Source organism: Anabrus simplex, chromosome 1 (genome assembly GCF_040414725.1).
Source record: "Anabrus simplex isolate iqAnaSimp1 chromosome 1, ASM4041472v1, whole genome shotgun sequence".
NCBI classification, from domain to species: domain Eukaryota; kingdom Metazoa; phylum Arthropoda; class Insecta; order Orthoptera; family Tettigoniidae; genus Anabrus; species Anabrus simplex.
The window spans coordinates 556,800,240-556,867,167 of record NC_090265.1 but is presented as its reverse complement, the minus strand read 5'-3'; the positions used below and the strand labels follow the sequence as shown (position 1 = coordinate 556,867,167).

Genomic DNA, 66,928 nt, shown 5'->3' with positions numbered 1-66,928 from the left:
TACAGTATCTTCAGGATGACGAACAGAGGGAAAGAGGCTGTGGCGTCCTTGTTACAAATAATAGGGGACCAACTCGACTTTCCAACTGATGGATATGCACTAAACTTTGGCGCTCTCGTTCCTCCTTCCTTTTCCATATCGGCTGATACTGATAGCCTAGACAATAGTCTGGCTCCATGGCTAAATGGTTAGCGTGTTGGCCTTTGGTCACAGGGGTCCCGGGTTCGATTCCTGGCAGGGGCAGGAATTTTAACCATCATTGGTTAACTTCGCCGGCACGGGGACTGGGTGAATGTGTCGTCTTCATCAACATTTCATCCTCATCACGACGCGCAGGTCGCCTACGGGAGTCAAATCAAAAGACCTGCACCTGGCGAGCCGAACATGTTCTCGGACACTCCCGGCACTAAAAGCCAATACGCCATTCCATTCCATACCTAACAACACAAACTGAAGGGCTGTAATAGAAGACATGTTAAAAATGATTACAATAGTTCTGAAAAAGAGAAAAATGATTATAAAACTTATTTTTTAAATTGGCTTTACGTCGCACCGACACGGATAAAGACAGGAGTGGGAAAGAAGCGCCCGTGGCCTTAGTTAAGATACTGCCCCAACATGTGTAAAACATTTTACACAAGCGTAAAATAATTTAAATATTCGTAATACTCGGCCTAGAAATAAAAAGACAGCTAACGATTCCAGACAAAACGTAAACAACTGGGAACTAAATAAATTAGAGATATGTGACTGTAGAAAATATCACGGCCTTCTGGATCAATTAAAGACAAGTGACTGTCGAACGCATCACTGCTTCTCAAATACTATTTCGAATTAGTTCTGAGGAGAATGAGGGCGAGAAAAACGAGCGTCAAGAAACCAAGGATTAGCAATGGTGCAACAGATCAATGACAATACCCCGGTAAGAGTTCTACCACGGTTTCACAACGCCTCATATTTACTAAGAATGTTGCACCGGCGCATTCATATACCACTCACTTTTATCAATATGATGTCCGGCTCCATGGCTAAATGTTTCGGGGGCTGGGTGAGTGTATCGTCTTCAGAATTAGAATTAATCACAGGTAGGACCCTATTTTGATAGACGGGCAGGTCGCCTATACGGTGGCAATTCGAAAGACCTGCAACACATTATTATTATTATTATTATTATTATTATTATTATTATTATTATTATTATTATTATTATTATTATTATTATTATTATTATTATTATTTGTATTATTATTATCAATATGGTGAATGAACCTTACAAGAGCACACTCATGAACGATCAAATATAAGAAAAAGTAGACCTACAATTATAATAGGTAGAAAGAAACCTGGGCTGGGTTGTTGATTCGTCGTAAGTGTACCTGGTATAAGTCTGTATTCTGTTTCGACCTTACATTTTTTTTAAAACCAAATGATACCCTCATCCAAAGCAGGATGTTGGTGACTTAGTCAATAACCCCAGCTAAACTAGGTCCACTGATCCCTGGGGCCCGGATTCTTATTTAATTAGTACACATTCGACTCCTTTCCTTGTAGAAAACTGAAAATGAAAAATGTCGACGAATTATGGTTGTGATATGGTTATAGGCCTTCTTAGTTTTCATTTTACGTATTTATACACTTTATTACTAATATTACATATTTTACATATTATGCGAAGAATGTAACATTTTTGTACACATAAACAATATTGAGTATATTTAGTCCCACTCCGTAGTGTAGTGGTTAGTGTGATTAGCTACCACCCCCGGAGGCCCGGGTTCGATTCCCGGCTCTGCCAGAAAAATTTGGAAAGTGGTACGAGGTCTGGAACGGGATCCACTCAGCCTTGATGGGTCATATGAGTAGGGGGGTGGAGGAGCGTTCGATTCCCTCCTCAGCCACCCTCCAAGTAGCTTTCCGTGGTTTCCCACTTCTCCTCCAGGCAAATGCCGGGATGGTACCTAACTTAAGGCGACGGCCGATTTCTTCCCTCTTCCTTGTGTCTACCTCCCAATCTTCTCATCTTCCCACAAGGCTCCTGTTCAGCATAGCAGGTGATGCCGCCTGGGCGAGGTACTCGTCATCTTCCCCAGTTGTATCCCCAAGCTAAAGTCTCACGCTCCAGGACACTGCCCTTGAGGCGGTAGAAGTCTTCGCTGAGTCCGGAGGTAAAACCTACCCTGGAGGGTAAAAGGATTAAGAAAGAACTTCATTTATTAACTTTTTTTTTTCATTTTCAAGGCATGAGGACAACAGTATATAGTGTAAAATAATCCAAGATTTGCAGTGCAGTCAGCTTGGTGGCCATAATCATGAAGACGTCAACGCTATATGGACTGACACCGTGGATAGCCGGTTCGTCGTCCATTGGCCGACGCGCAGATTTCCTACGGGTGTCAAATCAAAAGACCTGCATCTGGCGAGCCAAACGTGTCCTCGGAGACTCCCGGCACTAAAAGCTAAACTCCATTTCATTTTTCAATTCTTCTGTCTCGTGCACTGTGTATTTGTGGTTGTCCCAACAATCTCCTCTTCATATTCAGACACCACCACACTACCAACCACCAAAGATACACTCAATAGTGATTACATGATTACATATTAGGTTTGCTTTAGGAAGGGCATCCTGCCGTAAAACAGTTCCAAATCCACAAGTTCGACACAGTTCGTACCCGCAATCCAACAGATGTGGGAGAAGCAGCAGAAGATGTATTTGTGAACCATTTTTCGAACACCACATTTGTTTATTCATGTCGTTATTAAATGATGAATGGGCTGCCCGGCAGTTGATGGTGATTCGTCTGTCAGACGGTGACGTTAAGCCTTGAGTAGACCCTTTGGTGTTATTCGACAGGAGTAGCCTACGTGCCGGCACCTGGTTTCGCTCCTTCCCTTTCTGCTATCATATATCACGTCATTCATTTCATCTCATTAAATCCTCTGATGTGGCTGACGTCAGGAAAGGGCATCCGGTTCTAAAAAAAAAAAAAACTCCCTACGAAGATTCATCTCACTTCATATCCGACCCCGTGGAGAAACGAGACATACACTCCGCGAATAACAGTGCATAACATTTGTATGTATCTCAAGAATTTTGATTATGCCCTTAATTTGATTATTTAATAAACAACTATACTTGCTATACTTTTCACTGATATAAACTGCTCAGAATATAAAAAGTGGATTTCCGTTGGGGAACTTACGGCTTTTAACAACATCTCACAAGTGGCTGCGCTTGATATTTATAACAGAAGAGCGCATGCCCACCGGTTAACTGTCAAAGTCTAATATGTCAACACTAACAAACACTCCGAGAACACCTTGACACCAATTGTGACCGCAGAACCACCAATGAAGGAAGATACATCGTGGAATATAACACAGCAGAACTCTCCACATCCAACAATTAACCATCAATCCAACGATCCATTCACCTCTCAGGGTAAAATATCAGTTCCTGTAACCCCGTAAAGACTGCCGCTAAAACCTCAAGACCAATTACCCCAAAATTTCTCCAGTGGTCCATATTCATCAACATTTACATGTTATTCCGATTACTTACAATCAATATCTTCCGCAACCCTATCGGATAACATCAAATCCTGCTAAAAAATAGCATTTCTACATAACTACCACTTCCTACACCTGCTCTAATCTACTTGTCATATTCACACATTGGGCTACCCCTACCGTTTTTATCGCCTACATTTCCCTCAAGAACTCTGAACAAGACCTGGATGTCTTAAGATGTGCCCTATCATCGAGGAAATATTCAAGATTATTATGCTCACAGTACGTCAGCATCAATCACCAGCACCGAGAAATATTCATCCAACAAATATAAGCGATGCGATTATATACATTTTTGCCACTGAAGACGGCTTTCAAAGTTTTACAGTGAAACGGCCGGTCGGTAAATTCGGACAGAGGTGTTTTACAGCGTGAGATTCAAATCCGAAATATAGCTACCGGTTGAGTCCAGTGCGCCTGACTTTTTCTGTTGTTAGGCAACCCAACGAACGTCGGTTGTGTTATGGTCGATTCTCCTTTGCCGTATACCAAGCTGCAGTCTTCTTTAAGGCACTTACTGCGTCATCACAGCAAGATTTTTGCAAAAAAAGCAAGTATGCGACAGGTATTTACGCTATGCCTCAAACTGCCATTCGGTTTTGTGAAAAGTACGTGCCAATTGTAAGCTTTCGATTGGATATGACATCAACGCTAAGAGCGATAGCATTCCGATGATGCAGGAAATGAAGTCTTAAAGGAAGTAGATTAATATTGATACTTGAATAGTAAAATAACTAACGATGGCAGAAGTAAGGAGGACATAAAAGACAGACTGGCAGAAGCAAGGAAGGTCTTTCTTAAGAAAATAAATTTGGTTACTTCGAACATTGATATAGAAATTAGAAAAACGTTTTTGAAGACTTTCGTCTGGAGCGTGGCATTGTATGGAAGTGAAACATGGACGATAACTATCTCACAAAGAAAGAGAAAAGAAGCTTTTGAAATGCGGTGTTACAGAAGAACGCTGAAGGTGAGCTGAATAGATTGAATCACGAATGAAGAGATACTGAATAGAACTGGCGAGAGGAGATTGATTTGGCTAAATTTGAGATTAAGAGACAGAATGATTGCGTACATCTTAAGACTTCCAGGCCTTGTTCAGTTAGTTATTGAGGGAATTGTAGGTGGTAAAAACGGTACGGGTAGACCAATGTATGCATATGAAAAGCAGATTAGAGCAAGTGTAGGATGTGATAGTTATGTAGAAATGAAAAGGTTAGCAGAGGATAGGGCGGCATGGAAAACTGCATCAAACCAATCTATGGACTGATGGCCCATCACACAAATAACCCAGGACATGAGCGTATTCGAATACATTGGCTTTGTGGATGATTCTCGAAGTACAAAATGCGAAGAAAATTATCAATTTCAAGTGGAATTCGAATCCATCTACCAACCGCAGTTGTATTAGCATCATCCACTTAACCTGTGGCACTACGGCGACTCCAGCCAGCAGTTTACTGGAAAACGTACGAGATGAACAACTACTTCCACTTCACAAATGCACACACCTTTTTTATCAGTATTCCATCGCTTTTAGCGTTCATTTCATAACCTACTTAAAGCTTATAATTGGCACGTACTTTCCTATGACAGTTTGATGTATTTTGAAATACCTGTCGCATACATGTTTTTGCAATGGTAATGGATATGGTGCAGAAAGTGGTTAAAGGCGGCTGTTGCGTGGTGTGCGGCAAAGGAGAATCGGCCATCATAACACCAGTGACGTTCGTTCGGATGCCTAACAACAGAACAGTCAGGCACATCGGATTCACCCGGTATAGACACTGTTCAAGTCGGAATAAGTTGGAAACTTTCGAGGATTCCATACCACATGTCATAACCGTGAATATGTGTACGGTGGAGTTACTCTATTTAAAAAGTCTGTGCCACACAGGGAGATAGTGACAGATATTCTGAAATTGGAAGTTTTGAAGCAGTTGCCGCCAGAGTATATACACCAGCGCAAGATGTGACAATAATGTCTGTCTGACGACCACCAAAAACAACAATTTGCATTATGGAATAGTATTCTCTTACACGACAATTAGAACCATCCTACATTTTTTGTGGAGATTTCTAAGCTAAATGCGGGGCCTGGGGTTGCCCGTACACTGACAGTTTCGGAACATCATTATTGTAAATTTTGAGGATTTCAATCTCTTTATTTGAGTAATGGCTCTCCAACTCGCGCCCCTCGTCCAGGGGAGCGGCCATCTGCCATTGACTTAACTCTGTGTTCACCAGTACTTCCAACCGATCTGCAATGGCAGACATTACCTTTGACCATGGCGTCGTATCACTATATCATCGAAATATCAATACATGTAATTACAATACTCGATAATCGCGCACTCCCAACAAAATGGAATGTGTAAAGAGCTGACTGGAACATATACAAGAACGTGATCAAAAACGAACTACCTCCCTCTAATCCTACCGTCCCAACATGGATCAATATATAACATTTATCAACACAATTAACGTATCAGCTACCAAAGCCATTTCTCAGAATCGAGCCTGCACTCCGGTGGCCCATCGTGCTCCTTGGTGGAATTCTGCGAGCTCCAAAATGGTAGCAAAAGTACGTCAGATGCTCACCGATTATAAAAAATCGGCAACAAGGACAAACTACCATGTGAACAAGAAAACCGATGCAGAATTGAAGAGATTTCTTAAATACCAAAAGCGGACTAGTTTGAAAACATATTGTCAAATACTCTCCAGAGACACTCCAATGTCAAATATATGGAAAATGATTCGGAAGTTCAAAAATAAAACTGCCCCTCATCACAGTCTTCACTCGTGGAAGGCAGAAATTAGCAGATATTATAGGTCAATCCTCAGTACCTCGCTGTTATCCACAGTTCATGTCTATTAGAAGGAACACTCCTTCCGTCTTTTACATTGGACGAGCTGGAAGCTTCTTTAAAACATACCCAAACCACAGCTCCACGGTGTGTAAATATTAATTATTTAATGCTGTTCCATTTGCCCACATCTGCTCAATACTTCCCACTACGTTTCAAGCTTTCTTTCAATTTGGGATCTTCCCTTCTGTTGTACCTATTCTCAAACCTGATAAGGATCCCGGTGAGGCGAGTTCCATACCGTCCAATCACATTGCCTTGTGTCGCCAAAGCCCTCGAACGGCTCCTTAAATCACGTTTTGAATGGTGGTTCGAGAATAAACAACTACTTCCAAGTTCTCAATATAGCTTTCACAAATCTAGGTGTACATTATCATCTCAGCCTCCTCACCACACACATTGAACGCACGTACTGTTCACAAGATTACCTGGCAGCCTTGTTTCTGGATGTAAATGGAGCTTACGACAACGTGGACTTGACAATCCTTATTCAAAAATTACATTCATTGTGTCTCCCATTGCAGTACATCAGAACTATTCATAATATTTTCGGTCATCGTGTAGTCTACATTAGAGGTGAAGACAATAGTTCGTATGGTCCAAGGTGCTATGCTAAGTCCCCTCCTGTATGTCCTGTATGTTGAGGAACTCGATAACTTTTTCAGTCCTGCTGTCAAAGTACTTCAATATGAAGATGACATTTGTTTGTACACAACTTCCCCATGCTTGTGGGTAACCCGTTTACGCCTGACTGATGCTGCCTTGTCTCTTCATCGTTGGACGTCGAGACCGGCTTATCTCTCTGTGTGACAAAATCATCAGTGGTAATCTTTTCTCGAAAACGACAAACGTTAACTACACCAATCATCAAGCCCGGTCCGTACTCCGTTCCTCTTCGAACATCAGCGAAACGATGGACTTACACCTAGACAGTAAGTTAACATGGTGCATATACCTTCAGCATGTAACTACAAAAATCAATCAATCTCTTAACATTCTACGTGCTGTAACAAGGGGCGTAACGTTAGGGCGTGCAGGGCCTGGAATTCAGGCCTGCCCGGGTCTTTAAGGACCCCAGCAGACTCCGCACAAAAGGAGAAAAATAATATACTTGTATATATCTAGCCTAATGTTACTCTGCACGAAAATGATCAGGGCGGTTGGTACAATCAGTCGAAATAATTGTTTGTTTTTTTACGGTTTGAACATAGAGCAATGAACTGAATATGCAGTGTACCCTACTTCCTACCTACATAGCATCTTGTCGTAACCCAACCTTGCTACGTAACATCGGATAAAAACGGTCCCTTTCAGGACCAAATAAAAATTGACTCTTTGGAACATGTGGGCATATTACAGTCTCTGTAAATGAGGTTAATCGGAAAAAGGTACCAACCTGTGAATCGAACCTACTACCACCTGCTATAATTGAATTTGAATTAATTAAATTACATTTATATCAGTTATTGATAGGTTTTTACGTTTCACTTGAGGGGGGCCCGAATTTATATTTTGGCACGCGAATCCGTATTGCATTCGTTACTCTCCTGGCTGTAACCTGTACGTGGTGGGGAGCGGATCCTGCAATACTTCCAACAATGCGCAGAGCGCTGATACGATCCGTTCTGGATTGTGGTAGCGTATTTTATGGAAACGCACCTCAGTATGTCCTTCGCAAGCTTGATGTGCTACAGTGCCCCGCAATAAGAGTGTGTTTACAAGCCATGTCATCAACGCCGACTACTGCGTTATTAATCGAAGCGCAAGAAATGCCTCTCTATTTTTGCCGCCAATTACTGGCAATACGTTTTTACTGAGAAATGCTACGGCAACACAGTTTCCTCTTTTAAATAAAATGAAACAACTTCAGCACTGTGACATATGGAGCAAAGTACGCACACGAGGATTCTAATGCTGGCGAATATTTATGAGAGATTTAAAACATATACTGCCCATTTTTCTGTGTGATTCTGCGTTCCTTATGAACTGTCTCTCTGTCAAATACCAGTGCATTATTTGCCCAACTTTGGCAGGCAAAGGAACTACTCTAAATAACTGAGTAACGTCATTTCTACCCTCCACTTGGGTATAATTTGTCCACATCCATACCAATGGCTCCAAAACACCGGATGGAGTGGGACATGCAGATTAATGTCCTCTACTGGGTATATCCGCCAAATTCTTATTATCTGGGGAAAGATGAATATATACTGTTTCATACGGTCAATCATGCCAGTTTCAAAAAAATTCTTATTCCCTCATATTCACAAAATGCTCTGCAATCATTACAAACCCCCAATATGGACTTTGAAATATAACAATATATTTATGAAATTCGGCAAATGGTGTGGAAAGCGAGATCTTCAGGCACTGACATACATTTAATTTGTATTAGGCGGCTTCTTGCGGCGCGGGCTGCGTCGTAGTGTCTTCATCCGTTTGAGCCGTTTGACTGGGTGCTGCCTGTCGAAGTCGGTTGGTCCTCGTAGGGGGCTGCGCGACGTTGGAGGAAGAACAACGTGGGAGCCGGGCGGTGTAACCGCCATCACTGTTGAGCTGGAGCTGGCTGAGCTGCTGCTGCTGCTTGCCCTCGTCCGCGGCGAGTGCCGCGCCCTCTTCCTCTGGTTGGCAAGGGGCGGCTGACCGCTCTGGCGGACGGGGGTTGGAACTGGAATCCTGCTGGTAACATCGCCACCTCGTCGCCCGTGGCCTGGTCGACTTGAATTGCAGAGTTCCAGCCCCGAGACAGGGCAATGTAGAGGAGATTGGCCCGATTGAAGGCATACTTCCGCTGGGCCGGGTCGAGGACGTACCATGCCGAAAGGAACCACAGGATAATGGTGACATCGTGATGGTCCCGGCCCGCTGGTAACGTGTGAAGCATGCCCTCCAATGCGGTCGCAATCCGGTAGACCTTCTGGTCGCTGGGAGTGTCGAGGCCCTTGCTGTATGTGGTGGGACGTAGGCTGCGAAAGGGCCATGGTTGTTCCGGTTCTTCCATCTCTCCGCCCGAGTCGTCGAGTTGTGGAGCGTCTTCTAAAAAATGATCAGTGAGTGTCCTCATATTCTGGGCGAGTTGATTAACAACGTTGGTAAGGTCCTGGAGAGTAAGTGGAGGCGCTGGTTGCTGAAGAGGAGCATGAGCCGGTTGTTGTGGTGCCGGTGGTTGCTGTTCCGGTTGTTGTTGTCGGTCAGCCATGGTGCGTCTGATGAGAAGCGGAGTAACAGTGGCTGGATCGGAGGCTTGACTACGTGTCTGTGGCTTGGTGCGGATGCGTCGAACAACTTGGTAGAACAAGGTCGTCTGCTTAGTAGGTTTAGCAGTGGACATTCCTCCGATGGTCCTGTGCGGGGTGTGACGTGGGGTGAGCCCTGGATGCACGTCACTACTTGTTGAATTGGTTCTGCCTCCTGCCCCGCTGAAGCTGCCAAAACAGGTAATAACCGTTGCACCTTTGGATGCTGCTACTCTTCCGTACAGAGACTTCTTTCCAATGCTTCATCATCGCACTCGAGAAGAACGGCCCCAAATTTGGAAAGCAAATTCAAAGAGATACAGGACAGTTTTACCCTTCTTATCAACCAGACCTGCCAACAAAACCTTGGTTGTCCAAATGGAACGCGGACAGGAGATATACAGGATCTCTCGTAGAAACGAAGACTGTCAAGCTGCGTTTTTACTCTACGATACGTAAGCTGCAGCATTGGAGGCGCGCGCATAGTTCTTGAACTTGCAATTAGCGTGCACGTGTTCAGACGTGCAAACCTGCTGATCCAGTCACAAGGGTGAGATATCGTGAGTAGTATCTTGCATCGTCGAATGATCGTTTATTGGACACACAGCTGTGTTCTTTTCGGATGGTTTCATATTAATGATCGTCTGAACTGTCGTATCTCTCGCTATTGGTATGCAGAAAATACTAACTGTGTTTATGAAGTCCCTCATTATGATAGGAAGGTTGGTGTTTGGTGTGCTGTTAGCGCAAGACGAACAATTTGACCTATTTTTTTCGAGATGAAGGTAAATGTAGGAAGGTGCCAGGATCAATCAATCAATCAATCAATCAATCAATCAATCAATCAATCAATCAATCAATCAATCAATCAATCAATCAATCAATCAACCAACCAATCAATCAATACTGATCTGCATGTAGGGCAGTCGCCCAGGTGGCAGATTACATGTAATAAATATCATTTATGGTCCGTACTGATGATATTTGATTGGAATAATAACAGTAAGTTATTTGTTAAATAGACCACCTAATCAATACAAAGTCTAGTCTTGGATGATTTACATAGATTTGTTAACTAATAGTGGTACATGTTTCGCCTTGTATGAAGGCATCATCAACCATTGTCTTAACCTTAGATTGAAAATAAGCACCTTATTAACATGTGAAAATGAAATGAATTTTAACAATCTTGAAGAGATTTGAAGTAAAACAACATTAAAAATAACAATGATGGTTTAAAAATATACAATGTGATGAGTTACAATGGTGGAAGTATTAATAAAATTAACATTAGGAGGCTGCTATAATAAGTACAATGGATAAAACAACAGACTGTTATACAACAAGTAGTAAGATTGCTATAAAAATAGAGTTGACTGACCGGCGGTTACAATTAGACGATGGCGAAAAATCGTATATATTAAAAATAAAGAAGAGAGAATAAAAGTCGAAGGTTGGTCGCGAGATCCGAAATTAATCAAAAACAGGAAGATAAAAGACGAAAGTCAGAGGCATATGATGAAGTTGTATAACACATTGAAGATATGTTGTAGAATAGAAGTTCAAGAACAGTTTTCAATTGGATCTCTATAGACCATCTCAAATTTGAAGCAATGCTCAAATGTTGCAAAAATGTGAGTTTGTTGATATTCTAGTTGAAAGGCATATAACAGTGGAATCAATTGACGATGACCAAGGTAACTTGTAACGTTATGAGTTAGAAGTAGACTTCTTACTACGTGTGTTCAACTCTATTTTTATAGCAATCTTACTACTTGTTGTTTAACAGTCTGATGTTTTATCCATTGTGCTTATTATAGCAGCCTTCTAATGTCAATTTTGTTAATACTTCCACCATTGTAACTCATCACATTGTATAATTTTAAACCATCATTGTTATTTTTAATGTTATTTTACTTAAGATCTCTTAAAGATTTTTAAAATTCATTTTATTATCACATATTAATTAGATGCTTATTTTCAATCTAAGGTTAAGACAATGGCTGGTGATGCCTTCATACAAGGCGAAACATGTACCACTATTAGTTAACAGATCTATGTAAATCATCCAAGACTAGACTTTGTATTGATTAGGTGGTCTATTTAACAAGTAACTTACTGTCATTATTCCAATCAGGTGGCAGATTTCCTATCTGTTGTTTTCCTAGCCTTTTCTTAAATGATTTCAAATAAATTGGAAATTTATTGAACATCTCCCTTGGTAATTTATTCCAATCCCTAACTCCCCTTCCTATAAATGAATATTTGCCCCAATTTCTCCTCTTGAATTCAGACTTTATCCTCATATTGTGATCTTTCCTACTTTTAAAGACGCCACTCGAAGTTATTCGTCTACTAATGTCATTCTACGCCATCTCTCCGCTGATAGCTTGGAACATACCACTTAGTCGAGCAACTCGTCTTCCTTCTCCTAATTCTCCCCAGCACAAACTTTGCAACATTTTAGTAACGCTACTCTTTTGTCGGAAATCACCCAGAACAAATCGAGCTGCTTTTCTTTGGATTTTTTTCCAGTTCTTGTATCAGGTAATCCTAGTGAGGGTCCCATACACTGGAACCATACTCTAGATGGGGTCTTACCGGAGACTTATATGCCCTCTTCTTTACATCTTTACTACAAACCCTAAACACCCTCATAACTATGTGCAGAGATCTGTATCCTTTATTTACAATCCCATTTATGTGATTACCCCAATGAAGATCTTTCCTTTTATTAACACCCAGATACTTACAATGATCCCCAAACGGAACTTTCACCCCATCAACGCAGTAATTAAAGCTGAGAGGACTTTTCCTATTTGTGAAACTCACAACCTGACTTTTAACCCCGTTTATCAACATACCACTGCCTGCTGTCCATCTCACAACATTACCGAGGTCACGTTGCAGTTGCTCACAATCTTGTAACTTTTTAATTGTTCTATACAGAGTAACATCATCTGCAAAAAGCCTTACCTCTGATTCCAGTTTTTTACTCATATCATTTATATATAAGAAAACATAAAGGTCCAATAATACTTCCCTGAGGAATACCCCTCTTAATTATTACAGGGTCAGATGAAGCTTCGCCTACTCTAATTCTCTGAAATCTATTTTCTAGAAATATAGCAACCCATTAAGTCACTCTTTCGTCTAGTCCAATTGCACTCATTTTTGACAGTAATCTCTCATGATCCACCCTATCAAATGATTTAGACAAGTCAATCGCAATACAGTCCATTTGACCTCCTGAATCCAAGATATCTGCTATACCTTGCTGGAATCCTACAAGTTGAACTTCAGTGTAATAAACTTTCCTAAAACCGAACTGCCTTCTATCGAATCAGTTATTAATTTCACAAACATGCCTAATATAATCAGAAAGAATGCCTTCCCAAAGCTTACATGCAATGCATGTCAAACTTAACGTCCTGTAATTTTCAGCTTAATGTCTGTCACCGTTTCCTTTATATACAGGGGCTACTATAGCAACTTTCCATTCATTCGGTATAACTCCTTCATGCAAACAATAATCAAATAAGTACTTCAGAGATGGTACTATATCCCAACCCATTGTCTTTAGTATATCCTCAGAAATCTTATCAATTCCAGCCGCTTTTCTAGTTTTCAACTTTTGTAGTTTATTGTAAATGTCATTGTTCTCGTATGTAAATTTTAATACTTCATTGGCCTTCCTCTATCTCGACATTTTCCTTGTAACCAACAATCTTTACATACTGCTGACTGAATATTTCTGCCTTTTGAAGATCCTCACATACACACTCCCCTTGTTCATTAATTATTCCTGGAATGTTCTTCTTTGAACCTGTTTCTGCCTTAAAATACCTATACATACCCTTCCATTTATCGCTAAAATTTGTATGACTGCCAATTAAGCTTGCCATCATGTTATCTTCAGCTGCCTTCTTCGCTGGATTCAACTTCCTAGTAAGTTCCTTCAATTTCTTCATACTTCCACAGGCATTTCTAACTATTTCTTTCCAATATGCATCTTCTTCTTAGTCTCTCTATTTCTCTATTATAATAAGGTGGGTCTTTACAATTCCTTACCACCTTTAAAGGTACAAACCTGTTTTCACATTCCTCAACAAATCCTTTAAACCCATCCCAGAGACTGTTTACATTTTTATTTACGGTTTTCCACTGATCATAGTTACTTTTGAAAAACTGCCTCATGCCTGCTTTATCAGCCATATGGTACTGCCTAATAGTCCTAATTTTAAGACCTTCCCTTCTAACACATTTATTTTTAACTACGACAAAAACAGCTTCATGATAATTAATGCCATCTATTACTTCGGTTTCTTCTATAGAACTCATCTCGTTTTACCAGCACCATATCCAGGTGCTAGTTGGTTCCATCACTTTTTGAGTCAGCTTTCCTTCCCATATTAGCTTATTTGCCATTTTTTGGTCATGCTTCCTGTCGTTCGCATTACCTTCCCAATTGACATTTGGTAAATTCAGGTCCCCTGCTACAATCACCTTCCTTTCCTTGTTATTTCCCACATAGCTGATTATCTTATAAAATAATTCGGAATCCGTGTCAGCGCTACCCTTTCCCGGTCTGTACACTCCCAAGTTATCAGGTTGACTATTATCTTTAGAAATGAGCCTTACACCTATAATTTCATGTTTCTCATCTTTAACTTTTTCGTAGCTTACAAATTCTTCTTTCACCAGAATGAATACTCCCCCTCCACCCATTCCTATCCTCTCTCTACGATACACTCTCCAGTTCCGTGAGAAAATTTCTGCATCCATTATATCATTTCTCAGCCATAATTCAACTCCTATTACAATATCTGGTAAATATATATCTATTAAATTACTTAATTCTATTCCTTTCTTTACAATACAAGATTACAATGTAAGATTGTATACCAAGATGACATTTTGACACCGTTCTTCCATCATTTAACGGAAGAAGAAAAATCGCGTGGGTGGTTTCAACGAGATTCCACCCCTGCTCAACCTGCAGAAGATTCCCTTCTTACAATCTAGGAAGTGTTTGCAGACCGAGTGATCAGTCCTGGTCTATTTCCCCTTCGTTATTCAGATCTGCCAGTGTATGATTTTTACTTGTGGGCTAAACTAAAAGAAAAAAAATGTATCGAACAAATTGCAGGAACTGAAAGAAATCATTACGAATGAAATCAGAAACATTACAGCGGCAGAACTCACTCGTATCAGCCAGAATGTGGTTACCAGATACAATGCCCGTATAACCCAGGAAGGACGATACTTCCAGCATCTTTTATAAGGTAAGATTTCATATAAGATTGTATACACGCGAAAAGCAGGGGGGGGGGGGGGGAGGCAACAGCCGTAGCGCAGAATACAAACACCGTACGTTCAGTTCATATGGGAGACCCTGTATGACGTCTATTATGCGTATGCGGCTCAATCATGGAGACTTTAGAAGCCACTTATGACGCACTGGAGTTATTGACCCTTCCTACTGTTCATCCGACATAATCAGTGAATTCAAGATTTAAATCACATCACGGCGATCGTATTTTAACAGTTTGGGTGTGTTGGGATTCCAGTTCCCAGTTAATATACAGTGTTTACTTTCATCGAACAATCTTCAGGTTTATAATGCCATTCTTTTTTGGCAGTCTAATTTACACTTGTAAAATAATTCAATATTGTTAAGTCTGTTTAAGTGAGTAATTTTATGTGGTTGTGTTTTATTTGATATTTGTAAATCTATTTTTGTCCGCCTCTGTGGTTTAGTGGTTAGCGTGATTAGCTGCCACCCCCGGAGGCCCGGGTTCGATTCCCGGCTCTGCCACGAAATTTGAAAAGTGGTACGAGGGCTGGAACGGGGTCCACTCAGCGTCGGGAGGTTAACTGAGTAGAGATGGGTTCGGTTCCCATCTCAGCCATCCTGGAAGTGGTTTTCCGTGGTTTCCCACTTCTCCTCCAGGCGAATGCCGGGATGGTACCTAACATAAGGCCACGGCCGCTTCCTTCCCTCTTCCTTGCCTATCCCTTCCAATCTTCCCATCCCTCCACAAGGCCCCTGTTCAGCATAACAGGTGAGGCCGCCAGGGCGAGGTACTGGTCATTCTCCCCAGTTGTATCCCCGACCAAGAGTATGAAGCTCCGGGACACTGCCCTTGAGGCGATAGAGGTGGGATCCCTCGCTTTGTCCGAGGGAAAAGCCGACCCTGGAGGGTAAACAGATGAAGAGGAAGAAGAAGAAATCTATTTTTTCAGAAGTGTTTACTTTTAATGTTTTATTTAATGTTATCAGAACACCGCAAGGACAATTTTTGATAGAAGATTGTAATTTGATCAGTGATTATTATTTTCCAAATATATTGTTTTCTTTCGTGTGTTCTTTAGTGTTGTTCAGTTATATTATATCAGCTGTTACGCCATTATGTATGTCGATTCCTGGCTGCACGACTCCATGGAGCACAGCGCAAAGTAGATGAAATGAGATAAAAGTAAATTGAAGTCAAGGACCAAACCTTGATAAGAGCACTGGCAAAAGATTAAAGAGCTCATCACAATAACTCCGTGAGTAGTTCTAGTTGAATCCGAGGACTGCTGGCAGCTAATTTTGTCAGCTTCAAAAGGTCTGGGTAAGTAGAGTTCATACATCATATATATATATATATATATATATATATAGATATAAAGGACTATTCTGTCATGAATTTCAATTCACTTGATTTTAACACACTTCAGTATATGTATTTTTGTGTGTTCTTCTTTTGTAGAAAGTTCTTACACATTTATTAAACTTTAATAAACAACGCAGAGTAGTACACCGCGATAAAGGACTATACATGTTTGAGTCTTCTTCTTCTTCTTCTTCTGCCTGGTAGGGGTAGTGAAAGTATGTTTGGCTCACGGGAAAGGACGTGGGTTCTTTTCCCCTTATGGAAGCCAAAAATTTACAAAGAACACTTCCACTTCTGCACAGGCACATGGACCTAGGGCTCACTCAGCCTACATCAGAAATAAATTCCTGGATAATTCCTTGTGCAAAAGCAGGCGGATATAATAACAATATTCTTGGTTTCACGCCTCAATAACTATTTCTAAGCCGAGGTGCTAGAATTTTGTCTATCAGAAGTTATTCTACGTGCCAATAATTCTACCGACATGAGGCTGGCTTATTTCAGCATCTTCTAATGCCGCTGTATAGAGCTGATATTGAAGCCGTCAGCTTGGACTCAGAAGACCAGCGCCCTCCCACTCGAGCTTATCGGGCACAGAGCTGACCATTCTACCTAACACTTTTTTTTTTTTTTTGCGAGTTGCTTTACGTCGCACCGACAAAGATAGATCTTATGGCGACGATGGGATAGGAAAGGCCTAGGAATGGGAAGGAAGCGATCGTGGCCTTAACTAAGGTACAGCCCCAGCATTTGCCTGGTGTGAGAGTGGGAAGCCACGGAAAATCATCTTCACGGCTGCCGACAGTGGGGTTCGAACCCACTATCTCTCGGATGCGAGCTCCTAACCGCACGGCCAACTCGCCCGGTCTCTACCTAACACAGTGTCGAGGTTATGAACAGTGGAAACCTCTATCTTCAAACTCTATAGGTGTATTCATATAATGTACGGAGATGATTATGATTATTTTTATTATTATTCGCCGAAACCCATCAAGATATGACGGTCAATGGGTTAAATATTTATTGAAGGATTTCCTTACATACGACATTCTTTGTATTTCATTTTATTACAATATTTTCGACGTCGCCCCGACACAGGTAGGTCTTACGGCAACGATTGGATAGGAAATGGCTAGAAGCGGTAAGGAAACGACGGAGACCTTAATTAAGATACAGCCTCAGCATTTGCCAGATGTGAAATTGGAAAACCACGGAAAACCATCTTCAGGGCTGCCGACATTGGGGTTGGAACCCACTACCCCCCGAATTCAAGCTGCGCGACCCAATTCGCACAGCCACTTGGTCGGTAGTTACAGAACACAGCCATTTCGTATCTCAGCTATGATTTTACACATTATCATTCATTTTGTTATGATTACTAATAACATATGAAGACGGCGGGCCCAGATGATTCATGATACGATTTATTTTACTTGTTGATATTTGTTATTCTCAAGAAGATGACATTCTTCTTTTATATCTAAGCACTATAGCTTGTTAGGATGCGTTGTGAGTCTATATCAAAATAACGGCGGATATTAGTAGACTTGTGGTAGGCACTTTGGGCCAACAATGGATCATGTTTCTTCTTCACGAGAACATTTAAAAATCCTGTAACAAAAACAAACCAAAAAAATACCGATTCACACAACAATACACCTGTATACAAGCTGTAGAGTGTGTATAACAGAACTACTCGTAAAAGCCACAGCCTAGATTTATATCATCATCATCATCATCATCTGTTTACCCTCCAGGTTCGGTTTTTCCCTCGGACTTAGCGAGGAATCCCACCTCTACTGCCTCAAGGGCAGTGTCCTGGAGCTTCAGACTCTTGGTCGGGGATACAACTGAGAAGTATGACCAGTACCTCGCCCAGGCGGCCTCACCTGCTATGCTGAACAGGGGCCTTGTGGAGGGATGGGAAGATTGGAAGGGATAGGCAAGGAAGAGGGAAGGAAGCGGCCGTGGCCTTAAGTTAGGTACCATCCCGGCATTCGCCTGGAGGAGAAGTGGGAAACCACGGAAAACCACTTCCAGGATGGCTGAGGTGGGAATCGAACCCACCTCTACTCAGTTGACCTCCCGAGGCTGAGTGGACCCCGTTTCAGTCCTCGTACCACTTTTCAAATTTCGTGGCAGAGCCGGGAATCGAACCAGGGCCTCCGGGGGGTGGCAGCTAATCACGCTAACCACTACACCACAGAGGCGGACCTAGATTTATATTCTGTTTCAGAATTTCCAGAAGCATTTTATATTTTACGGAAATGTTACCCAACCCTAGAATTGGGAATTTCTGTAAACAGGTGTATCCTAATTACACCGGCAAGAAAATCCGGGATGAACTTTGTGTTATGTAAAGAACAATGCTGCAATAGGATTGGCGGAGAAAATGTTTTATTTTCAAGAAAATGAGGTTACTTTGATACTCCCGGGCTCATGATTCACAGAAGTGAACGTTTTGCTGTAAATTTTAAATGCGATATCATCATGTGCTAAAATTCTGGCTGGTAGTTCAATAACGTTTGATCCGTGACGATCTACAGTGGCATAGTCGCCATTACCGATTTCTTGCACACAAAAAATCAGCGAATTCCATTTTTTTGTGGTTTTGCCCACATATTTTTATGTAAGCGGCGTGTTTTGAAGAAGTGCTGGAAAGGGGTGTATTTGATACAAGCATACATAAATAATAGTTTGATGATAAGCATGTGGCAAAACAAGCAAAACCTTTATGACATCCTTCCCCTCCCCCCACAGAACAATAATTTTCCCACCAAAAGGAATGGAAGACGAAACCCACACATTAATTAATGAGTACCGTATTTGCTATTGTGGCTTTATCCCATATTGAGACGTGCTAATCGAATATCGTCAGCTGTTCTGGAATTTAATTTTAAATCAGACACCTAAGTCCCATTAAAATGGAGAGTAAATTTGAATATAATATACACTGTTCAACCGCTGGGCAGCTAAACAGCGGCTATTCCCGTCCACGAAGCACAGCTGACCAAGAGGACGTCTAACTGCGCATATGTGCCTAACCCCTTCCTCCTCCACTATCCTGCCACCTGCTCAGCGCTCTCACGGTTCAGGCGGCCTTGAAGTACTGGAGGCGCTTTAGCCAATCAGAATGCTACCTTTGTCCTTAATAATTTAGAAATATTCGAGAAGAATTGTTTGTTTTTAAAGACACTCTGTGTTGTATGTCCTCCGCTCTCTTCGCTCAGCGCCAGCCAGCCGCACGCACGCAAGCGTGGATCATTCGAGACTCGACGCGCAGTCTTCAGTGCGCGTGTCTGTTACGTCGTGTGCAGTATATAAGGAGCTCCCTGTCTGTCACTCATTAGGATTCCCCCAGTATCCTGCTCCAGAATACACTGAACGTCGAACACGGAGGCTACTCCTCTTAAAAATGTGTCTCGACCAGGTGGACGGAATTCTGGTAGTATGAGGTTTCACCTCAGGTCACTACTCCACTTTCCCGTTCCTTCATCCATGTCGAGCCCCGATGTTGTATGCCACACATCCCCAAGCTCACTCAAGCTCCGACACACACATTAGATTCTCTAATTGTGAACATAGCTTTCATTTAGTACAAGCTTATGAACTCAGACACTTCAAGTTAGAAGGAACTCTCTTAACTAATCTATGCTAGTGCAAATGATAGTTTTCAACTATCACGAACTATATCTTTCCCAAGAACTATCTTTTCAAGATAGCAGTGAGTGTAAATACATTCAGAGTGTACATAGTGTATAGAAACAGAAACTCTCTCAAGATTAATCATCTACTTTGCTTCAAGACAATTTTATGTTTTATTCCTGTACATACTGTAGAATTCTGTGTGAAGCAAATAAATAAGCTGTGTTCTTGTAAACCTTATCTTGTTTACAACACTCTGCAAGCTTCAAGAGCTTTCGTCAGAATGCTTTACGGTGTCATCTGTCCAGCCAGTCTCTCAAAGTCACGGCCACAAAAATCAGCCTATTGTTTTAAATATATAGATGACGATTATTATTATTATTATGAAGTCTCCATAAATGAAATTGGTGGATGTGAAGGTGGTATTGAAAACAAAAATATTTAATTATGTCACAAATAGTTTAAAACCGAGAGAGTTGGCCGTGCGGTTAGGGGCGCGCAGTTGTGAGCTTGCATTCGGAAGGTAGTGAGTTCGAACCTTACCGTCGGCAGCCCTGAAGATGGATTTCCGTGGTTTCCCATTTTCACACCAGGAAAATGCTGAGGCTGTTACTCAATTAACGCCACGACTCCTACCTTCCCTATCCTAGCCCCTTTCCCATCTTTCCGTCGCCGAAAACCTTCGATATCTTGTGCGACATTGAACAAGTAGGAACAAAAGTTTAAAAACACATAGATTCCCTCCTTCCCGCCCAAATTCTGACCCATAGCGAAACTAACATTATAAAGTGATAATCTACGTCCGTATTATAACGCTTAGCACTTTTAGCTGCCGTCCTCAGAGACCCAGGCTCGATTCCCTGTACTGCTATAGATTTTAAATTGCCAGGAGGGCTGGTACACGATTGAAGAGTTACGCGGAGCTCACATCGTTCGAGAGTATGCTTAAAAATGAGCTGCACCATCTCGAGAAATACGAGGTCACGAGTTTATATTTACATAATGAGATTATTACTATTAAATAAATTGCATGGTCGAGGCAGTAACGGTGTGCTTGGTTCACCAGGAACGACGTGAAGGAGGAGAACATTCATTCGTTTAGTCATTCATTCATTCATTCATTCATTCATTTTTGAGTTATTCCCTCTATGAATGTTGTTCCAGATTTTAAGATTTTCTGTTCGTATGTATTTAAGTGCTCGAAACAGAAATTTAAAAGTGTCAGTATAGTTTCACGCTTTCCATTTGCATTATACTGGCTTTGCGAACGAAACGCTTCCAGACTCTTTTTCTCAACCATGCGTTACGACGTACAATGGACCAAATGACATTAAAATGAATTCCATAAAAATGAGAAAGTCATAGTTTAGCACCGATAGAAAACGAAACTCAATAGTCGTTTAACAGGGAATGGGAAAGGATAATAGTTTTTAAATATTTTTTTAACGTCCCATTCACTCAGAGAGGTTATTGGCGACCTTGGAATAAGAAAGGTCTGGGACTGGGAAGGAAGTGGCTGTGGCCTGAATTAAGGTACATTCCCAGCATGTTTCTGATGTGAAAATAGGAAACCACAGATAAACCATCTTCAGAGCTGCCAATGATGCGATTAGAACCCATAAACTCTCGTATGTAAGCTTATAGTTACTCTGCCTGTGCCATGCAGTCAACTCTCGCTCGGTTTAGAATTATGTGATATCTCAACCGGCGCATGCAGATTACTGAAAATTTGGTCGGTCACTATAAAATAAGGAGCAGGGGCTGCGGGGTAAACCGTTACCTTTAAACAGCCCTGAAAATATATTCTTCTGTTGTATCGCCATCTAATTTACATAATATTAAGGCGTGGCATATAATGGAATACTCATCGATTTCATTGGTGTATTCATTTAGAAGTTGTTCTTCTGATCCCAAGTTAGGTGGCTCAATTCCGGCTGAGGCCGCGGCATTTCAGTTTCCAAATGTGACAGCTCCCTTCTACTGGTTTCTTATACGTTAACTAATTCCTATGGAACAAACTTCTGACATCTTATTAAGTCTCAGTGAATACCAATTGAAAGAAGTTAAAGGATTACAACTTTTTTTATTCGGACTTTTTGCTAGATTAACAGTCCATTTTTATCCTGGAAACAATATAACTGACATACTTGCTTGTCCAATCATTAGTAGTCGAGTAAGTTTGCCTGGTTATATAGCTCTACTCGGATCTACTCTTCTGGAAAACATGAATGTATGGTCATCTATTCTTAACCCTTCGGAAAATAATGAAAGAAAGTGGAAGCTAGGGGAACTAAGTCGCCAACCCTCACTCCCAATCTGAGATCCTCTGTGTTCCTTATTTCAGTTCCTCCTACTTCAGACAGGGGATAATGTGGATGTAATCTACCACCCTCACTTACAGGGACTGCTGGGCAATATCAGTTCGTGGTCTTTGAATGATATTTTTCTATTTGAAACGAAGAGTCAGAGAACGGAAAGCAACACTTACAGTATAGCTGCACACTCAGAAAATTACAAAGAAGGGTGCTGCGGTCCGCCTCTGTGGTGTAGTGGTTAGTGTGATTAGCTGCCACCCCCGGAGGCCCGGGTTCGATTCCCGGCTCTACCACGAAATTTCAAAAGTGGTACGAGGGCTGGAACGGGGTCCACTCAGCCTCGGGAGGTCAACTGAGTAGAGGTGGGTTCGATTCCCACCTCAGCCAACCTGGAAGTGGTTTTCCGTGGTTTCCCACTTCTCCTCCAGGCAATTACACCTTGCAACAGTCACCACATTCATACGGCCTGTAAGCCAGCCGAAGACAAATGGCAGTGACAATGAGGGTGATTATTGTTTTAAGATGAGTCTTGATGGAAATATTGCGATTTTTGACCACAAAATGGAAGTGTCAATTTTAATCTTAAACAATTCCGCAACACTGCCTCTTTCAAATCCCGTTATAATTTATTTCTAACGCTATTTTTAAAGCCGGATTTAAAGGGTAGCAGTTCAGCGTTTCTTTCACACTGTCAGCCAAAATTAGCTTTCAAATTATTTCGAACTACCATTTCAATAATACCGCTAGAATACATTTACCTTGTAGTAGGCCTGCGTTGTGCGTAAGAGGAAAAAGTCGTCTGAGGGAGTAATTTACAGTCCAATGCAGTTTTAAAGCAAGTATGTTTCTTAAAACTTTAAATTGCTTTTACCTACCTTAAAACGTTTTCAATTCTTTGCCATGAATAAAATGCTCCTTGCGACAGATTATTGCATTCACCTGAAATTTTCAGAGATTTCTTTAAATACGTACAGGAAGTGAAAGTAGGTCTACATTTTATTATCAGTCGAATATTACCCTCATATCTTTACTCCTGAAGTAGCACGAAACTAGACTTTTGCAGTATTGAATGAATAGTGAAAAATTAAAAAAAAAATATATAATCTATCCCCAATAGTTCATACTTGACAGCAAATCCCGGAGATGTTCTTAAATATATGAGTATTTTTGTCAAGTATGCAAAATTATAGCCCCAAAAAGTGAAAATGTTGCTGCTAAGATATATTTGTCAATATTTACTTTTTATTTTTTTATTTATTCAGGATTAGCAACAGTATAACGCCGAATTACAAAGACCCGAGCTACGTACACTAGATATGAATCTAAAATGAAAGATATATGAATATTTACAAAGGACACAAATCTACACAATAAAACTGTACAATCATACATAATACATAATTACATAAACAACGACATTAACAAAGGAAAATACGTTTACATTAAATACAGGAGCAGAACGGGAAATGTCATGACAGAAGTAAGCAAACGTTACGAAGATATCTAGGTTCTTGTTCATAGATAAGGTATTCAACTTTGCTGGAATACGTACAGAAAGGGACCTTTGGGTGAGAGAAATCCGGGAGTAAGGAATATGGAATAGGGTCTTCATTCTGGTACTACGGTGTGGGACGTGAAGGGGGAATAAGGAAACTAAATCTGGAGACCTAAACAGAGCATTAACTGCTTTGTATAGCAGCTTTAGGTCGGCTACTTTCCTCCGAACAGAAAAAGTCTTGTGTTTCAGTTTCCCAAGCACTTGGATAGTGCTTAAGTTGTGACATGCAGGGATCCTGGCTCTGACGATAGCACAGAAGAGAGATTCTACACGGTCAAGGTGAATGAGATTTGAAAAAGCAGAAATGGACCAGACTGGAGAGGCGTATTCAACAATAGGTAAGACACAGGAAATGTAGAATGCTCTCAGGGCATTTACATCTGTGATGTCAGGAAAGCTGTCGACTAAACCAAGGGGTGACATAGCTCGTGAGGTGGCTCTGTTTATGTGCGAGACAAACAACAATATACTGTCAAAATGAACTCCTAAGTCTTTTTGATTGTCAACAAGTGCAATCGGTTGGTTCAGTATGTGATATTCTTGTAGAAGAGGGGATTTACGAAGTGTGAACGAAATGGTGGAACGCTTGGAGGGATGAGGTTTAAGACGCCATGTACTGTAGTACACCAACCTGACAGTGAATCAAGTACATTTTGCAATTGGATTGTATCTGTGGGAGAATCGATCTGCTTGAAGATTTTACAATCATCTCCAAAGAGAAGGATTTCACATGAATGATGGGAGACAGTATCGATAAGGTCATCAATAAATAGGACAACCAATTAACTAAACAACTCCAAATTTTTGTGAAGCTATATCATATTAAAATATGTTAGTCTTTTCAGTTTGGTTTTCATGAGTGGTAAAGTTTAGAAGTTCAAAATTACAGTCATGACTCCACTAAGGAAACATAAAACACTACACAATAGGGACTACATCGACCCACATAGTTGTCCAAATCCGCAATTCAAATAGCGGTGAAAGGCCAGGAAGAAGTTGAACGCACAATGACACAGTAATCATCTTATTCACAAAAGTATATGAGCATGATTTCTTTGTTCCGCCCTATCACTTCGTCAAATGGTGTAGTTATAGAAATTGTTTTCAATATTTTTTACGCCGCACTGACCCAGATAGGACTTAAGGCGAAGATGAGATAGGAAAGGGCTGAGAAGTGAAAGGGAACCGACCGTGACCTTAAATAGGGCACAGCCCCCAGCATGTGTCTGGTATAAAAATGAGAAGTCACGGGAAAAACATCTTCAGGGCTGTCGACAGTGGGATTCGTACCCATTACCTCTCGAATGCACACTGATAACTATACTGCTAATAATAAGAGTTGGCGTCTGACATTTCTTAGAGGGAGGTCCGTTGACTGTCAGCCGAGGTGGGATAAAGGGAGTGGCTGTGTGGTTGCCATGGAAACGAAGGTGGGGCGACTGCGGTTGCCATGGAGATAAAACTTCAGGACAGCTCGTCTTGCAGGGAGTTGCCAAACCTGTCACTGTCACTGATAAGAACCTGATTGTTTGTATAAGAGTAATCGCAAATGGGACGACACCGCCTGGCCAGGTAGTCTACAACAGATTACAGCGGTCAGAATGAAGGAGGGAACAAGTGAGCCGGAAGCAACACCGTGAAATAGCACGTGCAGTGCTCCTCCCTCCAACCTTACCTGTCAGACGCCAACTTTAGTTAAGTCTAGTATACGTGACCAAATTCGCACATCTACTTGCTTGGTATTTACAGAACTAAGCTGTTTCTTATCTCAGCTATGCTTTTAGACATTAATCATCATTCATTTTGTTGTGATCTTCACCAATCAACACGACGGCTCCCGATGATCATGGATACAATTTATTTCATTTGTTGATATTTGTTATTCTGCTCGTAAAAACCAAAACCTAGATTTCACTACACCTCCCCAACAATTTAAGTTCAGTTTCAGAATTTCCATAAGTATTTCATATTAAACGGAAGTGAGGCCCAACCCTACTGTCGTGGAAAGAAGTATAGACACTCGAGTTAATAAAATGTTTGTCCTTCGGCTCACTTAGAAAAATGCTACACCAAGCTTATTTTATTCTACGTTTAATTACTTGAAGTAGAAATTTTTATCGTACCCAGTTAAAATTTTAACGCAGGTTTAACAAAAATGTGCCGGTAGTTCTTCCGTTTCCAACGGAGCACCCACTTTGAAAATTCATAACTTTAAATGTATTGATATGATCGTTACCAGACGTTAATAAGTATTATTATTGTTGATCTGTATACAAAGTTATTATCTCATCTGATATTTATGAGAAGGTCATTGTAAATTTTGTGAAACAACATTTCTCATTACTGGGTGATTCTGTCTGTCTGTCTGTTAGGTCATCAGCCCAGAGGCTGGTTGGATCCTCAAATAGCACCACCAAAGGTTATGCGGTTATAAGGAAACCGTAAAAACCAATGGCAATACTAAAATGAGGCGTACTAGGCAAGACGAGGAGTGAGGTAGTTTGCCATTGCTTTCCTCACTGGGTCAGAAAGTGCTATTGCAGCACGACTGACCCTATGAGCAACACCTTTCATAACACTCAGATGCACTAGTCGTGCTCTGAATGCCATTATTCAGCACCACCCATACCCCAGCAGCTTCCATATTGTCACAGCCATGGATGAGACTGGGACTTCGGTGAAAGCTACATTTTACTCTGGCCTGTGCCAAGAGATGGATACAAAAGTACTGTATCCATCAAGAAATGGCAGCAGGCAAAACTGGGTGATAATAGCCGTAAAAAATTTGGCGTTGTTGGTGTAGGTTATTTCTATGTGGAACAAATGATAAACAGTTTATTCAGGTATTAACTCGGGTGTCTATACTTTTTCCCACGACAGTAGCATTGGAAATTTATGTGTACAGAGTGTATCTTAATTACACCGACAAAAAAAATCGGGGATGCTCTTCATTGTTATGTTGAAGGATGGTGCAATCGGATTGGCGGAAAAAATGTTTCTTTTCGAGAAAATGAGGTTACTTCCGGGCGCACGATTCAAATTGTCGAACTCGCCGTATTTGCTTGACCAGATCGCAAATCGCTGCCCGCTGCTGTGCTTCAGAAGAGGAAAAAAAAGAGAAGGGGAGGGAAGGGAGGGGAAGTGGGGTGTATGATATACGGAGACAGAGATAATGCTCGGTGTGAATATACAAGTTTCTCGTCCCCTTAGCACAGTCGTTTCAAGCCCCAGGAGGCAGTACAATGTTTGTTCTGTTTATAGGCTGATGAACTAGCTGTTAGGCCCCTTTAACAATAAACACCATCATCATCATCATGTTCTGTCCATATTAACTACTACGTTTGAGGTATAAATTGGTGAGAATGACTCCATTTCGGTGAAGCAAGGAAGAAATGGCTGATAGCCATCTAGCCTATGGCGCAGCAAACAGCAACGGGCGAGAAGTCACGCTGATTTATAACGTTAGGCAACCTAATCACCGCCAAGTTCATCATTCAAACATTGTTTCCATTGGCAGGCGACTGCGTGAAGGAGGGCGGAAGAAAAATATGACAGTAGTGAGCATTTTTCAGCATTGGTTTAGTGTCAATATTTGTGCCGGCATTGTTGGTGACTATTCACTTGGGCCGTATGTCTTTCCTCCTCGCCTGAACGGTGAGGAATGCTACCGTTTCTCGGTAGAATCACTGCCTGGATTATTGGAAGATGCTCCTCTGGATATCCGGCAGCGAATGTGGCTGTGCCGCAATGGCCCTCCACCGCATTTCACTCGCCGTGTCACGCAGCACTTAAATGATCATTATCCATGGAAAATGATAAGCCGTGATTGGCCAGTTAAATGGCCTCAGCGCTCGGCCGATTTAACTCATATGTACTTTACTTGTAACGTGAAGATCGAAGTAGAACGGGGGGATATAAAAAGGTTTACTGTAATCAAATAATTGGGCGTATTGCGTCTTTCGTTCAGTATTTCATTCCTTTTACACTATCGTGTGCTGGCAACGAAGCATCTTCACGCGTGTTAATAATAAAGGAAGTTACTGAAACCATCAGACGAAAGGAGAAATAATCGGGTGCATTCCTTGACTGACAAGAGTGTCTCAATTGCTGCGTGTTCTTGTACTGCGCGAGCAATTAAGGTTTCTTAACAAACTAACTGTGGAAATTGCCTGTAAGAGACAAGGACAACTGTGTGCAGATCGAACGAAGAAATTTGTTCATCCGCGCGGAGCATTATCTCTGATTCCATCTACCATACATCCCATTTCCTCTATTGTTGGGAGATCAGAAGAATGCACATGCCCGGTGAGGCACGGGGAGAAGAGGTTTTCACCAGCAGAGCCAGTGACGCAATGGTTACCATAGCAACTCCACTACTACCCAGGCGACTTTAAATTATCTTCTACTGGCAGCTCTTCATTCTTGTCAGCTGTAATCCAGAAAACTGCAAAGTGTAAGTCAATGTTTTCGTGTAGCAAATAAGAGCCGATCTGTCTGGGCAGAACAGGAAGCTCGTGCTTGCAGGCCACATTCCTCATTCTTGCGTTCTTCTCATCTCTACACAGTACCTTTCCTGAAGCACAGCAGTAGGCAGCGAATTGCGCTCTGGCACAGCATATACGCCGAGTTCGTCAATTTCAATAGTTCGCCCTGAAGTAACGAAGTAAACTTATTTTCTCGAAAAGAAATATTTTCTCTGGCAATTCCGATTTCGCCATCGTTCTTTATATATATCAAGATAAGCATGCCTGATATATTCTAACGAAGCCGACAGTCCACTTACTGGGAGATGATGGCTCAAATATTTTAAATGCAAAATAGAACAATATATTTCAACGCTGAGATTGTTCTCCGTATGGGTTATGCATACAGACGTATTTGATTTGTATGTCTATGCACTCTTATTTTAATTACTTATTTACCGGGCGAGTTGGCCGTGCAGTCAGGAGCGCGCAGCTGTAAGCATGCATCCGGGAGATAGTGGGTTCGAACCCAACTGTCGCCAGCCCTGAAGATGGTTTTCTGTGATTTCTCATTTTCACACCAGGCAAATGCTGGGCTGCACCTTAATGAAGGCCACGGCAACTTCCTTCCCACTCCTAAGCCTTACCTATCTCATCATCGCCATGAGACCTATCTGCGTCTGTGCGACTAAAGCATATTTTAAATAATAATAATAATAATAATAATAATAATAATAATAATAATAATAATAATAATAATAATAATAATAATAATTACATAATTTTGAAGTTATTCGTTAAAGTTCGGTTTATTCTTCTACTTTGCTCGATCTTCGGCATCAGCAGGATAAACACCTACAGCTCACATATCCTCCATCAGGCAGTTTACCCACCGCTGCAATGTCGTTTCTTTTTCTCGCTATGCATTTCATCAATCGTCTCCATTTATTTTCTTGCCATTATCTTCCTCGAAGGCGTTGTCCATCTGGGATGAGTGTAAGTACTCGCTTTACGACAGATTCTGCGTTGGGTCTGGCGATGTGACCATTCCACATCAGTCTTGCTTCTCTCACTTTGTCGGGAATCAGGGCAACTCTAAAAGTTCTTAATGCGGTCTAATCGAATGATTCCCAGCATCCATCTAAGCATACGCATTTCCGTTTCGCGCAGAATCTCTTCCTATTTCTCAGTCGCCGACCAACATTTTTCACCCACCTCCACGTTACAATATTATTAATCAAATCCTGGCAAACTCTACGCGGTCTAAATAACATTGTTCTTAAATGTAAAATAAAAATGCATTATCTTGTAGAGTAATTCATTGGCTTTTAAATGGTATACGTACGTAAGTATACACTCCAAGTCTAGGAGCAGAGGAAGTTAGGATGTCTTGATAGAATGCATGTACATTACAACACAATTAGGCAATATCAAACTGATTGTAAACAATTTTTTTTTCAATTTTCTTTACGTCGCACAGACACGGATAGGTCTAGTGGCGACGATGGGGTAGGAAAAAGAATAAGAGTGGGAAGGAAGCGGCCGTGCACTTTATAAAGGTACAGCCCCAGCATTTGCCTTGTGTGAAAATGGGAAACCCCGGAAAACCATCTTCAGGGCTGACGACAGTGGGATTCGAATCCACTATCTCCTAAATGCAAGCTCACAGATGTGGGTCCGTAACCGCACGGCCAACTCTCTCGGTTGACTGTAAGACAGGACTCTGATAATAATTTCGTCCATGTACAAGAAGAACCATATTAATAAGATCAATGCGTATATTATAATGTTTTATTGATAACATTAATATTGCTATGCTTTACGCCCCACTAATTACTTGAGGAGTTTTCCTGAGACGTCGAGGTGCTAGAATTTTGTTCCGCACGAGTTATTTTACGTGCCAGTAAATCTTCCGATGTAAGGCTGATGTAACTGAGCACTTTCAAATACCACCGGACTGAGCCAGGATCGAACCTGCTACCTTGGTGTCAGAAGGCCTGCGCCTCAACCGTCTGAGTCACTCACCCCGGCACATTACAGTGACGCTGTGCTACATTAATAACTAGATGGGCAGACATGAGTAGATTTGTAACAATGACTGCTCTGATTGCCCGTTGGCCATCCTTGAAAGAGTCCCATGTTGTCTCCATTTCTGAATACCAACTTTTATGAATATGTCCCGTTTATTTCTGAGGTCACTGGAACCATGCTGGTTCACTTCGGATTTTGTTCGGTTCATTTTAAGACCAGATGACCTCTATCTTGCCACGTGATTTTCAGTCGAAAATTTCAACTCGAGATACCAGGATTCAACGGGACTCAAATACCGGTCCTCATGTTGGAAATCCAACAGTGCGGTGACTGTGCTCATCATGCTCCTCCCCGTTAACAATTATACTAGTCTTAAAACATGACAGAGTGAGGAAATATCTCTCTACACTTCCGCATGCCAATAGTTCGTGAATATAGGAACTCTCAAATACCGACTGACAGCAGCAGAATTCGACCCCGCAAATTTGAACAAAAAGGCGGGAGTCTTCTTTCTGAGCAACGCTGTCAGATAGTGTAGAAGAAGAGAGCATATATTTTATCTCCCCTGTAGTTGTATTCGTAAATATATATATTTGGAGAAAGATATTTTGTATTTTATTTCTGTCCTATAATACGATGTTATAGATTCAGATTTGTTATTGCCTAAGGTCTGTCTGTTAGGTCATCAGCCCAGAGGCTGGTTGGATCCTCAAATAGCACCACCAAAGGTTATGCGGTTATAAGGATACCGCAAAAACCAATGGCAGCACCAAAATGAGGCGTACTAGGCATGACGAGGAGTGAGGTAGTTTGCCATTGCTTTCCTCACTGGGTCAGAAAGTGCTATTGCAGCACGACTGACCCTATGAGCAACACCTTTCATAACACTCAGATGCACTAGTCGTGCTCTGAATGTCATTACTCAGCACCACCCATACCCCAGCAGCTTCCGTATGGTCACAGCCATGAATGAGACTGGGACTTTGGTGAAAGCTACACTTTACTCTGACCTGTGCCAAGAGATGGATACAAAAGTACTGTATCCATCAAGAAATGGCAGCAGGCAAATTGCCTAAGGATCCATACAATTACATCTAAAATGTGGCAAGAATCTGAAGCAGGAAGGGCACTTTTATAGACCCCGATGGTATGTTAACAAACAGCATGAAAATATGAAATTTCCCTCTATTTATTGCAGGCAAAATGGCATCTGTGTGTGAGCCTACCTCCTCTCATTGGACATCGCCTCATGGCTCATGTTCCCCAGGGCTGTCAGGTGCTGGAGCTGTATTGTTTACTAGTCTCATCTCCACCTTGCTGGATCAACAGAGTCTGGTAGGAGACACTTCTATCTACCCTGCAGACGCGACCAACCTGCTGCCGGAGTACGACTTCATCGTAATTGGGGGAGGATCTGCCGGAGCTACTGTGGCCAGCCGTCTCTCAGAGGTGGAGAAATGGAACGTACTTCTACTGGAGGCAGGAGATAATCCACCACCAGTGTCTGATATCCCAATGAAATTGCAGATATTACAGAAATCTGAGATAGATTGGTCTTACAGAACAGAACCCGAAGAGATGAACTGTCGAGGATTTAAAGACAGTCGCTGTTCTTGGCCGAGAGGTAAAGTGTTAGGGGGAAGCAGTATCCTCAACCATATGGTGTATATTCGAGGTCATCGATGTGACTACAATAAATGGGCACAGGATGGTAATACAGGATGGTCCTACGAAGAAGTGTTACCGTATTTCAAGAAATCCGAAGATTTCCGTTCAGATCTCATGAAGGATGAATATTATTCCCAGTATCACGGATCAGGCGGACCTCTAACCGTTGAACCATTTGGACACGAGAATCCTCTAGGCGAAGATTTGATCAGCGGAGGTGTGGAACTTGGGTATAAAAGACTTCATGATTTTAATGGCAAGGAAGCTATTGGTATCGGGGAGCTACACGGAACGTTGAGAAATGGAACAAGATGCAGTACTGCAAAAGCTTTCCTTAGCATCGCAAAAGAGAGAAAGAACTTGCATGTGGCTAAAAATGCTCAGGTCACCAAAATATTAGTAAACCCAGAAACAAAAGTAGCCTATGGAGTTCAGTTCTTGAAGAATGGTCGTGACATGCACGAAATTAAGGTGTCTAAGGAAATAATTCTGTCAGCAGGGACCATCAGTTCCCCTCAGTTGTTAATGCTGTCTGGAATAGGTCCCAGAGAACATCTGGAGAAGATTGGAATAAATCCTATAATTGAAGACTTAAAGGTTGGAGAAAATTTGCATGATCATATCATGCTTCCTATACTTCCAGTCGCAGTGGATAAGGACAAAGTGAGATCACCTACGTACAACCTTGATGCTATTTACAATTTTATGATGTATCGCACGGGAATACTAGTTCATTGTGATATAACGTGTTTATCAGTTTTTCTTAACACTCAAGAATCACCTGAGAAAGCAAATGAGAATTCTTGTCCAGATATACAGTTTCATTACTTTTTATTTCGAAAGAATGATACTGGAGCATTAACAGATTTCCTCCACGGCCATGGATTCACCGAAGAGATGAAAGCGGAATATAATAAGTTAATTCAAGAGAGTGATATTGTGTTATTTTCACCTGTACTACAAAACACAAAAAGCAGAGGGAAAATACTACTGAAAAATGGAAATGCTTTAGAACATCCTTTAATATACCCTGGATACTTCAATAACGCTGAAGATTTAACCACCCTGCTATCCGCGGTTGATTTTGCTAACAAGCACATAAAAACAAGTTCTTTGAAGAAGCATGGAGCAGAACTGAAGCAGATAACTGTACCGGCGTGCAGCCATTTGCAGTTCAACACTCCAGAGTACTGGCGTTGTGTGTTGCCTCAGATGGCGACCACACTCCATCATCAAGTGGGGACCTGCAAAATGGGCCCTGACACGGATCCTGATTCGGTAGTAAATCCCGAACTGAAAGTGCGCGGAGTGAAAGGACTGAGAGTAATTGACGCTTCCATCATGCCATCAATTGTTACTGGCAACACGAATGCTCCAGTAATTATGATAGCTGAGAAGGGGTCAGACCTGATTAAAGAAGAATGGTTAAAAAGTTAAAATTCTCTTCTAACGTTCATCATGACACGAACTTACAGTGAAATTCAACGGATTCGTTACAGATTTCACGGAGAACAAATTACCTTTTTGGAGAGTACTTTCAACCCACTAAATTCGTCCATCTCCAGCAACTCAGTTATTTTTTTAACTTTTCGTTTCATTTTGTAATATGACAGAAATGTGTATTTCATCTTATTGCAGTTGTATTTAATAGTTGATAGATTTGAATTTCAAGTTAAAATTGTTATGTTGAACCCTTGAAGAGCTCGCTCAGGCGTCAACATTGCGATATAATATTGTATAGGCTAAAATAAAGACTAATTACACATGACTAGTATTAATTTTGATTTATGTAATCGCTATCATCCCTTCCTGTATGCTTCTCTGGTACATTTTGTAACTTCATGTGGTATCGTTTCATTTTAGAGGGTTGGAATGCTGTGGTTATCAGCCACGAGCACTTACTACATGCGTCAGATTATCTGATGAGGAGCTGTCATATTTTCACTAGTGTCTGTAACTACTAAAATTCAGAATAAACTATAAAATCAAAGGACAAATCATACTCGTAGGTGACATATCCTGGGGAAGTATAGCATATGTGTCATTATATGGCTGATGAGCAATGAATTGAACGGAAATGGACCCGAGTACATGGCTGGAGGTTTCCTTCGCCTTTGGACAACTTTTGCAAAGAACGATCCATTCATTCGACTATCGCCGCCAGAAACTCTACGGATCTTAGAATAAATTATGTTCAGCTTCAAAGGGGTTGACCACTATAATGAAGTAATCATATTAATAATTGGCCGTGCAGTTAGGGATACGCAATTGTGAGCTGGCATTCTGGAGATAGTGCGTTCGAAGCCCACTGTCGGCAGCCCTGAAGATGGTTTTCCGTGGTTTAAAATTTTCACACCAGGCAAATGTTGGGGCTCTGCCTTATTTAAGGCCATGGACGCTTCTTTCCACCTCCTAACCCTTCCCCATCCCATCATCGCTATAAGACCTCTGTCGGTACGACGTTAAGCCAACTGTATAATAATAATAATAATAATAATAATAATAATAATAATAATAATAATAATAATAATAATAATAATAATAATCGTATGGTATCATTCACTATATGCAGGCATTTTGATTTGACGCCATTTACACTGCGTGCGCCTCAATTTCTACCCCGTGGCAGATAATCAGATCTCTGTTAATTGTTAAAAGAAATAACAGCGATATATCTGTATTAGATTTCTGCTCAATCGGTGTTGAAGTGTTGGCGTGATTTATGGAAAAAAAATTATGACTACGACAAGCATACCAAGACGAATTATCTGATCTACTAATAACGAATGCTACGGAGCAGCACGGTTCCTCTCGTTATTATTAAGAAAGGAAAGCGGCCTTCCTAGGTATTTAAATCGAAATTTTCAGCGGAATCGACTACGTCTTTTTCACAGCGTAATGTGGGGTCAATAATACAGAGTGTTGAATATTTCTTCACGGAGCTCGGTAGCTGCAGTCGCTTAAGTACGGCCAGTATCGAGTATTCGGTAGATATTGTGTTCGACCCACACTGTCGGCAGCCCTGAAGATGATTTTCTGTAGTTTCCCATTTTCACACGAAGCAAATGCTGGGGCTGTACCTTAATTGAGGCCACGGCCACATCCTTCCAATTTTGTATCCCTTTCCTATACCATCGTTGCCATAAGACCTATCTATGTCAGTGCGTAGTAAATCCAATTGTAAAATTATATTAATAATAATAATAATAATAATAATAATAATAATAATAATAATAATCGTACGGCATCATTTACCATGATAAATGATTGTAGAAAGGGAGGGAGTGAAACCCGGTGGCGGCACGTAGCCTACTCTTATCGAATAGCACCAAGGGGTCTGCTCAGGGCTTAACGTCTCCATCTGACTGAAGAATCGCTTTGCTAGAGGCTTTACGTCGCACCGACACAAATAGGTCTTATGGCGACGATGGGATAGGAAAGGCCTAGGAGTTGGAAGGAAGCGGCTGTGGCCTTAATTAAGGTACAGCCCCAGCATTTGCCTGGTGTGAAAATGGAAAACCACGGAAAACCATCTTCAGAGCTGCCGATAGTGGGATTCGAACCTACTATCTCCCGGATGCAAGCTCACAGCCGCGCGCCTCTACGCGCACGGCCAACTCGCCCGGTGACTGAAAAATCACCATCACCAACGTCATATGCACTCATTCCATACGAGCACTGCGGAGAGTTTTGGAGCTGATTTGGCATGCAGTCTAGTGATTAGAAAGTATATACCACCACCTTCCATGCCGTCCCTCATTCTGATGGTGAAACTTTTTCGAGCAATGCGAAACGAACCGCCTATCCACGGTGTCAGTGCATATAGGCTTAACATCTTTACGGTCATGACCACCGAACGGGCTGCACTGTAAATCGCGGATTATTTTACACAATTTATTTTTGTAGCTAATTCCCTGTTGTCCTCATGAAAAGAAAAGTTACTAAATAAATATACAAAAATGCTACACTCTTCGCATAATATGTAAAATACATAGTACTGATAATAATAATTAATAATAATTTCGTGTGGCTATTTCTAGCCGAGTGCAGCCCTTGCAAGGCAGACCCTCCGATGAGGGTGGGCGGCATCTGCCATTTGTAGGTAACTGCGTCTTCTTGTGGTGGAGGATAGTGTTATGTGTGGTGTGTGAGTTGCAGGGATGTTGGGGACATCACAAACATCCAGCTCCCGGGCCATTGGAATTAACCAATGAAGGTTAAAATCCCCGACTCGGCCGGGAATCGAACCCGAGACCCTCTGAACCGATGGCCAGTACGCTGACCATTCAGCCAACGAATCGGACAGATAATAATATGTAAAATGAAAACCAAGAAGGCGAGGAGACTCGAATTCATGCCATCGAGGTTCGTAGACAACTACGGTGACCGTCCGATCCGGTTGACTGTGGTGTAACTCGTCAAGTATGTATACGTTGCGTTGGAATCTGCGATTCATCAATTTTTCGGGAATTATTAGGTTGCGGACCTGACATGTTTAAGTAAAATTTGTTCGCCTTTTAGTGTTCTATCACCTCTACTTTGTCTGGCTCCATAGCTAAATTGTTAGCGTGCTGGCCTTTGGTCACAGGGGTCCCGGGTTCGATTCCCGGCAGGGTCGGGAATTTTAACCATAATTGGTTAATTCCGCTGGTACGGGGGCTGGGTGTATGTGTCGTCTTCATCATCATTTCATCCTCATCCAGACGCGCAGGTCGCCTACGGGTATCAAATCAAAAGACCTGCATCTGGCGAGCCGAACTTGTCCTCGGACACTCCCGGCACTAACAGCCATACGTCATTTCATTATACCTCTACTTTGTCTGAAGCGGATCCTGCGTAATGACTTTTTTACCCTACTACACGAGTTACTGTTGAGTGTCCTCCAACGGGTAGAGTGAATCTCCTTGATATCGGTTGGACGCAGGGTCTGACCTCTCCGTGTAAGTCGCTAACATCCTTCTTTGGCTGAGGATCTCGTTTTGCGTTTTTAACATGTAGGTTCGATACAAAATAACATAGAATAGAGACTTACACTAGGTAAACTTACTGCGTGTCAACGACAGGCCCACCCACCTAGTTCCAACCAAAGCGATTATTTCAATGGCGTTCCTTCATCGATCAGTTATGTGTCCTTACGCCATTACAAACAAAACAAATCCTATGGCACTTCAACCCCGAAGAGCTTTTGCTCAACAAGAGACCACTGATTAGCCCGAAGGCCTGCAGATTACGAGGTGTCGTGTGGTCGGCACGGCGAATACTGTCGGCCGTTATTCTTCGCTTCCTAGACCGGGGCCGCTATCTCACCGTCAGAGAGCTTCTCAGCTGTAATCATGTACGCTGAGTGGATCTTGAATCAGACCTCAGATCCAGGTAAAATCTCTGACCTGGCCGGGAATCGAACCCGGGGCCTCCGCGTAAGAGGCAAGGGGCAGGCACGCTACCACTACACCACAGAGCTGGCCATTACTCCAGTAATGTCTAGAAAATTTCACCTTCTCTGGACTTCCATGAAATATTATGTCCACGACAGCTATACGTCAGTGTTTTGTAAAATGGTTTCCCACTGGGTACAATAATGCTTACGATTACACTTTTGTACTTTTTTTTCCCTCCGAGCCTCAATTGCGAGCTCTTCTCACTTCCTTTATCCCGAACACTCCCCACATTTCGGTGAGTTTTGAGAATGTTTGATCGAGCTTGATAGCTGCAGTCGCTTAAGTGCGGCCAGTATCCAGTATTCGGGAGATAGTGGGTGTGAACCCCACTGTCGGCAGCCCTGAAGATGGTTTTCCGTGGTTTCCCATTTTCACACCAGGCAAATGCTGGGGCTGTACCTTAATTAAGGCCACGGCCGCTTCCTTCCCACTCCTAGCCCTTCCCTGTCCCATCGTCGCCATAAGACCTATCTGTGTCGGTGCGACGTAAAGCAACTAGCAAAAAAGAGAATGTTTGAATTTTCTAGGGATCTTGGGTTTCTCCGATACCAGGTCCTAAGTTTCTACGGTGCCTGAAAATCCTCATTAATTCGTGTTTCACTTTTGTACTTACTTTTATAAGCGCTACACTTCGACTGCCACAATTCATACAGATAAGTAGACTTTGAAATACCAGAGAATGTGTAAAATTGAAAAGGAAAACAGAAACAGAATTCAAAACATAATACCAACACTCGGTGAAATTATCTCCACAAAAATACCGATGATTACAACGTTAACGATGATGGTGAGAATGTACAGTGAGTTGGTCACGCGTTGCGAGTCGTAAACCTGTAAGAGGTGAATTGTGGTCGCCATTTTTCACACCAGGCCTGTATCTTAATTGAGAACAGAACAATTATATTTCCTAGTCCAGTGCCACTGAAGTATATTTGCTAGTGCGATGTATAACGACTAAATGAGAAGTATGATTACGATAATGATGATTACTGAGTTGCCCACATGAAATGGTAAAGATAAGCAGTCGATTTTTAACAAGAAATAGACCAATTCATAAGAGAGACTACCACCTGGTTCTTTGAATCAATCAGCCTCCAACAGAAAGTAGTCATTATGTAACCTACCAAGAACTGACATTATGAATACCGGAAGGCATTGTAACCGAGTACACCGAGCTCGATAGCTGCAGTCGCTTAATTGCGGCCAGTATCCAGTAATCGGGAGATCGTGGGTTCGAGCCCCATTGTCGGCAGCCCTGAAGATGGTTTTCCGTGGTTTCCCATTTTCACTCCAGGCAAATGCCGGGGCTGTACCTTAATTAAGGCCACGGTCGCTTCCCTCCACTTCCTAGGCCTTTCCTATCCCATCGTCGCCGTAAGACATATCTGTGTCGGTGCGACGTAAAGCAAATAGCAAAAAAAAGTAACCGAGTACCTTTGTCGCTAGCTTCTCAGTAAGGCGGCTGTGAGAGTTCATGTCCCTGTATTTCGGATTCTACATGAAACGTTAAGACCTGCTTTTTTCATCCTAAGACCAATAGTCCTCTTAAGCTTACTTGGATTTTATACAAATAATGGAAGTAGTTATCTCCCACTCTTTTTGGGTCCTTCATGTCTTGTGTGGAGACGGTTTGGCAGGACTGTAATTGGCTAGTATGACAGTCATCATAAGCAATATCCTTTACTGAACAGAATTATACCATCAAATATAGTCCTCCGTATCGAGTAATAAATTGCGGGATCGTCAAGGTTACAGAAATGTCAGTGATAAGATGTGTGGTCTCAAGTGTATCTCGCACGGGTGAGGAGCTTACTGAGGTCAAGTTTAAGCTGTACCAGAGCAGTATATCTCATATGACAGTGTGGTCTGCATCGAATTAAGTTAACCTCAGTGAAATTGGGAGAGTAACGACAAGACTCAACGCTTGAAATTAATTAAAACCATGCGGTTAGTTCCTCCCGTGTGGGAAATGTACTCGGAAACGCACATTGTTACATTTCGTAGAGTTTAAAGAGGTAGTGTTTGAATTCATTCACGGGTCGTAATTGTAAAACACTTCCCTGCGCGCTGTGTACAGATTTGATCATTAACTTCATGTGCTTGAGCGTATATAGCATTGATTGATGTCTTGTGTAATTGCACAATAGGAAGGAAGCCTGGGGTGCTACGTGAATGTTCATATCGGGATTATAACCACACGACATGGAATCCGAATCACGGGGAAGCGAGTCCTTTTTCAGAAACAGCGTCTGACTTGGTGAGGTGCATTTTTTAATTCTATTTTTATTGCTACTGGTTTAACACAGCGATGGTTTTTGGCGATGCAAGGATTGGAACGGGCTACGATTGGGAAGCTACCGGGTGATTTGGCCGTGCGGTTAGGGGTGCACAGCTGTGAGCTTGCATCCGGGAGATAGCGGGTTCGAACTCCAATGTCAGCAGCCCTGAAGATGGTTTTCCATGGTTTTCTTTTTTCACACCAAGCAAATGCTGGGGCGGTACCTTAATTAAGGCCACGGCTGCTTCCTTCCCACTCCTAGAACTTTCCTATCCCATCGTCAACATAAGACCTATCTGTGTTGGTACGACTTAAAGCAAAATTCAAAAAAATAGAAAATAAAAAAAGAATTGTGAAGGCAGCGGCCGTGATCCTAATTAAGGTACAACCACAGCATTTGCCTTCTGAAAAAATGGGAAAACACGAAAAACCGTTTTCAGGGCAGCCGACGGTGGAATTCGAACCCGCCGACTTCCGAATGCAAGCTTACCGCTATGCGACCCCAACCGCACGGCTAACTCGCTCGGTGGGTGAAGTGGTAACGACCATTATAACTGGTTAGGCTGCACCCCCTGCCTCACCCAATACATAGTGTAGAGTCTACGGTCTGTTTCTATTCCCCACAGCCTTTCTCACTCCCTGGTGGTTTGGCGGATGAGGATCTACGGCATAAATCTGAATCTGACCCAGTTTTATGTCTGAATGACCTTCTTGACGCCAACCCTATGTGAAAGCATGTATTAACTACTGCGTATCTCTGTAGTGGTTGGTAGCGAGGTGTGTTGTTTACGAATGAACGGGTGTGTATTGAGTTGTATACTAACACCCAGACCCGTATTCAGAGAAATTAGCCAGACGTGGCTAAACTCCCCGACCTGGCCGGGAATGGAAGCCGGTACGCTCTGAACAGGAAGTCTCAAGCTGATCATTCAACCAAGGAATCGTACACTGTAATGTCTACGATGCAATAATATGTATGTATGTATGTGTATGTTCAGTCGTCAGCCCTAAGGCTAGTTGGATCCTCAACAGCTCCGCCATCAGCTGCCATAGATTGCCTAGGCATCACTGAAGAGGTGTACTAGGGAAATGAGGAGTGAGGTAGTTTCCCGGTGCTTTCCTCACCGAGCCTGAAGTTGCTAATGCATATCAGTCTGTCGAGCCCACTGAAATGCATGCATCAACCGACCCTATGAGCAACCTTTTCACACCATTCATAGCAGGGACTGGCTGCATAAGGAATGGCATTGTTAGCATCGCTCATACCTCAGTCAGATTCATATTGTCAAAGCCAAGGATAAAACTAAGACAGGTCAATGAAAGTAACAAAATTGCTCTAGCCTATACCAGAAGACATGGTGCACTGTAAACACTAGGTCCCGCCGGCAAAGGCATATGTAATAATAATAATAATAATAATAATAATAATAATAATAATAATAATAATAATAATAATAATAATAATAATAATAATAATAATAATAATAATAATAATAATGTCCTACTCATTAGCTGAATGGTCAGCGTTGAGGCCTTCGGTTCAGAGGGTCCCGGGTTCGATTCCCGAACGGGTCGGGGACTTTAATCACCTCTGATTAATTATTCTGGCCCGGAGACTGGGTCTTTATGTTTGCCCCAACAATTTCCTCTTCATATTCACACAATACATTACACTACCAACCACCACAGAAACACACAACAGTGATTACGTCCCTCCATATCGGGTTGGCGAGTGTCTCAGACGGCTGAGGCGCTGGCCTTCTGACTCCAGCTTGGCAGGTTCGATCGTGGCTCAGTCCGGTGGTATTTGAAGGTGCTCAAATACGTCACCCTCGTGTCGGTAGATTCAATGGCATATAAAAGAACTCCTGCGGGACAAAATTCCGGCACCTCGGCGTCTCCGAAAACCGACAAAGAGTAGTTAATGGGACGTAAAGTATATAATATTCATTCATTCATTCAGTTATTCATTCATTCACATCGTTTTTGCCCTTATGGACAGTGTTTGAACTCGAATATCTCATGATGACAGAATTTTCACTTCTTTCCCTTCTTCCTCTTTTCTTTCCAAAATCTCTTCATCCTTTGGCTGTGCTCCTGTTTCCTTTGTTGCGTCCACAATGTTCTTGTCTTCTTCTTCTCATTTACTATAAATTTTGTATTACTGATTTTGTTTGTGAATTCTTTTCTATCTCCTATCGTTTGCCTGTTGATTCCCACCTGCCTTAAGTCTTCCTCTATTTCATGATACCAATTTGTTTTCTTGCTTGAAATGTTTACTACATCAAATACTTTCTTTCTATACGTCTGTTGTTGTCGCCCATTCTCTGTATGTGCCCATAGAAAGTTAGTCTGCGTTTCCTGATCATGTCTGTGAGTCTGTCAGTGTGCTGGTACAACTTTTCCGTAGATCGTTTCATCCACATGCCATATCTGTGTATTGGTCCAAATATTTTTCTCAGAATTTCACGTTCTATTTTTTCTGTCTCTATGATGCCTGATGCTCCAATTGAGGTCGTTTATGACGCATACAATACTTCCGGTAATACGACTGTGTTGCAGTGTCTAAGTTTGGCCTGTCTTGATATGCTTTTCTTATTATAATGTGACCATGTGAGTTTGTTTGCTTTCTGGAGTTTTTCGGTTCGTTCTATGTTACACTATTTGTTATGAAAACATTTAGTAGTAGAAGTCGTCGCACTGGCACTTTGCCAGAATGCAAGGGATTGATATATACGGGAACGTTTTTTTAGGAGACTGGAAATGTTGCCAGACGCCCTGGTAGGGGCCACCAACGGGAAAGATCGTTTGGTGCGACTACAGCCTCCCATAAACTGCCACTGTATAATACAAGGATTACAGCAATTCTCGAGTACAAGCTAGTGACCAAATAGTCAGATACTGGCTTCTAAAGTCCAAGTTAATATCCTGACGACCCACACATGTACCTTTACTGGATAGATGACATCGTGATGGACTACAGTTTGCTAGATATCATCATACTGGCAGCTGAAACACTGACGTTCTGTGCCGTTATCGGATGAATAGCGTTTCGCGTTATATCGTTCAGATGGTCATCAGCGAGTCTGGAGAAGACTTGGGGAGTGATTTCATCCGACATCTGTACAGTCTATCAGCGGCGTAGCCAGGAGGGGGGGGGGGGTTACTGGGGGTTAGTTCCCCCCCACCGCATCGAATTTTTATAAAGGGAAAGTTAACAGAAATTGACAATTAACTAAACAAACATTCAGAGACATAATAGTAACACCAATAGATCTGTTGAATCTATTGTCTAAGAAGTGTTCAAAATTGGATTTTAGATTGTAAACTGAACATACTATTCGCTGTAAAACTGCTAATCTTGGTCATACTGTTCTTGTTCTGTATTTTAATGTAAGAATTTGTAGTGTACTGCAATCTAAACATCAACACAATTCACTTGTATTAGTGACGTTATAATAAAAAGTCATGCATGCCCGTATCACATACGCACCTTCATTGTATTCTATCAGCATTTTGTAACTATAACTCTCGGCCCCTCCCTCTCCCCCATCGGCCGATCCTGGCTACGCTGCTGCAGTCTATCGTTACATGTAGCGGTTGATATTTTATGGTGAGGACAGCACGTATGTCTTGACGTGAATGCTGATCTGATCATTCACAATGGATCCTTAACTGCTCGACGGTACATTGACTAGATCTTAGTGCCACATGTGATTCCTCGCGTGAGGAAACTTGGAGAGAACGCACCATTTACACATGAAAATATTAAATTGTCCATCTAGAACTTCTAACTTGAAAGTGATCGAACAAGTCTGGGAAAAACTAGAGCAGGGACTTTCAGGGTCCATGCACCAGTGCACTGCAGGGCGCAAGGTGCAAGAGACGACTTCACGAGGTTGACCAGAGTGCAAATCCCTATCCTATTTCCCTGCATCTGTCTGACCCATTCGGACTGTCTCCACCTTCCTCACCTTCCCCGATGTTTCTTCCCTCACTGCGAGATATTTACGAGCGGTGAGAGAAGACATTCAGTTGTGTGGCACAAGGTTGCCGGTGTTAAAAATCTCTTCCTTCAATTTGGTTTGAGCTGACAACTTATTTTCTCTAGCTCTTCTTTCCCTTTTTCTTTGCAATTATACCAGTAATGTTTGGAACAAGGGATCGGCTGACAGCCATTCTGAGAGCGTTCTTTAAATTACGAACAGAAATATAGAAATGCAATCTAGTTTCCGTACAAGTCAAAACAGAAGTAACACCTTTCACATATGCATGTGGAACCAAACAGAGATATAATCTTAGCTGCTTCTCGACGCAGCTTAGGAAAATATTCCTTTGACAAATTCTGGTAGAATACGAGCAAAGTCTTTGTATTAAAAATAGATCATTTTGATTATCACGTAATTATTGTTCATCAGATTAAGCATTTGGCTTTATCTTCACGACTGACAAAAAATAAATACGAAAGTTCCCAGTTTGATCGAAATGGACTTTCGGAAGTTTTGCTTTCTTCAAAGGCTGCTCCATTATTATGTTGTCTTGCGCATCTATCACCGAACGCTTCATCGCCCTCAGCACACTACATCATCCCAGTCAAGCCGAGTTGAACCGAATCGGACCGCTGTACAGTGCACAGAGCCTCTACACCTCGGTTTGCATGTGTGAGATTTTGGGCGTTTGAGAGGTCCTGAACTAGAGTAACGCATCCGAGCGAGAAATCCACGACCTCGAACACTACAAGCCCTTGAAGACCCTCTTTTATAAGAGTGGGGACGTCTGCTTCAACTGAAAGTGTCAGAATCATGAAGAGGTGTTGTGAATCTCTTATGCATTCGAGGGATGGCAATACTCCTTATTAGACAAGTGACCACTTTCCTTTTGACACGTTGAGAATCCAGTGTTCAAATAATGCTTTCCATTTCAATTTTTAATTGTTGCAAAGCAAGAGGTTTGTTTTCATTGCGAGTCTATCTCTATTTCGATATGTGTGCGTACTTGAAAGTGTTAACATTTAAAAAACGACCTAACTTTATTATTATTATTATTATTATTATTATTATTATTATTATTATTATTATTATTACGTGGATGAGTATCATGTAATACGATTTCTGCGTTTAAAGGGAACATCAGCATCTGAAGGAAACGACCTGAGTTGTTGTCAACAGGCGTCATACTGTTGCACGGCTGTGCTGTTTCCTGGCCGCTTGTGAAGTAGGGGAGGGAGAACGCACGTGGAAGGTTAGTACGTTGTGTAATGAAAAAGTTAACAAACATCCGACCTGTAAAGTAATAATTTAAGCAAAAATATTTTATTTATTTCTTAATTTTGTTGATAATAATAATAATAATAATAATAATAATAATAATAATAATAATAATAATAATAATAATAATAATCGTATGGCCTCAGCTACCGTTTGCAGACATTTCAATTTGACGCCATCTGGCTGTCTGCTCGTCAATTTCGACGTTCCGGTTTACTCTGTCTGCCATCTAGCGGACCTAGAGTAAACCGGATCTCTCTTGGGCGTCTATGGCTGAGATTTAATTAATTTTGTCGGGTAAATACCAAATGTATCACCAGAGATCTTTTACATGCCGACATCGTACGACATGGAGTGTCGAATGGACTTTTTTCCGCCCTTCAAAAATCCGACTACCTCTGCCGGGTTTGAACCCGCTATCTTGCGATCCGGAGGCCGACACTCTACCACGGATCCACAGAGGATATTTTGTTGATAATTCGGAATCATTCAGGGGTAAAGCTCACCCCACTGGGAATGTGAAAGTTTACCATGTTGTGCATTGAAACATTTCACATAACTCCGATCAGGACAGTAATCCCTTAAATACAAAATAATGATATAATTCCTTTCTATCCAACTAACAAGAATTTTAAAGAAAATGCATCGAACATGACAAATGCTTTAACATTAAAACCATTCCTAGAACAGTTTTCCATTGTAGTTTACGTACAGTACTTTGAAATAATGTATAACATCTCGAACTTATTACAGAACAAATATTATATATAATTACAGCGTTTACTCAATACTTAGTTTTACTTACAGAAGACAGGTACTAAAGCTTCTGCAGTCCAGACATACCTGAAAAGAAGCAAATAACTAATTTGAGATAACGTAACAAATTTGCTCACAATACAGATTCTTAGAAAAGAAAAGAGATATTTTATAATACTAGAAAATAGTATTCAATGACATAACAAGATACCCAGTTTTTTTACATATTTGCAATGATACCAATATATTTTGAGATTTATCATATTTTGCACTAGCGGAAAAATCCAAAAACCAAGAAGGGGTTGTGCTAGATTAACGAACGTTGGCAGGCGTGTTTATGCATCTGAAAGATGGCGTTGATTCAAATATCCCACAAATCGTATTAGCGTGGCGCTAGTAGTGGCCCTATGACTTTCCACAAGAGGTTTTCTTTAAATACGGACTTTACTGTGCGAAAGCGTTAGTTACCTGTGAGATTGGACGGTGTGACTGTGTGAGTGGGTCAAGAATGCCTTCACGGCGACGAAGGGGCCAGTATCAACAGCTCACTGCAGTTGAACGAGGCCGTATAATAGGGCTACGTGAAGGTGGATGCTCCTTCTGCGCTACTGCAAAATGACTTGGCAGGGATGTCTGCACTATGCATGCGTGCTAGCAGCGGTGGTCACGAGAAGGCACGCTCGCAAGAAGACAGGGCTCCGGACGTCTCCCGTGGCACCACCGAGAGGGAACACCGCCGTATTCGGTGTATGGCTGTGGCGCAGTGGACTGCGTCTGCAGCAGCAATTCGAGCGGCGGTTGGCACCACAGTGACGCAACGAATTTTTCGAAATCAGTTGATGGACATCTGCGAGCCGGACACCCTGCGGCGTACAGTACATTCCACTCACCCCAACCCACCACAGTCTGCGACTTTAGTGGTGTCAAGCGAGAGCTCATTGGAGGATGGAGCGGATGTCCGTTGTGTTTTTCGATGAAAGCCGGTTCTGCCTTGGTGCCAGTGATGGCCATTTGTTTGTTACACGGAGGCCAGAGGAGCGCCTGCATTCCACCTGTCTGCTGCGTCGACATGCTGGACCTACACCGGGAGTTCTGGTCTGGAGAGCAATTACCTATGGCAGCAAGAGCACTCTCATGGTTATCGTACGCACCCTGACTGCAGATGTGTACGTCCGTCTGGTGATTCAGCCTGTTGCGCTGCCGGGGGTGTTTTCCAACAGGATAATGCACACCTCAATGCCTCTGTTGTAACCAAACGTGCTCTACAGAGTGTCGACATGTTGCCTTAGCCTACTCGATTACCCGATCTGTCCCCAGTCGAAAACGAATGGGACATCACTGGACGACAACTCCAGCGTCATCCACAACCGGCATTAACCGTCCCTGTATTGACCGACTAATAGCAACAGGCATGGAACTCCATCCCACAAGCAGACATCCGGCACCTGTACGACACAGTGCATGCACGTTTGCTTGCTGCATTCAACAGTCAGGCGATTACACCGGTTATTAATGGACCAGCATGGCACATTTGTGATGGCTTTTCTCGCGCGCATATTAACCTGTAGTCTTTTACCTTTAATCAATTCAATATGTTACCTAGACAAATATATTGCCACAATTCCCGTTTTCTACATTCCTTACTTCATGGTGCTTGGATATTTTTTCCGCCAGTGTATTTTCAATAAGAACTGGTAGATTTATCTTCGATATCTTCGTTTATTTGAGATTTTTCTTTCTTAAAGGGTTGCCTAAATTCCAAGAACAGTCTTCCAATGTGTTTTAAATCTATACATCATCGATTTAAAACGGATCCTGGATATGAATTCCTTAAGCATTAAGATACTACAGTATATCGCAAAATACTTTTTCTGTAGAATACTTTTAGTTTCCAAGTGTATTCAATCTACGCAACCAATAGATCAGTTTGCTGTTCAGACAGTAGGCACAATGCTACTGCTGTGGTTCGTATCAAACTGAAGAAATCCTTTCCAAATATAAAAACAACAACAGCATAACGCCCTGATAGAGCTTGCCCTACCACTGCTTAGCCTGAAGGCCTGCAGATCAAAAGGAGGTGCGTGGTCTTCTCGGGCGTTATTCTTGGCTTTCTGGACTGTCAAATAGCTCCAGGCAAGTGGACCTCAAACCAGTTATCATATTCAGGTAAAGATCCATGACCTGGTCGGGAATAGAACCAGGAACATCCGATGAGAGGCAGACACGTTACCCTTCCACAGTTGGACTAGCTCTTTTAAACGACGTCTGGCGAAATAATGTATATTAGTAGTTTAGTGTGACTGTAAATATCGAAATTGTTGTTACAGGAATTCCATTCTATGTGTAATTTGAACGAAGGGACGTAACTCTTCATTTCAAAACTTCTACATAGATTGGCCACGATTCGAACCATCCACGTAAGAGCAAGTAACGATCACATTCATCGGTCATGCAACACCACACACGGCGCGCATAACACAAGCCTTGCTTCAGTTGTTTCCATGGGAGGTACGGGAGCATCCAGCATATAGTCCGGATCTTGCTTCAGGTGTTTTCCATGTGTTCGTTAAGATAAAAAAAACAAGATTTGCCAACGATGATCACGTTCAAACAGCCGTTCCCCGATGGTTTCAGCACTAAGGAGTGTACTTTTATCGTCAGCGAATTGAACGATAGATAGAACGTTCCGAAAATCTTGACAGAAACTGGGTGACTACATCGTGAACTGGTGTGATGTATCTGTGGTCCACTGCATTATGCAAAAACTCTCATCGGCCTACCATAACCATGTACTGTATATCGTGTTCAAACCAAGCCGAGGTTGGTGGCATTTTAAGGTGTTCTAGTGAGACTGTCAATCAGTTCGGACACAGTTTATTAATAGCAGATGCTATTCAGCTTCTCCTAGATAGAGGTTACCCAGTAGACAAAGTATTCCGAACGCTTAAGTTTCCTAGCCTGTCGAAACTAATACAAGATAAAGAAAACTCTAAAAAAATTAATAATTTATTTAATGAAATTAATACAGTTTAACCAATGCGTCAGCTCGTATAGTTGAATTGCGGCTCATTAAAGAAATCCTGAGGGACAAAATGTCCAATCTGAAGTATGTAGCAAATGAAGGGAAGTTCAACAACAGAAACAATTATTGTTATTAGTTTATTACTATTATTAAATTATTATTACTGAAGATAAACGTCGCGAAACACAACTGGATTTCTGGTGATGACTGTTCTTACAAGTTAGACCAAACAGATATTCACATCAGGATTCAAGTAATCGCAGGTTGTTCTGAACAACAAAACCTTGCCATTCCTTCCCGAATAAACAACTCTTTCTGTTTCCAACAAATGTCTAATACAAAGTATAAATATCTAAGTTTTGTACAGTTTTGATTACAGTTTTGAAAACCGAAGAGCAATAATAATTTCGTGGATCATCGAGAGTAAAACGTGCCATACTGAGGCTAAGTTATATGTCATTACATTCCATCATTCCAGTTCTGCTGATAGGACTATTCTGTTAATAACATTGAAATTTCAAGCTCAGCCCTCTTACTAACAGGAGGCATCCCTTTTCTATTTTGTTTTATCACTTAAAGTCGTCGTCAGCTGGCATGATAAAAATTGCTCCTATCTTCAGACACTATCAAAGTAAATTCCTTTACTGTAACTTAATAGTTTACACTTCTATTAGTTACATTGGATGAATACATACTGTGTTGTTGCAAACGCAAATGGGAATCAGGACTCGATATTTTCTTTTCAGGTTTGAGATTATTTATTATTAATAGAAAATGCTATTTAGCTTCTCCTATACAGAGGTTGCCCAGTATACAAAGGATTCCTAACGTTTAAGTCGTCTATTCTGTGAAAACTAATACAAGATAAAGAAAACTCTAGAAAATACCTGGAATTTTTGTTAATTAAATATATTATTTAATAAATTGAATTTCAACATTTTAAAGAATGTACTAGAAAATACCTGAAAAATATATTTAGAATCTATGTAATAAAGATGTAAAATAAAACTGTTTCCTTCTCTACGTATTTGCTAGTGTTTTCTTTGACTTGTATTAGTTTCAACAGAGTGGGAGACCTAGTTATATATTTTGTTTTACGGGCGACTAAACTGAATAAATCGTGTAATTAATTAACATGATAAAAATTGCTCCTATCTACACACACCATCAAAGTAAATTCCTTTCCTGCAGCTTAATAGTTTACACTTCTATTAGTTACACTGGATGAATAAATACTGTATTGCTGCAAACGCAAATGGGAACCAGGACTCAATATTTTCAGAGCCGTTTGCAGCACAAACGTATGCTTTATTGACAAGAAACTCTTTGAACAAAATTCATAGGTAATATTTAGCGATCATTTTCTACATTACTTTTTCTCATTTTGCCCACTGCTGTTTGAAATCGGGCACAGATGCCACCAAATTAAACATTTATATCCTGTCATTTTCCACTTTCATTTTAAAGCTGATGAAGCATCAGACTAGGGTAAATTACAATGACACACACTGAAATATACAGGGTAGTCGGGAACAACTTGAACCGGGTATATGTGCGTTAGAGGATTGGTCATACAATAAATTATTCGAAAAAATATTCGATATCTCACGCAGTTATTTTTTTTTACAAGTTGCGTTACGTAGCACCGACACAGGTAGGTCTTATGGCGACGATGGGGCAGGTTTGGGCTAGGAGTGGGAAGGAATCAGCCGTGGCCTTAACTGAGGTACAGCCCCAGCATTTTCCTGGTGTGAAAATGGGAAACCGCGGAAAATTATCTTCAGGGCTCCCGACAGTGGGGTTCGAACCCAGTATCTCCCCAATACTGGATAATGGCCGCACTTAATCGACTGCAACTATCGAGCTCGGTCGCAGTTATTTTATTAGTTTTTGAAGTTAACCAATCAGATCGCTTCGCGGGCGAACTGAAATGGGCTTTGCGATGCGATGTTGCTAAATCTGCACTTCAGACCGGCGCGAGATACCGAATTAAAAAAATATCAGTATGACCACCCTATAGGTACATCGTGATAATAGAGACCTTTCAACATATTTCATATACAAATTTTATACAAGAATAGTGATCAGGTTTGTCCATGAACCCTTAATACAATAGCTAATTAACTTTTCTCAATCTTCCTCTTCTTTGCGATCATCCAAGTCCAAGGATCCCGACTGCGCTCAAGATCAATTTTTACGACCCTTAAAGCGCCCGACTTCGCGCGGTGATCAGATTTGGGTATAAGTCAAGTACGCGCGGAGATTATTTCTGCATTTTTTCCCGTCCTTGGAGAGTTGGGACTCTATGAATGCTATCCTATTTACCATTCACAGGCATGTTTGAAAATGCAGTGTCATGTGCATGCCCAAACTAGTATAAGGCAGTTGTCAATAAATTAAAATATGCATACTCGTATTGGAACTGGGCATATTCCTCTTACCCGGAGGCTACGGGTTCGATTCCCGGCCAGGCCAGGGATTTTTACCTGGATCCGAGGGGTGGTTCGGGATCCACTCAGCCTACTTGGTTACAACTGAGGAACTATCTGACGATGAGATGGCGGCCCCGGTCTAGAGAACCATGAATGACGGTCGAGAGAATTCGTCGTGCTGACTACACGATGCCATCTGCAGGCCTTTGGGCAGAGCAGCGGTCGCTTGGTAGGCCAAAGCCCTTTGGGGCTGTTGCGCCATGGGGTTTGTTCTGTTTGTTTCCTTAGGAAATGCAATCTTGTGTTAATTCCTTGTCTGTATTTTAAAGTTAATTCTTCTATTACTACATATAGCCGGTCCGTTGGTGTAGGGGTAGTGTGCCTACCTTTCGCTTGGAAGCCCCGGGTTCGATTCCCGGCCAGGTGAGGTATTTTTCTCTCGACGTGAGGGCTGGTTCGAGGTCCACTCAGCCTACGTGATTAGAATTGAGGAGCTATCTAAGGGTGAGATGGTGGCCCCGGTCTCGAAAGCCAGGAATAACAACCAAGAGGATGCGTCGTGCTGACCACACGGCCCCTCGTAATCTGCAGGCCTTCGGGCTGAGCAGCAGTCGCTGGGCAGGCCAAACCCCTTTCAAGGGCGTAAGTGTCTTGGGGGGGGGATTACTACATATGCTTCCCGCAAACAGACTTAATTTCTAAGTACCTGTATCACTCATTTTAATGCATGGGCTTGCCTGCGTTTGAATGATAGCGTCAAGAAAGTTGTATACAGCAGACATAGGTACGTGACCCAATCCAAGTAGCTACTCGTACGCCCTGCTGTTACTTGTGTCCACCTCCACTAGTCACGCTGTAGAAGTACAGAAAAGCTGAAACTGCTGGTATATTTGATACCTTTACCTTAGTAGTAACGGAAACAACAAACCCGATTTTTGACCTGAAAAGTCCAGATGAACTTAAAAAAATATTTGCATGGGAAAACTCACAATGCCAGCGACGCTTTTAAAAATATTACATGGTCTTTTGTGCCTAAGAATGTTTTGTTGGGCTTAATAAAACATTTTAATGACGGAAACATTAGCATACTAAAACTTTTGTTTTCTATTTTGCTTAACGTCGCACCGACACAGATATGTCTTATGGCGACGTTGGGATAGGAATGGTCTAGGAAGTGGAAGGAAGCGGTCGTGGCCTTAATTAAGGTACAGCCCCGGCATTTGCCTGGTGTGAAAATGGAAAACCACGGAAAACCATCTTCAGGGCTGCCGACAGTGGGGCTCGAACCCACTATCTCCCGATTACTGGACACTGGCCGCACTTAAGCGACTGCAGCTATCGAGCTCGGTAACTAAAACTTCTAAAACAGTTAATAGGGGCCGATGACCTAGATGTTAGGCCCCTTAAAACGACAAGCATCATCATCAAAACAGTTAAGGGTGAAGCTAGGGCCGAACACAGTCAGAGGACTACTCTAGAATACCATGGTTCGTGTACACAACTCAGAGCTGCGGCTCAACAGATAACACAAGAAGCAAAACGAATCGGAGGGGGAAAGAACGAGATGGTAATGAGTAATGAGGAAGACGAGGACCCATATTATGCATCAGAACATTTCTAGACCAGATTACCTAGATTCTAGACAATTTAAAACAACAATCATCAACATCGATCATTTCTAGACCACCAAAAACTCAAAACCGTGCTGATGTTTATCATTCGAAATTTTTCGCTCTATGTCACAGGTCGGCGGATGTAGCGTGGGTTTCGGCTCAAATGTGGCCAAAGCTGGTCCATCATCCGACATCTCTGCACCCCGACCGGCCAACCGAGTAGTGAAGGGGTGGCCATGGCTCTACTGTGGCTGTATGCCTCTTTATTCGGGCGGCGAAAAGGGGCTGGTCCTCACCAACGGCTCTCCAAAGAATAGTTTTCCGTGGTTTTTCATTCTCCTGCATGCCTGAATGCCTGGACAGTTCCTAGCATAGAGCACAGCCGCCAACCCTGTCACTTTCTCCGCACATCTCCTAGCCTGAGAGACGGGGACACCGTCTACGAGGCCAGCTTTTCCATTTTGAGGCGGAATGAAAACAGTTAGTAGTAGTAGTAGTAGTAGTAGTAGTAGTAGATGTCAGAAGTCTATCTTTTTTATATAAACGTCATATTTTCTCTGAAACTAATGAAGATATATCAGTCAAATTTCAACACTCAGCTTATCCCTACATGTAGCATTTTTGGTAACAGCTTTACAAACATCTATATAAATAAAATGAGTATTGTGTGTACATTGCTCAGAATTTAAAAATAATGGTATTTCTGTGTCGGCCGTGTCCGCAATAACAAGGAAATACACTTTTTAATTTTCCGTAATTTATGTCTGCCTGCATGTCTGTCTGTCCGTCTGTACACGTATCACTAGAAAACGGCTGAAGTGAACTTAATTTTTTTGTTTTTCTACAATTTGCTTTACGACGCAGTGCCACAGATAGGTCTTATGGCGACGACGGTATATGAAGGGGCTAGGAGTGAGAAGGAAGCCGCAGTGGCTTTAATTAAGGTACAGCCCCAGCATTTTTCTGGTGTGATAATGGAAAACCACGGAAAACTAGCTTTGCAAGTTCACATCTGCGAGGCCCTAAGCGCACTGCCAACTCGCCCAGTGAAGAGAATTTAATGAAAATCGGTATGTAAAGTCGGGGAATAAGTGGCCACAAACGAGATCCTAAATAATTTTATTCACACTGAGTGAAATGGTAGTTTAAGGGAAGGCCTAAAACTTAATTCTCAAATATTTGTTATTAGTGGTCACATCGATAAATACTCCATAACTAATGTTATATAGTATTAAATTCCCGATCATTGTAATGACCTATGTTGACTTCGGTTGGGAAAACCACAAAGTCAGTCTTTCTGAGAATTCCGTACCGAACACGGGTACATCAGGTACTATTTCAATAAAATTTGATCTTATTGAAAGAATGACATTCTGAGTTAAAATTTAGTAATCAAGCAAAGTATTATAACTCATATTTCATTATTTAATTTATTGTTCAATACTATCAGAATTAAGAAAATTATTATTCAACTGATGGGAGTAACTTATGTACCTTCTGACATAATGGGACAGAACTCTTGCCAATTGATCATTGGTAACATACAATCTTATCTTAAAATGCGAATGAAACGAACGATTACTGTCGTTATTGTGACACGAGGATAACTGAGTAGGAAGAGTCGTAAATACACTGACTGACAGAGCAAATGCAACACCAAGGAGGAGTGGTTCGAAAGGGATGAAAGTTGGGAAAAAAAAAGAGTCGGCACGGAAGAATAATTGATGTTTATTTCAAACCGATATGCAGGTTACACAATGCGCACGGCATCGACTCAGTAGGATGTAGGACCACCGCAAGCGGCGATGCACGCAGAAACACGTCGAGGTACAGAGTCAATAAGAGTGCGGATGGTGTCCTGAGGGATGGTTCTCCATTCTTTGTCAACCATTTGCCACAGTTGGTCGTCCGTACGAGGCTGGGGCAGAGTTTGCAAACGGCGTCGAATGAGATCCCACACGTGTTCGATTGGTGAGAGATCCGGAGAGTACGCTGGCCACGGAAGCATCTGTACACCTCGTAGAGCCTGTTGGGAGATGCGAGCAGTGTGTGGGCGGGCATTATCCTGCTGAAATAGAGCATTGGGCAGCCCCTGAAGGTACGGGAGTGCCACCGGCCGCAGCACATGCTGCAAGTAGCGGTGGGCATTTAACGTGCCTTGAATACGCACTAGAGGTGACGTGGAATCATACCCAATAGCGCCCCAAACCATGATGCCGCGTTGTCTAGCGGTAGGGCGCTCCACAGTTACTGCCGGATTTGACCTTTCTCCACGCCGACGCCACACTCGTCTGCGGTGACTATCACTGACAGAACAGAAGTGTGACTCATCGGAGAACACGACGTTCCGCCATTCCCTCATCCAAGTCGCTCTAGCCCGACACCATGCCAGGCGTGCACGTCTATGCTGTGGAGTCAATGGTAGTCTTCTGAGCGGACGCCGGGAGTGCAGGCCTCCTTCAACCAATCGACGGGAAATTGTTCTGGTCGATATTGGAACAGCCAGGGTGTCTTGCACATGCTGAAGAATGGCGATTGACGTGGCGTGCGGGGCTGCCACCGCTTGGCTGCGGATGCGCTGATCCTCGCGTGCTGACGTCACTCGGGCTGCGCCTGGACCCCTTGCACGTGCCACATGTCCCTGCGCCAACCATCTTCGCCACAGGCGCTGCACCGTGGACACATCCCTATGGGTATCGGCTGCGATTTGACGAAGCGACCAACCTGCCCTTCTCAGCCCGATCACCATACCCCTCGTAAAGTCGTCTGTCTGCTGGAAATGCCTCCGTTGACGGCGGCCTGGCATTCTTAGCTATACACGTGTCCTGTGGCACACGACAACAAGTTCTACAATGACTGTCGGCTGAGAAATCACGGTACGAAGTGGGCCATTCGCCAATGCCGTGTCCCATTTATCGTTCGCTACGTGCGCAGCACAGCGGCGCATTTCACATCATGAGCATACCTCAGTGACGTCAGTCTACCCTGCAATTGGCATAAAGTTCTGACCACTTCTTCTTGGTGTTGCATTTGCTCCGTCAGTCAGTGTAATACTGTGTGTTTAATATCCTTTCATCTATTTTAAAGTTACCGTACTGCCGGAAATTTCCCCTGGATAAAAGTTTTCCGGCGTACCAGAAACGATACTGCTGGTAGAGTTCGATGGGAAACAATTTAGCAACTTGGACCTCATAAACGGGAGTTCTGAACACCGCAATTCGTATCATTCAACATTTAATAATAATTGCTGATATTTGCATTGGGGAAGTATATAGGTAAGAATACACTCTGGAAAACAAGCGGGGGAACAAACTTGGAGTCTACCTTGCCCTTTCCTAGTCAGAAATTATAATGCTTGTTCCTTGAAGTTGGAACAAGGTCCAAGTTCTCTGTGGAGCTCGTAGAATAGATTTCGAGTCGTCTGTCATGAGAATCAGTGAACGTTGACGTAAATGCCATGTCATTCGGCTGACGGACTCCACGTTAATCATTTGTGTCCCTAACATTCCAAGGACATTTAAGCTTTTTTATTTTACGTCGCACCGACAAAGGTAGATCTTATCGCGACGATGGGATAGAAAAGGCCTAAGAGTGAGAAGGAAGCGGCCGTGGCGTTAATTAAGGTACAGCCTCAACATTTTCCTGGTGTGAATATGGGAAACTACGGAAAACCATCTTTAGGGCTGCCGACAGTGGAGTTCGAACCCACTATCTCCCGGATGCACAGCTGCGCGACCCTAACCGCAGGACTAACTCGTCCGGTGGTCATTTAAGTAGGTAACGTAGTAATTTAATTATTTTGGCAGATTTAACAAACTTAACGTTTATTATTATTATTATTATTATTATTATTATTATTATTATTATTATTATGAAGTGCATATTTAACTAGGGGCTGCCTGGCCGAGGCGGTAAAGGTGTGCTCGGTTCGTCCGGAAGGACGTGGGTTCGAATCCCCGTCAGGAAGTTGCAAAATTTAAGAAACGAGGTTTCCACTTCCGGAGGTGCACATGGCCCTGGGGTTCACTCAGCCTACACCAACAATGAGTACCAGGTTAATTCCAAGGGGCAAAGGCGGCCGGGCGTAGAGCTAACCACTCTACCCCATCAAGTGTCGAGGTTAAGAATAGTGGAAGCCTTTACCTTCCACTCCTCCAAGGGCCTTCATGGCCTGCAAGGAGATGACTTTGCTTTGCTTTGCTTTGCTTTGGTTTGCATATTTAACTATCTGTTTAAATATGAGTATTTTGTTCTTTCCAGTTTTGGACAACGATAATGGAAGGCACCGCTACTTCCCACTGGTTGACTCCAAACTGCTCAAGAGGCGAGAGTTTGTCAGGGGCTGCCACTCTCCTCTTTACCAGTCTCATCTCAACTCTCTTGAAGGAACAAGGTAGTGTTGGAGATACCTCCATTTACCCCCCTGATATCAATGACTGGCTGCCAAAGTACGACTTCATCGTGGTAGGTGCTGGGTCAGCAGGCGCAGCAGTCGCAAGCCGACTTTCAGAAGTGCCACAATGGAAGGTGTTATTGTTAGAAGCTGGTGGTGATCCACCTCCTATCGCAGACATTCCTGCCCTGTTCTTCGCATTAGAACATACGGAGATTGACTGGGGATATAAATCTGAACCAGAACCTATCAACTGTAGAGCTTTTAAAGACCAACGCTGCAGCTGGCCTCGAGGCAAGGTTTTGGGAGGAAGCAGTATTCTGAACGCAATGATTTACATGAGGGGCCACAAGTGTGACTACGATGCATGGGCTGCGAATGGAAACACTGGCTGGTCGTATGAGGAAGTTTTAGAACACTTCAAGGAGTTTGAAGATGTACAGTCACCGTCATTGAGAGGCGACGGCGAGTACGGCACTGGGGGATACCTGACAATAAGTGATTATGACAACGAAAACGAATTTAATGACTGTATAATTAATTCAGCAGTTGAACTTGGATACAAGAGACTTAAAAATCTGAATGGAAAATACCCAATAGGTGTAGGAAATATCCAGGGTACGTTAAGGAATGGCACCAGATGCAGCTCAGCCAAAGCCTTCCTTGCACCTGCAAAGGGCAGAAATAATCTGCAGGTTGTTAAGCATGCTCACGTGACGAAACTATTGATAGATCCAAACACCAAGCAAGTCTATGGGGTACAGTTCCAGAAGGACAAATCCATACACGAGGTGAAAGTCTCAAAAGAAGTTGTTGTATCCGCAGGAGCCATCAACACTCCACAAATTTTAATGCTGTCCGGAATTGGACCAAAAGAACATTTAGAAAATTTAGGGATTTCTCCAATTATTAAAGATTTGAAAGTTGGCGAAAACTTGCACGACCACATAATGGTCCCAAGTATAGTTCTTCAAATAGACAAAAGCAAAAATTTGTGCCCTACACCTAAAATGGACGCCGTATATAAGTATCTAGTAAACAGAACAGGACCACTTTCAAACATAGGTCCAACATTCGTCTGTACCTTCATTGATACAAAATCTACTCCAGAGGAAGCCGACGAGAATTCATGTCCTGATATTCAAATACATCACTTTGTGATCCCAAAGAGTGATCCTGAAGCTCTGGAAATATATCTCAAAGGACTAGGCTACTCAGTCGAAATCGAACAACAACTTAGACAAGCGAATTCACATTCAGATTTGGTTTTATTTAATCCGACACTGTTGAACACACACAGTAGAGGAAGGATACTTCTGAAAAGTAAAGATCCTTTCGAACTTCCATTGATTTATTCAGGTTTTCTAAGCGACTCGAGAGACGTAGAAACACTAATATCTGGTATTAAATTTGTGATTAATCAGACAAATACAAACGCACTACAAAAATATGGAGCGAAATTGTTTCGTTTGAAGATAAAAGATTGTGAACATCTTCCTCTAGATTCTCGGGAATACTGGAGATGTGTTGTTCATGAAACAGCTTCAACTTTGTATCATCCTGTAGGGACATGCAAAATGGGACCTGAGACAGACCCGAACGCAGTGGTCGATCCAACACTCAAGGTGAAGGGAGTCGAAGGACTGAGGGTAGCTGATGCATCCATCATGCCTTCCATTGTAACAGGCAATACAAATGGGCCATCCATTATGATCGGAGAGAAGGCAGCCGAACTCCTGAAAAAGACCTGGTTAAAATAATATGACAAATCCGGCAGTTTTATCCTAGAACTATTTTGTATGTAATTAGCAACAAGAATAAAACAAGTGACTGTGAGAACAGGAAAAGAATCACCATTGAAATCTTGAAGTGGTTTGCAAACACTGTCCTTGTGTAGACCTGCTCCTCAGCATATACATGGAGAAATGTGTTGACTGAACAATGAAACATGTTGAACAATTAATAAACCATAAAATAGGTAAGAAATTCAGCGTTTAATTAAAATTTTGTGAACCTAGAGCAAATTAAAACGATTACATTCTTAAATTAGTCTTCCTTTCCTTTCCATTCCATTGAAAAATGAAATGGTGTATGGCGTTTTTAGTGCCGGGAATTGTCCGAGGACTTCGGCTCGCCAGGTGCAGGTATTTTGATTTGAGTCCCGTAGGCGACCTGCGCGTAGTGATGAGGATGAGATGATGATGAAGACGACAAATACACCCAGTCCCCGTTTCAGGGGAATTAACCAATCGTGGTTAAAATTCCTGACCCTGCCAAGAATCGAACCCGGGACCCCTGTGATCAAAGGCCAGCACGCTATCAATTTGGCCATTCCATTCCATTACCTTCTACTCTCAAGAATTGGGATCCATCATCCATTTCTTGAATGCTTCAATACAACTTGGGCTTAGACGTGTTTTTCTATCATATATGTCGCGTTCCATATCACGTCCAGAAATGGTAATATTTAACCAGTTAATTTTCTACAACGCATTGAACGAGCATATTTCTGACGTAATGTTATATTTTTGGTTTCGTTTACTATACATGTTGCCTTTAATTGTAGCTCGAGGAACTATGTTAGCAACAGATCTCTTACTTGTACACTGTTTGAGCTCACCTATTATTTGGTGAAAATGAAAATCCACAGTCTTTTTCCAGTCCTTCGACCGGGTCAGGAATGGAATGAATGAAGCCCCCATCTAGCGGCAATGATGGGAACTGTGCCGGCTGCCGAAACCAGTCGCACTCCTCTGGGGCAATGATTAATAACTGACAGATGAAATGATATTGGCGAGTGCTGCTGGAATGAAAGATGACAGAGAAAACCGGAGTACCCGGAGAAAAATCTGTCCCATCTCCCCCTTTGTCCAGCACAAATCTCACATGGAGTGACCGAGATTTGAACCACGGAACCCAGTGGTGAGAAGCCGGCGCGCTGCCGCCTGAGCCACGAAGGCTCTATTAGTTGGTAACTGTACTATAGTTCGTTGCTATCCAGCATCCTAAACTTGTTATCTCTAGTAATAGGCTGTAACAAGAGCTTCAGAATTTATCTGCGAGAGATGGAGATCCAGTTGTATTTATTTTGACTATCTAGCGAAAAACCGTAAAATTAACTAACTAGCTAAACTCGTGTACTCTCCCCTAGATGGTGCAGCTCTTTCCAGATATATACCCAGTCAGTGTTGCCAGGTCTCCCGAAATTTCAGGAGATATCCCGACTTCCTTGCAACACACCAGAAAACACGAAAAAACAAAAAATCTCCGAAAATTTCGTCTAATCCAAATTTAAGGAAAATGAATAAAAATGATTAATGGTACATAATATATTTGTGCCCCAAAACTCTTTCCTCGTCTCACTGTGTGACGTTCTATCGGTAACATCACACGTTAGGTACTTTCCCGCAGTCATTTTAGACTCGAATCACGTAATCTCTGCCCTCTTGTTGAACTCAAAACTCATACTTGACTGCATCATTCGAAGGTAAATCATCGACACGCATATAGAATAAAAAATCTGCATCCTACTACAACTTCAAAATTGGCACACAATATCTATGCCTGATGAATAACTACAGACATGGACAAAATCAAAATTACAAACCCAAACATATACTTTGTACAGCAGTGGCCATTGTCTGTCTGCTAAGTCATCAGCCTAGAGGCTGGTTGGATCCTCAAATAGCACCTCCAAAGGTTATGCGGTTATAAGGAAACCCCAAAAACCAATGGCAGCACCAAAAATGAGACGTACTAGGCAAGATGAGGAGTGAGGTATTTTGCCATTGCTTTCCTCACTGGGTCAGAAAGTACTATTGCAGCACGACTGACCCTATGAGCAGCACCTTTCGTAACACTCAGATGCACTAGTCATGCTCTGAATGTCAGTACTCAGCACTACCCATACCCCAGCAACTTCCATATTGTCACAGCCATGGATGTTGACTGGGACTTCGGTGGAAGCTACACTTTACTCTGGCCTGTGCCGAGAGATGGATGCAAAAGTACTGTATCCATCAAGAAATGACAGCAGGCAGCAGTGGCCATTACAAAGCACAAAACAAACAGGAAATAACTTACAGTACATATCAAAGCAACAAGTGCGTACTCCATGGCACTACTTGTCTGGTCATAAGTATTCATACCTTACGTGTAAAACTGTGGTTTGAACGAGTAAACAGAAACCGGTGTTGTGTCGTGGCATGAGTTGTGTAGTAGATGCAGACAGAGACGGACTGATCAGCTGGTCAGAGACGCTACTAGTCCAATGGCGAGGAAAACTAGGGAAACGTCTATTGAAGAGAGACGACTTAATCTACGCCTTCATCACCAAGGAAAATCGTATTCTGAGATCGGAAACATCATTGGAAGAAGTAAGCCAACTGTGCAAAGCATCATAAAAAGGTTTAAAGGACAGGATGTTCTTATAAGCAAGAAAAGAAGTGGACGTCCGAAGAAAATGACCGCACGAGAAGAAAGGTCCATAGTAACCACAATTGAAAAACAACCACACACTACATCTTCGTCAATAGCATCGTAGCTGTCAGAATATTTCCATCATGCAGTGTCACACAAAACAGTAAGGAGTGTCCTTCATCGTGCTGGGTATCGATCTAGGGTCCCAAGAAAGAAACCGCACATAACGGAAGTGAATAGACGGAAGAGAGTACAATTTGCAAAAGAATATGTGGCGAAAGATAATGCGTTTTGGTCAAGAGTGATGTTTACAGATGAGAGTAAATTTAATATTTTCCGAAGTGATGGACGCATTTTTAGTGTGGAGACGCCCTAACACAGAGCTCGATGAGCAGAACCTCGTTACCACTGTGAAGCACGGCGGGGGTGGGCTCATGGTGTGGGGCTCAACGGCCGCTTCAGGTGTCGGGGAGTTGATATGTATCGAGGGGACTATGGACAGATTTCCATATTTGAACATCCTGAAAGAAAACGTTCGCAAAAGGGCCGAAAAGCTTGGGATTAATAATGAGTTTTACTTCCAACACGACAATGACCCCAAACATACGGCGGAAATTGTTCGTTTGTGGGTACTCTACAACACGCCGCACACATTAAAAACTACTCCCCAGTCGCCGGATACCAACCCCATCGAACATCTATGAAGTGAATTGGAGTCCAGACTAAGAAAACAAAGCATAACAAATAGAGCACACTTGAAACAGTTACTGCAACAAGAATGGGGGAACATTTCATCTGAACTGACACGGAAACTGGTGTTCTCAATGCCCAGCAGGTTAAAAGAAATAATATACAGGAAAGGCAAACAAACGCGCTACTGATCGAGTTGGTAATATCTGTTTCTTCATTGAGTTGTGAACTCTTCTGGGATACGGTATGAATACTTGTGTCTAGACAAGTAGTGTCATGGAGTACGAATTTGTTGCTTTGTTATGAACTGTTATTTACTTCCAGTTTATTTTGTGCTTTGTAATGTACATTGTTGTAAAAGGTATACGTTTGGGCTTGTAATTTTGACCTGTACTCCGTATTGTTCAAGCAGAAAAGCATTTTGTTTTGGATGGCTTGGGGTATGAATACTTTTGTCCATTTCTGTACATCTACAGGAAGAGTGGGGAGAAGGAGAAGAGAAGCACAGAGTGGCCAGTGAGTACAGGTGAGTGAAATTGTATTTTTTTCTCACAAAAACTTGACTATTGCATTCTTTAATTTAGTTATATTATAACATTGCAAAGCTCCAGAAACTACCGAAATCTTCATTAAAACTCCCAAAATGTTTACGTACAATCTAGCGATTTGCTGTATATAGACCTGGCAACGCTGCCCCCAATGGGGATGAGCTGCATGTACCATTTTAACTACATACCAGCCCTCCTGCCGTTCTTAAAATTACTGGTAATACCGGGATTCGAACCCAAGCCTCCGAAGACGGTACCGTTATTCTACGGAAGCGGACATTAAATGAGCACGGAGTCCCGATTACACACTTTGAAATACATAATTTAACCTGCCTGTCAGCCACTCAGTCGCATTCTTTCGTCTGGGGTGAGTATGGAAATATCTGAGGACACAAAACTTCGCAAGACCAACATTGGACATCGAACTAGTGATGGGTAGTTCGTAAATGATTCGTTCAAAATGAACGCTTCACTCCTGTGAAGTGTGAACTAACCACTGTATTTCAATGAACTGGCAGTTCTCACACTTCACATCCACAACTCATCTGATTCGTCTGACGCTCGCTCACTCGCTACCTTCCCCCTTCTACTATCTGCGTCACTTAGTACCAGTGGCATATCCTGGAATCTCCACTGAGGCATGCAACTAGTAACCATGCAGTTAACACAATGTATGAAGTAAATTTCAATTGTACTCACCCTAATTACATGTAGGTGAACTCGAGCCAAACAGTTTTACTGTAAGTTTCTGCATTGAACTTGCGTACACAATTCTTGTTTTCTGTTTTTAAATTTACGAGGGTCCGCCTCTGTGGTGTAGTAGTTAGTGTAATTAGCTGCCACCCCCGGAGGCCCGGGTTCGCTTCCCGGCTCTGCCACGAAATTTGAAAAGTGGTACGAGGGCTGGAACGGGGTCCACTCAGCCTCGGGAGGTCAACTGAGTAGAGGTGGGTTCGATTCCCACCTCAGCCATCCTCGAAGTCGTTTTCCGTGGTTTCCCACTTCTCCCTAGGCAAATGCCGCGATGGTACCTAACTTCAGGCCACGGCCGCTTCCTTCCCTCTTCCTTGTCTATCCCTTCCATTCTTCCCATCCACCGCAAGGCCCCTGTTCAGCATAGCAGGTGAGGCAGCCTGGGCGAGGTACTGGTCATCCTCCCCAGTTGTATCCCCGACCCAGAGTCTGAAGCTCCAGGACACTGCCCTTGAGGCGGTAGAGAAGGGATCCCTCGCTGAGTCCGAGGGAAAAGCCAACCCTGGAGGGTAAGCAGATTAAGAAGAAGAAGAAGAAGAAGAAGAAGAAGAAGAAATTTACGAGGGAAGGTAGAGGTCTCGCGGCTTTAACTATTTGCATCTTTTCATCAAACGAACGGCCAGTAAATGGCTTTTCAAACTGATTTACAATTATATCCGTTTTAGACTCATCCATCGTTAATACCACATGTGCGCAAAATATAATAAAACACCGAAAATGACGAATAGCACAGGAACAGCACACACAGAATGAACTCACTAATCAGCAAAACACACAATGAATTAACTCACTAGTTATCCACAACTCAAGCACTGGAGGTAAGTCACCCCAGTGGCATTGGTCAGTTTCGTCACGTTGGGTTCTCGCTGGGGGGTAATCTGTGGGTCCCGTTCGCTGTAAACATGTCGACTTCTCCGAGTTGCTAACAGATGGCAGAGGGTAGCACGGGTATGGGGTGACAAATTCTGACCAAGTTTCAATTGCAGCGAAATCGTTCGGAGGGTTTCAGAACTACGTCTGCCACTGAATGCAATTTTAAGATTGAATGCCTTACGTCCGTAACTCCTACATTTGCTGTCTCTTTCTTCCGAGAGTGGAGTAGACGGCGAGACTACACCAGCACCACACGTAATCAAGCAACGGAACTAGTACAGTTGCGCGGACCTTTTGAACTTCTGAGAGATGAAATCGTTAATATTTGACCTGAAACAACCTAAAATCGTAAATCAGACAGTTCTTTGTGTTATCATAACGCATGCAATGACTGCCTTGCATTCAAGGAGAATACACCCCTGCTTAGTACCCCTTCATTCCCAGACCCCTCCTACCTGTCAACTGTGTTGTTACACTATTTCCTTCTTTATATGAGACAGGCCTCCCTGTTTATCTTTCCTTTGTCCACTATCGACCGTCATCTAGATTCTAGATGTAAGCGGGTAAGCCATTGGATGTCCGTAATTAAATAGCTCTGCCATTTGTAGGTAAAATTATTAAGTATTCTTCTTCTTTATCTGTTTACCCTCCAGGGTCGGTTTTTCCCTCAGACTCAGCGAGGGATCCCACCTCTACCCCCTCAAGGGCAGTATCCTGGAGCTTCAGACTCTGGATCAGGGGATACAACTGAGGAGGATGACCAGTACCTCACCCAGGTGACCTCACCTGCTATGCTGAACAGAGGCCTTGCGGGGGGATGGGAAGATGGGAAGGGATAGACAAGGAAGAGGGAAGGAAGCGGCCATGGCCTTAAGTTAGGTACCATCCCGGCATTTGCCTGGAGAAGTGGGAAACCACGGAAAACCACTTCCAGGATGGCTGAGGTGGGAATGGAACCCACCTCTACTCAGTTGACCTCCAGAGGCTGAGTGGACCCAGTTCCAGCCCTCGTACCACTTGTCAAATTTCGTGCCAGAGCCGGGAGTCGAACCCGGACCTCCGGGGGTGGCAGCTAATCACACTAACCACTACACCACAGAGGCGGACAATTACTAAGTATTATGAAGCTTTATTGAGTGAGTGAGACACTGTGAACGAAGACGATAATGAACGCCATAGAGAACAGCTTCGTCAGGCTTCACTACTTCATGAACGAACTACTTCATTCGTATGCTTCACAGTAACGAGTATACATGTCTGGCCCCGCGGTGTACGGGGCAACGCGTCCGCCTGTCACCAGCCGGCCCCGGATTCGATTCCCGACCGGGTCAGGGGTTTCTAATTGTAATAGCACCAGCTAATACAGGTAAAAAAAAGAAGGAGAATTAAGGCGGTAATAGTTATGGCCCATACAAATAAAGGTATTTGGCCTGGGGACAGGGTGTTTGTGTCGTCCTTAACATTCCTTTCCTCACATTCAACACTTTACACTTCCGCCATTTACAAAATACACGCAGGTTCCTCCCTTATGGTGCAAGTAGGGGCAAAAGATCTTTCTAGGTCGACGCCCTAAACAAATAGCATTTTTAAAAAATAGTATAATTAATGAGTAAAGTGGTTCATACGAATGAACTGGTTCGAACCATCGCTACATCGAACCTAAGATCACGTAAATTGATATCGCTTTGAAGCTCAGGTCCTTCAGAATTTAGATTCTAATGAGATATTCATTACGCCATATTCGATCGAAACAGGCTGAGGTTCATTTAGTTATCGTATGACTACATCGCTAAAATATATTTATAATTATCTCATAATAAAATTACAAACTAATACCACGAATGAGTCTATTGACCCCTCCATCATAATTAGGAACTCTGTTGAAATACTAGGGAAAGCTCTCAGAGGATATTCTTGGACTATATGGTGAACCGTCTGCTTTTACAGCACCACAATCACCACTTGGAGAAGTTATTTTCTTCCAGTTGTGCAGGAAATCGGCACACCTGCCAGTGTTGATTCGTAACTGTTAAGAACCACCAGAACTGGCGTCGCAGTTGGACGATATGCATGGCTTCTTAAGTTGTTTCGTCGTAGCATTAATCTGCCACGTCTGTCTCTAGCTGTCATTAATATTGAAACCGTTGTCTCCTTGCAGTTTCCAGGAGTGTGTGACGAGAACGAAGCCTTTCTTTACTGTCTGCGTGAACAGGGAAGTGAGGATTTTTCTGCAGCTTTTTTTGTACTCTCGTACAAGCGCTCTTTCCCGCCGCAAAGAAGGGGATTGTATGTGGCTAAGTATGAGTAGCCAGAAAGTACGTATAGGTCTGACTGTGCCAGTTATAAGAGATGTTGAGCCGTGTGTCAGTCAACAAGTCTCGTGTGAGTACGCAGACTGAGGTAATCTTGGCCAAGAGGGTAGAGAGGTGGCGGT

General features: G+C 42.4%; 2 protein-coding genes across 2 annotated transcripts; both read left to right on the top strand.

Moving 5' to 3' along the window:
• Nucleotides 1–16,238: 16,238 nt before the first annotated feature.
• LOC136857135 (glucose dehydrogenase [FAD, quinone]) lies at nt 16,239–33,780 on the top strand. The gene is made up of 2 exons (XM_067135544.2): nt 16,239–16,290; nt 31,543–33,780. The coding sequence occupies exon 2, from the start codon at nt 31,548–31,550 to the stop codon at nt 33,447–33,449; it is 1,902 nt and encodes a 633-aa protein (XP_066991645.2). The 5' UTR covers nt 16,239–16,290; nt 31,543–31,547; the 3' UTR covers nt 33,450–33,780.
• An 11,170-nt stretch (nt 33,781–44,950) lies between these two features.
• On the top strand, nt 44,951–59,246 carry LOC136857136 (glucose dehydrogenase [FAD, quinone]). The gene is made up of 2 exons (XM_068225074.1): nt 44,951–44,969; nt 57,079–59,246. Exon 2 carries the CDS (start codon nt 57,094–57,096, stop codon nt 58,969–58,971), a length of 1,878 nt encoding a protein of 625 aa, XP_068081175.1. The 5' UTR covers nt 44,951–44,969; nt 57,079–57,093; the 3' UTR covers nt 58,972–59,246.
• Nucleotides 59,247–66,928: the final 7,682 nt, after the last annotated feature.

Bases quoted from the DNA above. Each gene is read 5' to 3' on its own strand.
- LOC136857135 (XM_067135544.2), top strand. From the start codon at position 31,548: ATGGCATCTGTGTGTGAGCCTACCTCCTCTCATTGGACATCGCCTCAT.
- LOC136857136 (XM_068225074.1), top strand. From the start codon at position 57,094: ATGGAAGGCACCGCTACTTCCCACTGGTTGACTCCAAACTGCTCAAGA.